Source organism: Coptis chinensis, chromosome 7 (genome assembly GCF_015680905.1).
Source record: "Coptis chinensis isolate HL-2020 chromosome 7, ASM1568090v1, whole genome shotgun sequence".
NCBI lineage: Eukaryota > Viridiplantae > Streptophyta > Magnoliopsida > Ranunculales > Ranunculaceae > Coptis > Coptis chinensis.
In genome coordinates, this window is record NC_141462.1 from 77003951 (window position 1) to 77076039 (window position 72089).

At 37.7% G+C, this 72089-nt stretch overlaps 2 protein-coding genes, 1 long non-coding RNA gene and 1 pseudogene across 6 annotated transcripts in view; 1 reads left to right on the forward strand and 3 right to left on the reverse strand.

Moving 5' to 3' along the window:
- Nucleotides 1-4161: 4161 nt before the first annotated feature.
- Nucleotides 4162-16659, reverse strand: LOC147489011 (uncharacterized). 3 transcript variants are annotated; one of them, XR_015201015.1, is made up of 3 exons: nucleotides 16375-16659; nucleotides 15339-15457; nucleotides 4162-4958 (listed from the first exon to the last, which is right to left on the reverse strand). It is a non-coding gene; the product is annotated as an uncharacterized LOC147489011 (long non-coding RNA). The 3 variants fall into 3 exon arrangements; XR_015201016.1 differs by having other exon boundaries at nucleotides 4162-4969; XR_015201017.1 differs by lacking the exon at nucleotides 4162-4958 and adding an exon at nucleotides 8603-9247.
- LOC147489012 (uncharacterized) lies at nucleotides 12600-13569 on the reverse strand (annotated as a pseudogene).
- A 45022-nt stretch (nucleotides 16660-61681) lies between the features above and the next one.
- On the reverse strand, nucleotides 61682-64129 carry LOC147489013 (uncharacterized). Its single transcript, XM_086572528.1, has 5 exons — nucleotides 64105-64129; nucleotides 62980-63464; nucleotides 62154-62888; nucleotides 61901-62068; nucleotides 61682-61796 (listed from the first exon to the last, which is right to left on the reverse strand). The coding sequence occupies exons 2-3, from the start codon at nucleotides 63460-63462 to the stop codon at nucleotides 62790-62792; spliced, it is 582 nt and encodes a 193-aa protein (XP_086428654.1). The 5' UTR covers nucleotides 63463-63464; nucleotides 64105-64129; the 3' UTR covers nucleotides 61682-61796; nucleotides 61901-62068; nucleotides 62154-62789.
- A 3779-nt stretch (nucleotides 64130-67908) lies between these two features.
- The window catches only part of LOC147489014 (uncharacterized), a 4349-nt gene continuing 168 nt past the window's right edge, over nucleotides 67909-72089 (forward strand). The window contains exons 1-5 of one of the 2 annotated variants that reach the window (XM_086572294.1): nucleotides 67909-68161; nucleotides 68241-68608; nucleotides 68878-69226; nucleotides 70993-71094; nucleotides 71185-72089. The exon at nucleotides 71185-72089 is cut by the window's right edge and continues 168 nt beyond it. In XM_086572294.1, coding sequence (XP_086428420.1) covers nucleotides 68054-68161; nucleotides 68241-68608; nucleotides 68878-69226; nucleotides 70993-71094; nucleotides 71185-72027 — 1770 coding nt within the window. In that variant the 5' untranslated portion in view covers nucleotides 67909-68053 and the 3' untranslated portion in view covers nucleotides 72028-72089. Of the gene's footprint in view, nucleotides 68162-68240; nucleotides 68609-68877; nucleotides 69227-70992 lie in introns of both variants that reach the window. The other variant, XM_086572293.1, reaches the window with a different exon arrangement.

The window sequence follows — 72089 nt, forward strand, 5'->3', positions numbered from 1 at the left end:
AATTAATATACCAAACATCCAAATTCATATACATCAAATTCCACATCTAATTCATTTCCACATCCACTTTCATTTCCAATACATCAAATTCGACATCAAATTAAATTCCAATATATCAAATTCATTTCCACATCAAATTCAATTCCAATACATCTAATTACAATTCAAAATACATCAAATTGAAAAATACATCAATTACATCAAAATAGGAAGCCGTGTTCAAAAATCAACTTCAACTATTGTACCGCCTACCACTGTACTTGCACCTAGTCAAGTTGTACACCTCCTGGAACTCAGACTTTACTTCCTCAGGAATATTATTCCCACCCAATTGCAAACCTCTCTCTAAGAAGTAACTCATTTCATCGATGATATTGTTCTGTCGAAATAGGAATGCAAAAATATTTATTAATTATCGTTTTAAAAGAGCATAAACAAAACACAATTAGAAAATCGTAATACTCACAATTGGTGCACAAGTGGAAAGTGTCTATAGGGAGAAATGGATAGGAAGCTACTTAGGATTTACTAATCGAATGTGAGAATGGCTCACATACCACTCCATGTAGTTTGGATGACACTCCCATGGATAAGTACATATGGGTCCTCGACTATTGGGTTGGATCACGTGATTCTGCCATGACTCCCAATATACATGCCCAACAGTCTGGCTACAATCATGGTCGTCCAATTTGGTGTTGGAGGATTTGCGGGTATAAATTGCACATGACCTAACTAACGTACCTTGCAACAGTGTAAATCTCCACAATGTCAAAAAAGTATATCACTCCCTCAAAAAAGGTAATGTCATTGACTGGGTGTGTAGCTCTGACATTATTGTATGGACACCAATCAACCTTAAACAAAATAAAGTGTGTCATTAATCACATACTCCAATTATCAATTACTAAAAAAAAAATTGAAAAAAATTGAAAACTTATATTGAACGCCATCATATCATCAAGTATCACTCGATAATACTGCAATGCATGACATGTGTCATCATAGTGCAGAGCGGTAACTGTGTGTCTAAGCACACGCGACTCAGACACCTTATACTCCAAGTTTGGGATAATGGGAAGTACTCATAGATCCACGTCTAGATATATACACACACAGTTAACATTCTTATAAAAAAAATATAATTACCTACCATTAACATTAAAAAAAATCCGCAAAATACTTAAGTTTTACTTGTAGAAGAGTTAGGAAGCATGAAACACCTTTCACTTTCACACACGCGGCAGTCCCAAGTCCTCTATACAAAAAAGCCAAAATTACTGCACCTTACGCATTATCACTGATTTCACTGAATTTCAGCAACAACCTCAAATAATAAACAGGCACTCCAGTCCCAGACTTGTCGGTGAAGAGGGTACATCCAAAGAAAAATAGTAGATAAGCTCTTACAGCTCGTTATACCTCCGTCAAAGTCGACACCTTCCTCTTTGTCTTCATATCTTTATCATTATCGTGGACCTTCCCAGCAAACTGGCTCCGCATGAATTCTAGCCTTACCTTTGAAATGAACCGGTTCACTTCCATCTCCGCCTTAATTAGAGGCAGCGAGATACCCAGAGCACGATGTAGGAGATTCTCCGATTGTTTACGACTTAATTCCCTGTTCCCTCGCACTGCTCTACCTCTAATTGAGATGCCTAGGATTTGGGAGACATCATCCAAAGTCACAGTCATCTCCCCCTATGGGATATGGAAGGTGTTGGTCTCTGGATGCCACCTTTCCACAAACCTAGAGATCAACGGCGGATCATGATGGTTGTAATACCCAAATACGAGATCATAAAACCCAGTCCTCTTAAGCTCTCTTTCAAATCTGGGAGAGTTTTTGAACTCATTCCTGACAACCCATTGGCTTAACTTGGAATGATGCGGAATACACTTCAACACTCCGCGCTCTAGCTGAAACAACAAAGACTCAATAAGGAGAAGCAAAATGTTTTGTAAAGTGAAAGGAAAATCATGATACTAAGTCTGTGAGCTTTTCCTAAACGTCACAAGCCACATGTACCGCATAGTCATATAGAAGCTCTAACTCAGTAGGGCCACCACCATATACACGTCGTGTGTACTCCAAATCATCTTCGGATTTTCTCACATAATCTCCCACTAGAGGTGCTTCGACTTCCACCGGTGCTTCAATTTCTATCAATTCTTCCAAATCATCATCCTCCTCATCATCGTCATCCTCTTCATCACCCTCCTCATCACTAGATTATTCCCCATCATCTCCATCCTCACCTGAGTCATCCCCATAATTTTCAACTACACTCTTCCCATGATCCATTGCTACATTTACATTTACATCTAAATCTTTATCTACATCATCTAAATCTTTATCTACATTAATATCACCTTCACTCTCAGTATCTATATTGCTCGAAACAACTTTTTTGTGGTCCCCTCTACGCACTGAGGCCGAGGTGCCCGCTCCCCTTTTTCTTTTCTTCTCTCCTTCTACATCACCTATATTAGTAGGATCAACATCATCTGCTTTTCTATCGCCTCTACGGATTGAGGCCGATGTTTTTGACCCCCTATCTCTCTTCTTCTTAGGCTCAGGCTCGTCACCGTGAGTCAAAGAGGAACCGCCACCACCAAACAACTTCTGTACACCCTTGAATGTAGATTTAGCTACATTCTTGACATTCTTTGATTGAGGACCCATTGCTGCAAAGAAAAATAAAATAAGTATTAGTAACTATAATAAGTTTAATCAAATCTAAATAATATTCTGATTTTTAACACTACTATTATAGTTCCAAAACTTCTAAACTTCCAAAAATTTCAACAAGGATTACTTCGCAACGAAACAAATGCCATAATTGGTAATGAAATCGAACTAAAACTAACCAACAAAACTAATCAAACAAATGCTATAATTGGTAATGGAATCGAACCCATTGCTACAATGAAACAAACTTCCACTATGATTATTAAAAGAAAAATCAAACACCATTAAATTCAAACAATTTCCAATAGATAATGGAATCGAACTAAAACTAACCAACAAACTCTGGTATTACACCAGACATTGCATTACTACTCAAATTAAGCTTCTATATACTTTTTATATATTTCCAGCTAAATTACAATGTTTTCTACATTTCGAGCTAAATTACAATTTTTTCGACATTACAAGTGCCACAAAATACAAACACTCTAAGACGGACAGTTGAATAACACAAACACTACAAACACTACAAACACTCAACTTTATTTCTAACTGATTTCAACATTCAATGCAATCTTGGGTTTTCACATTATAAATGAAATTGAATAAAATGAATATAATATATAGAAAACAAACATGTAGTATTTGGTATTTGATGAGAGCACAAGAGAGAAAACGAGTGTTGCCCAAACTCAAATTAAATGAGAGCATACGAGTGTTTTTAATAATGCCGCTTTCTTAACAATGGTTCACTTTCTTAACAACAATGGTGGTTGCCCAAACTCGAATTAAAACAGTGAGAAAATGTTTTGGGTTTTTGGGTTTTGGTTTTTTTGGTGAGTACGCGAGAGAGATGATACCGGTTGAAAAGGTTGTTCTCGGTTATTGATAGGAAATTAACCGGCCTAAATAAACAAGCTAATTAAATCTTATTTTATTTATACTAATACTTGCAAGCGCACAAGGTCTATCGTAATAGGTGTGCAAGAACGAGGTCGATCCCACAGAGATTGCTGTTTAGGGACAATTGAAAACTAAAATATTACTTATCTTAATTCGAACAATGTTGTTTTATAGAAATTTGGAATTACTATTATCTAAATCTATTTAATTTAACTACGGTCTAAAAAATGAATAAACTAAATAATGGGATTCTGCTAAGTGGAGAGAATTCTAAGACTATCGAATCCACCTTAAATCTCCGTAGACACTATCGACTTAACCTTTGGTATTATAGTTATATATTTCTGAGTAGCAATCGATGACAATCGATTGCTTTCTCGATGATATTATCGTTACAATTCTTTTTATACTTTCTTCGCAAAATTACCTTCTTACTCAGCTAAATATTAAACCCAAAGTATTATTTGTCTTCTTACAGCACAAACAATTAAACGGTTTAATACTAACAGTTATACCAAGCTTGATTAACAATCACCTATTCGAACTACCGAAAATGCATCACAAAATCGGTGAAAGAAATACTAGATAAATTAATCACGAGTTCAAAGAAGAATTTAATCATTTAATAACAATTCAAGAATACCAAAAATCAAATCTCTAACATCCACATCGATCTAAAGTTTCATCTACGCCCTAGAAATAATTTAGTTACACATGGAAAATAAAACAGTAAAAACAGAAGAAAATAAATCCATGGATAAAACCGATATTGAACTGTAGCGAGTCTGTCTTTGTCCACTTCGTCTGTTCCAATCCCTCCAGCTCTACGTACCCCTTATGTTCTCAATTTTCCAGCTTATATAGTCTCTCCCCTTCTTCCTTTTGGGTCGCCGAAAAAGTTATTGAAGTTTTTGGTTTCAATTTGGAAAGGTTCTGTTTCATGGAGATTCGTAACCGAGAGATTCGGTACGAATTATGATTGGAAAAGGGCGTTTTCTCTTTCTGTTCGTGAGATGGAGAAGGAAAGAAAGGTCTGATTCGGTGCATCTCTGGTGGACAGTGAGCGGTATGGCATTTGGTTAATGGGTGTGGGCTTTGTTATTAGTTGGGCTTTGGTATTTGGCCTTTGGTCACTTTGGTGCACTAAGCTCATGGGTCATTTACCTTTTATTCCTTTGTTGCTTAGTTGGGCCCAAAATAACAAAGGCCCAAACCAATAATTCAAGCTGTCTGATGCAATCCAACATATTCTCAACACTATCTGGCACCTCCACTGAACTCAATAACCAATCTTGCGCCAACCAAACCAGGAACTTACGGATCTCATCAGTTTCGACACGTTTAATCGAGTTAACTCCAATTCCTGCAAAATCACTAAAAACATACCACTAAATCAAACAAATAAAGTAAATGGGCTAACTGATATAAAATTGGGCGTGGATAATGTAATATTTATGCGCTTATCAAATACCTCCAAACTTACATTTTGCTAGTCCTCGAGCAAAACTAAAATTAAACTAATAACAAAAATAAAAAATTCTTACTCACTTTCATAGGAATCATGATTACACTCAGCATGTGCAACAAGCCTTTTAAACCACTAGGTTACCCCTAGTGGACGAGTTTAGTCTCGTGAGAGTTTTCAGAGAAGATACTCACAAACTTCATCTATACTATAATGACTAAAAAATAACAGTAATGTTTCCTTAATTTATCTCAGATATTCATACTTCTCACTAGCAAGGAATTAAGAATACTCATTTTAAAACCTAAGTTAATACATGCATAATAATCAAATCATCTAAAAATAAGCATACATGCAATGAACAATACTATGAAATGCAATGGCAGATCCGTTTATGAAACTTTTGGAATAGCGTCCCTAAGTAGGTCCTCACAAATGTGTCAAGACAAAAATACGTTGATTTTTCCACTCAGGTTTCGCTCACTCCAGTGTGCAGTGGGCACACTTTTCCTCTCAATCTCAATGATGTCCAAAGGAGCCGAGATCTATCAAACACATCTGCCACTTACTATCACACCAACCTATTCCTAATTGAGCTAAAAGTATTTATTAGGTGTTATGTATGGTTTAGGTGATAGTTTAAGAATAAATGGAATGGATAAACAAAATAGACAAGTCTGAGACAATAAGGTCTTAAAATTATGTAACTAGAGAAAGTCCTGTTCTTACTTTTGCTTCCATCCTTAGCCCTTTTGTTTTGGCTTTTGACTCTTTTGATTATGTTTTTGGAGTTCTAACTTTTTATTTTCTTATTTGGAAATTTTCTTTTCTTTTCTATTTCTTTTGAAGCAACTAACCAATATTTGTTTTTGCACAGGTTTTTCTCGTTTCTTCTCTTCATTTCATCATATTTCTCAAACTTATCAAATGGGTAGACTATTTTTATTTTTATTTTGTTTTTATAAAGGGTAAAGAATGTGTGGTTTATGAAAAAGCTAATGAAAGGCTCAGTGGGGCGACTAGCGGAAACAATATTCTTTAGATTTGAATTTCTGGCTATATCGATCCAAAGATGGCCTAAAATCTCTTTTAGGATGTGGTATGGTGATCAAGCAAGTGGACGTGTGTTTTCTCTACTCGGAATTAACTTCTCGCTTGTGTCATCACTCAAATATTAACCTGTATGAGGCTTTTAGGCTAGATTCTCACAAGATATGTAAAATTAAGCACTCTAACCTAGGTCTCAGAAAAGTACTGTCAACTACACTCATGATGCTCATGCAAGACATTTATGAAAAGATGCAGAGACTATTACCTATATATTAACTTAAGTTTCTAATAACTACTCTTAATTCTAATGCTAACTGAGATTTCTAGACTATAATCATCATAGAAAAGGAAACAATACCATTACCCCTAAGTGCATAGTATACATAAGTTTTATTTTTTGCTAAACAAAACAGTTTGTTCCCACCCCCAAACTTATTTTAGACATTGTCCTCAATGTTGACAGATATGCTCAATTCCAAAAATTAATAATATGGACAAGTAAAAGAATAAGGAAAGAATTTACCAATAGCTCCATAAACGAAAAATAAAGCTCGAGTCACCTGTAGAAATTAGTACCTCACTAAAGATATAACATTGATAAAATAGAAATGGAACCAATTTACTACGAAGACTAACCTGTGGCACATATCTCATTCCATAGAGTTACACGTCTCCAAAAACACGGAGAAAAGGTGCTAAAGTGGAATGCATGAGATATGCGAAAAGTACACACGACTCAAAAATAAAAACATGGGTTGCCTCCCATAAGCGCTACAGTTAACGTCTCTAGCAGATGAATGCTTCACATAACTAATCAGTGCTATGTGGGCTTAGTTTCGAAATTCCCAATTGTTATGGGCATATTTATTGCTCCATCCTGTTCGTTGAACTCTTTTTGGTTGCCTACGCTAGGTTCGGCGGGGTTCGACCTGCCCGATCAAGTCACGGGATTCGGGGCAGCGCCCCAATTTTTTTATTTTATTTTTACAAGCCTGAGCACCCCACGCGCTCAGTTTTGCCTTGCATATGGCGCGACCCGCGCTCTAGCATAGACCAACTTACAGTACTTTGATATTAGCATAAAAAGCGAGCGTATGAGCTAGTTAAGTGGACCAAACCACCATTTGGGTTTGTCAAAATTAATGTTGATGGATCGGTGACTGAAGACTGTGCAGGATATGGCGGTATATTGAGAAACCATGAGGGGTCTCCTATACTCTTATACATGGGTAATGTTAAATTACGATCGGTGATTATCCAAGAGTTAAAAGGAATAGAGGCGGGTCTTCTGGGAGCTCTAAGTGTGAACTGTAATATGATTTTGGTTGAATCCGATTCTCTAAGTGCTGTCCAAGTGATAAACAGACAGGAGATAAGTCCTTGGTACTGCCTCGATACAGTGGAAGCCATCTGGAGGCTCATGAACCAGTTTGGTTTGGCTAGTGTGTCCCATGTGTATAGGGAAAAGAATAGAGCGGCAGATTTGCTGGCTAAGTCTAGTACTACTCGGGATAGAATTATAAATCCAGGAGTTACTTTTGTTAGTGTGCCTCCACTTACGTATGAGCTTAATGTAATAGTGGAGGAAGATGTTATTGGTAAGTTGTACCTAAGAGTTTGATCAATACAGGTTGGGGTCTGCCTAACCCCTCATAAATGTTTCAAAAAAAAAAAAAACTTATAGTACTTTGTATGGGTGCTTTCGATTTTTTGTCTTCAGATAAGTGACCAGCGCCTCAAGCCTTAACCAACTTACTGATGATCTTGTTAGGGAGGGGTGCGCTCAGTTTTTGTCTTGCATAGGTGGCGGACTGATATATGCTTGTTTACTACTACTTAGAGGTTTGAACTCTCTAAATTGATGCAAAAGCACTCAAAGTTCCTTACTCACGATCTTCGTTTCGTAGAGTTGGAATAAGGATTCGAACTAACCTAAAGTTTAGAACAACTACAAATTGGATGTTACAATAAAGGGAACTAAGGAGTAAGGTTATAATATTAATGCTAGGTTTTCCTTCCTACACAAACATTAAGAAAGACATTAAAATTTGAAAACATGCACTTAATACCAAAATAGAGATTTGAAAGAAAAGGTGGAGAGTTAATCATCCTCATGTGAAACTATCATTAGTTGTTGATTTGAAAAAGGTTATTTGATCCTTCCTAGACTCATAGACAAGCCCCTAATGGAAGAAAAGATTTGATCCCTAGCATGTATGGCTCACTTAAGAGCTCACATATGCTAGTAAGTGGAACTAAGCAATGACTTATCTCTAAGCTCATTGCTTTGATTCCTAACTAGACACTACACCAACTATCATTTTGGGATAGGGTGTAGAGCTAGTTGTTCTTCCTAACAACCTACCAAACCAACAAAAATTGATTTACCCTCACATGAGTTGGATTAACTCCCCAAAAGGGAAGTTAGCTCATGATCCTTGGGACAAGGATTTATAAACTAAAAAAAAAAAGAGATAGAGAAAGGAAGAAGATAAACAATCAAACTCATCGATATATTTATTTTCTAGAAGAAAACAAGTGTTTCCTCCATTAAAACTATTACAAGCTTCTTACAAAAACTAAAAACTAACTTATAATTTTTTTCACTAAGGAACTAAAATAATGCTATGTGAGGAAAATAAGTCAAGGGAGTAAATGGAGTGTCCCCCACTCTAATTTCTTCTCCATTTGAGAGAAATCTCATTTCCTCCCACGTGAATCATCAAACCACATTAATTCATTTTTATCCACCACATTAAAACAAAGTGACACCTTGCCTTTTTTTCACTATTAACACCTAATCTAATTTATTACATGCAAGGTGTCAACTTTGCACCAATAATTTGTTATTTTTGTCTTGACATGCTCCATGATTGATGACTCATCCAATCTTGTGGCCCCAAGAGTGGGCCTATAATGCGATCGATGGCGGTCCGGTATTTTGGGCGCTTTTACAACTTCCCGCCTATGCGTAGAGAGTTCATCGCCTTGATTGTCCGAAGCTCTCTTGTCGATTCGAGTCCCGGGTTCGAGAGGTAGGAGCTTTGGAAGTTTGATGCTTCGCGGATTGGGAGAATTCATATATACTGCGTTTCCCGTGCTTTATTGTAGAAGTTTAACCAATATTTCCATGTTTTCTTTGCACCAAAGCAAAAGTATGAAAACATATTTCTTTCATGATTATTAAACACATAATTAACCAAATTTATATGTCTCAATGGGGTTTCATAATACACTTTTGGGTGCTTATCAGCGACCCACGCCCATGCCTATTTCAGTAATTTTTTTTTTTTTTTTTTTTAGAGAAAAATCCATTGCCGTTTCCTGCTCTCGACCCTTAATTTTGGCTAAGTAAGACGCCAACAACACTTAAAAAGAAATGAAAAGCAATAAAACATACATGATACTCAATCAGTCATGATAAATAGGATCAAGAAGACTTACCTCTTCCATATCCTACCCGGCCAAACCATCAAGGTATGGTTTCAAACATTGACCATTTATCTTAAACACATGACCATCCGTAGGATCTTCTATCTCAACAGCACCATGAGGAAAAACAGTTTTAACAATGAAAGGACTAGTCCACCTAGAACGTAACTTACCGGGAAAAAGCATAAACGAGAATTATATAGCAAGACTTTTTTATTAGGTTCAAAAGACTTTCGAAGAATAGATTTATCATGAAAAATCTTAATCCGCTTTTTGTAAATCTTGGCATTCTCATATGCCTCATTCCTTAACTTAGCTAACTCATTCAGCTGAAGTTTGCGTTGTGAACCAGCCTTACGCATATCAAAGTTAAGCGTTTTAATGGCCCAAAAAGCACGATGTTCCAATTCTACAGGCAAATGACATGCCTTTCCAAACACAAGACTATAAGGAGACATACCAATAGGAGTCTTATAAGCAGTTCTATAAGCCCAAAGAGAATCATTAAGATGTTGAGACCAATCCTTACGGTCAGGTCGTACAGTCTTTTCTAAAATCCGCTTAATTTCCCTATTCGATACTTCAACTTGGCCACTAGTTTGAGGATGGTATGGGGTAGCAAGCTTATGAGTAATAGAGTATTTTTTCATTAAAGATTCAAATGCTCGGTGTGTAAAATGAGTACCATTATCACTTATAATCGCACGAGGAGTACCAAAACGAGAAAATATATTATATTTTAAAAAGTTAACTATGACTTTATGATCATTTGTTTTACATGGCACCGCCTTAACCCACTTAGAAACATAGTCTACGGCAACAAAGATATAAAGATAACCAAAGGAAGGAGGAAAAGGACCCATGAAGTCTATACCCCATACATAAAAAAACTCCATAACTAAAATAGGGGAAAGAGGCATCATGTTCCTATGGGAAATATTACCTGTACGCTGACATCTATCACAACTCAAACAAAACTCATGTGCATCCCTAAACAGAGTAGGCCAATAAAAATCACACTGCAAAACCTTCGCAGCTGTCTTTTTAGGACCAAAGTGACCACCACATGCATGGTCATGGAAAAAAGAGAGAATACTATGAAACTCACTCTCAAGGACACATCTCCTAACAATCTGATCAGGGCATGACTTAAACAAGTATGGATCATCCCAGAAAAAATTCCTAACCTCAGCAAGAAACTTAGATTTATCCTGTTGTCTCCAATGAGAGGGAAACTGTTTCGTTATAAGATAATTAACAATATCCGGATACCAAGGCGACTGGGATGTAAAAAAAAATTGCTCATCGGGAAAGATTCATTCACAGGCAAAATATCAGTAAAAGATTCTACTATAAGTCTAGACGAGTGGTCAGCTACCACATTCTCCGTACCCTTCTTATCCTTAATCTCTATATCAAACTCTTACAACAAGAGTACCCAGCAAATCAAACGCGCTTTAGCATCCTTCTTAGTAAGGAGATACTTCAAAGCTGAATGATCAGTAAACACGACAACCTTAGACCCTATGAGGTAAGACCTAAATTTGTCGAAAGCAAAAACAACAATTGACAACTTTTTCTCAGTTGTAGTGTAGTTCATCTATGCATCATTAAGAGTTCGACTAGCATAATAAATAACATGGGGCAACTTGTCAAACCATTGACCTAAAATAGGCCCAACTGCATAGTCAGACGCATCACACATTAACTCAAAAGGCTCACTCTAATCAGGCAGCTGTATGATAGGAGCGGTAGTTAATAAATGCTTAAGCTTCTCAAAAGCTTTCAAACAATCATCATCAAAGACAAAAGCGACGTCCTTACCAAGTAAATTGCATAAGGGACGAGAAATCTTACTAATGTCTTTAATGAAACGCCTATAAAATCCAGCATGACCTAAGAATGACCTAATATCTTTCTGATCTTAGGTGGTGGAAGACTAATTTAAATGACATCAACCTTGGCCTTATCGACCTCAATTCCTTTACTAGAAATAATATTACCAAGAAACAATACCTGTTGAACCATAAAATGACACTTCTCCCAATTCAACACAAGATTCTTCTCGTTACACCTAATTAACATTAATTTAAATGGTGCAAACCCTCATCAAAAAAGAATCCCCAAACACCGAGAAGTCATCCATAAACACCTCAAGAAACCTTTCTACCATGTCGAGAGAAAATACTAAGCATGCATCATTTGGAAGGTACCATGTGCATTACATAACCTAAAAGGTATATGACGGTAGGCAAAAGTTCAAAAGGACAAGTAAAAGTAGTTTTTTCTTGATCCTCAGGTGTAATACATATTTGGTAATAACCGGAATAACCATCAAGAAAACAATAGTACTTATGACCGGCTAACCTCTCGAGCATCTGGTCAATAAAAGGAAGGGGAAAATGATCTTTCCTAGTGGCCAAATTCAACTTATGATAGTCAATGCAAAAATGCCACCCAGTAGTCATACGGGTGGGCACTAACTCGCCCTTGAATTCTCAACCACCGTAAGCCCGGACTTTTAGGGACAACTGAACATAACTCACCCATTTACTATCGGAGATTGGATAAATGATACCCGCATCTAACAACTTGAGAACCTCGGCTCTCACTACCTCTTTCATGTTAGGATTAAGCCGTCTCTGAAACTCACGGGTTAGTTTAACATCCTTCTCAAGATGAATATGATGCATACAATCAGTTGGGCTTATACCATTAATATCAGCAATATTCCACCCTAAAGTTGCTCTATGCTCTTTAAGAACCTTAATCAATTTACCCTCTTGTTCACTATCAAGATTAGAAGCAATAATAACCGATAAAGAATCATCAGGTCCCAGAAAAACATACTTAAAAGTATCAGGTAATGGTTTTAACTCTAGCTTAGGAGGACTCTCTATAGAAGAGACTGGGATAGACTCAAAAATGGAGTTAGAGGCTCTATTATGGCTCTCCATGTATCAGTTTCTAAAATTGGGGTTGCATCAAGCAACGCATTAACTTCACAAATGACATCATCTACATCACAACCACTACCGTAATTAGTTAAGCAAAGACTCAAGAGGTCATCGAATAACTCTCCAAGAAAGTCTCGTGAACTATACTATCAATAAGATTAACATCCTAAAAATCATCAGGTTCAGGAGGTTCTTGACCCACATTAAACACATTAAGTTCTGTAGTCATATTATCAAAAGAAAGCTTTAACACTCCATTACGACAGTTAATAATAACATTAGAAGTGGCTAAAAAGAGACGACCTAAAATGACCGGAATATGGTGTTTAAGATCTTGAACAGGTTGTGTATCTAGAACAACAAAATCAACAGGGAAATAAAATTTATCAACCTGAATCAAAACATCCTCAACAACACCACGCGGAATCCTAATAGACCTATCTGCCAATTGAAGAGTAATTGGTATAGGTTTCAACTTACCAAGACCAAGCTGTAAATAAACTGAATAAGGCAACAAATTAACGCTAGCTCCTAAATCAAGTAATGCCTTCTCAATCATATGATCACCAATAACACAAGAAATAGTAGGGCATCTTGGATCTCTAAACTTAGGTGGGGTTCGGTTTTGGATAATAGAACTCACTTGCTCTAGTTAGGAAAGCGTTCTTGTGCACATTCAACTTACATTTTTCTGTACATAAATCTTTAAAAAACTTGGCATAGGAAGGAACTTGTTTTATATCATCAAGTAACAGAATATTTATTTGAACCTGTTTAAACATCTCCATTATTTCATTAAGATTAGAACCTTTCTTAGCCTGAATCAAACATTGGGGAAAAGGAGCTTTAGGTATATAAGATGGCACAGAGTTAGTCTCCACAGCAGTAGGAGGTTCTACACCCTTCCTAGAAGTATTATGACTATTAGATTAACTCACCTCACTCTCCTCCTGCTCACACTCTATAGGATCAGATCTGACCTCAGCGTCCTTAGACATCTCAACCCTATTATCAACATGTTTTCCACTCCTAAGAACAGTGATAGCCTTGGCTTTGCTCTTGGTGAGCATGGTTTAAGTTAGAACTTATTTCCACCTGACTCCTCAGATTATGGTTGACTAGGAAACCTACCCTTGTCCCTTTTATTCAAAGTATTAGCAATTTGACCTATGGTGATTTCAATCTTCCTAATGGCTTGAGTATTATCCTGAGTAGCTGTTTGATTGGCTTGCATAAACTGTTGCGTTGTGTCCTGGAATTTCATGGTGTTTTGTGTTAATTGAGCAATGGCCTCTTCTATAGGTGAAAATTTAGGTGGTTGAGGTGCATACTGTGGTGCTGGGTTTGAGTTACCCACGGGGCCTCCCTGATGTATACCCTTAGACCAAGACAAATTGGGATGGTTACGCCATCCAGGGTTATACGTGTTGGAATAAGGATTATTAATTGGCTTTTGGTACGAGTTAAAAGCATAGACTTGTGCATTTATGCCAGGGTAATTATCTATAATGTGATCAAGACTTTCACACAACAGACACCCAAGGACTTCAACATTGTTAACAGGAGCTAGAGAGTTTGCCTCTTTTTCTAGCTCGAGAGCTTCAACTCTTCTAATTAAAGTGGTCATCCTAGCGTTAAGTGTCAAATTCCTTGTCAACGTGGAACAAACCCTACGTGTAGTACTACTAGCCAGCCACCTTCTTAGGCTCACGACTAGTTTCCCATTCTTTGGACCTTCCTCGAGACTTCTTCTAAAAAGGTCCACGCTTCTTCTGATCTTATCACATAAATCCCCAGTACACATGGTCTCAATCATAGCCTTAGAATTAAAATTGAGACACTCATAGAGAATCTGCACTAGCCTACGGTTCTCTAGGCCATGGTTAGGACACTGCAAGAGCATGTCCTTAAACCTCTCCATCAGTTTGGCAAAAAGATGACAAGTCTTTTCTAAAAGCAGCGCTTTTTATGATTAGGGAAAAAGTTATTTAAAAACACAATGCATAACTTTTCCCATCCCGTTATGGAGTTCGATGGGAGAGTGTGAAACCAACTCTTGGCTTTTTCTTTAAGAGAAAATGGGAACAATTTTAATTTTATAACTTCGTCACTAAATTATTGAAGTTTAATAGTCCCACAAATATCCTCAAATTCTCTCACATGAAGATATGGATCTTCCTCCTCCGTTCCCCTAAACTTAGGAAGGAGCCCCAGCAGATTGGGCTTTAACTCAAAGTGATTAGCATTGGTTGGAGGGGGAACGATACAAGATGGTCGGGTTGTCCTAGTAGGATATATATATATTCCTTAATAGATCTAGGTACTTGGGCAACCATGTTATTGTTATTACCCTCCATGTCAGCAAAAATTGGTGTATTGCCAACAAAAGTTACGGGTACCTCTAACTCGGGATGCCTACTTCTCCTAAGGAGAGAGCGCGCTCAATCTCGGGGATCAAATGGTGCAACAGTGTGTGTTATCGGGACCGAAGTTACTACCATAAACTATTTCTAGAACCTAAGACTCTAATAAAAGATGTAGACGATTCACACACAAACAATACCAAACAAAAATTCCAACCCAGATTGAATTTTAAAGTTTGTTTAATATATATTTGCTCCTAAACCCAAATCACACGATTCCAGTTCTTTGCAAAAAGCACCGTCACGATCCACGCTGGCGTAAAAGGGTTTTCCTATTGAGCGGGCTAAAACCTGTCCTAATGCAAGATGCCTAAAGCTGGTCAATGTGGTTTAACCTTCCTAAATGCAAGAAACAATAAAACAATCACAACCCACAAAACAAACAAAATTCAACCCCACAAGGGAAAAAGACGTACCTCTGGCGTGAGCCTTCGAGGGCTACTTGCGACGCCGGGTGACGACAGCAAGCAACTTCACAAAGTCCACCACAAAGTCACGATGATCATCTTTGTAAGAAAAATTCTTTGCTTATTACCTTGAAAAAAATCAAAAGTAGATAATTTTAAACTAAGAAATAATAAAACTATAACTAAACTTAAACTACGAATTACGATAAATAAAACTTTAAAACTCAATTGTACTACAACAATCCCCGGCAGCGGGCAAAAACTTGATAGAAAATTAACCGGCCTAAATAAACAAGCTAATTAAATCCTATTTTATTTATTATAATACTCGCAAGCGCATGATGTCTATCGTAATAGGTGCGCAAGAACGAGGTTGATCCCATAGGAATTGCTGTTTAGAGACAATTGAAAACTAAAATATTACTTATCCTAATTCAAACAATATTGTTTTATAGAAATTTGGAATTACTATTATCTAAATCTATTTAATTTAGCTACGGTCTAAAAAATGAATAAACTAAATAATGGGATTCTGCTAAGTGGAGAGAATTCTAGGACTATCGAATCCACCTTAAATCTCTGTAGACACTATCGGCTTAACCTTTGGTATTATAGTTATATATTTCTGAGTAGCAATCGATGACAATCGATTGCTTTCTCGATGATATTATCGTTACAATTCCTTTTGTACTTTCTTTGCAAAATTACCTTCTTACTCAACTAAAGATTAAACCCAAAGTATTATTTGTCTTCTTACAGCACAAACAATTAAACAGTTTAATACTAACAGTTATACCAAGCTTGATTAACAATCACCTATTCAAACTACCGAAAATGCATCACAGAATCGGTGAAAGAAATACTAGATAAATTAATCACGAGTTCAAAGAAGAATTTAATCATTTAATAACAATTCAAGAATACCAAAAATCAAATCTCTAACATCCACATCGATCTAAAGTTTCATCTACGCCCTAGAAATAGTTTAGTTACACATGGAAAATAAAACAGTAAAAACAGAAGAAAATAAATCCATGGATAAAACCGATATTGAACTGTAGCGAGTCTGTCTTTGTCCACTTCGTCTGTTCCAATCCCTCCAGCTCTACGTACCCCTTATGTTCTCAATTTTCCAGCTTATATAGTCTCTCCCCTTCTTCCTTTTGGGTCGCCGAAAAAGTTATTGAAGTTTTTGGTTTCAATTTGGAAAGGTTCTGTTTCATGGAGATTAGTAACCGAGAGATTCGGTACGAATTATGATTGGAAAAGGGCGTTTTCTTTTCTGTTCGTGAGATGGAGAAGGAAAGAAAGGTCTGATTTGGTGCATCTCAGGTGGACAGTGAGCGGTATGGTATTTGGTTAGTGGGTGTGGGCTTTGCTATTAGTTAGGTTTTGGTATTTGGCCTTTGGTCACTTTGGTGCACTAAGCTCATGGGTCATTTACCTTTTATTCCTTTGTTGCTTAGTTAGGCCCAAAATAACAAAGGCCCAAACCAATAATTCAAGCTGTCTGATGCAATCCAACATATTCTCAATACTATCCGGCACCTCCACTGAACTCAATAACCAATCTTGCGCCAACCAAACCAGGAACTTACGGATCTCATCAGTTTCGACACGTTTAATCGAGTTATCTCCAATTCCTGCAAAATCACTAAAAACGTACTACTAAATCAAACAAATAAAGTAAATGGGCTAACTGATATAAAATTGGGCGTGGATAATGTAATATTTATGCGCTTATCAAATACCTCCAAACTTACATTTTGCTAGTCCTCGAGCAAAACTAAAATTAAACTAATAACAAAAATAAAAAATTCTTACTCACTTTCATAGGAATCATGATTACACTCAGCATGTGCAACAAGCCTTTTAAACCACTAGGTTACCCCTAGTGGACGAGTTTAGTCTGGTGAGAGTTTTCAAAGAAGATACTCACAAACTTCATCTATACTATAATTATTAAGAAATAACAGTAATGTTTCCTTAATTTATCTCAGATATTCATACTTCTCACTAGCAAGGAATTAAGAATACTCATTTTAAAACCTAAGTTAATACATGCATAATAATCAAATCATCTAAAAATAAGCATACATGCAATGAACAATACTATGGCGGGTTGGGTCGGGTTGATGCATAACCCGAGCCAACCCGAGTTTCAAATGTTTAAACCCGAGCCCGGGACCAAGCCCTAGTGGGTCCTTAAATTTTCATCCCAAACCCTAGCCCGACCAATTCGGGTTAGGTCGGGTTAGTCAAACTTCTCGGGGTTTTTTGGAATTATGAGATAAAAAACACTAAAATTGAAATTTTCTAATGAAATCAAAGAGGTTTGGTTATTTGAAAAGGAAACTAACCTTATTGATTATATTATTTTATCTAAAATAGAGATTCTCAACCTTATTTATAAAAGTAGAATGATTGAAAGATATACGTACATATATGCACATGGCCTCAGGTTTTTTGGATTTTTGATATTCTAACCCGAGCCCAACCCAAAACCAAGTCGGGTTTTGATTTCACAAAACCAAGCCCGGACCACGGATCTAACCTGTTAGCCCAAGATCAACAAAAGTCAGGTTTTAGTCCATCGGGCTTGGGCTAACCCGACCCAAGTTCCACCCCTACAGGTAGGGGTGTCAAAAAACCCTGGCCACAAGCCCTTTTGAGCCGACCCATGAGCCGAAAAAGCCCTCAAAATGAGGCCCTCACATAATCGTGGGCTGGGCCTACCCTGTCCTCAAGCCTTTTAGAGGAGGGTAAGGGCCTGGACTTTGAAACTTAAGCCCTCCTTTAAGCCCAACCCTCATTAGGCCCTCAACATTTATCACATATATTTTAGAGGTAAGCTTTTGGGCCACATTATAAATGGATAATTTGCGGTTGGTCACCAATTGTTCGTTTATTAGCGATTGGGCCAAAATTGACGGTTGATTGTGTTGACTTTGCATTGACCGCGATTTCATCGTTGGTCAAATAAACAAATTTTGTATAATGACTAAAACACTTTGCTTTCGTGTCTCCATGAAATCCGCCATTACTAATTCCTCCACCATTAGCACTACCATCAGCACCACCTCCAACAGTACCTTGACCACCAGCACCACCACCAAAACCACCATGACCACTGAAACCACCACCAACATTACCACTTCGGGGACTTTGTTTTGGATTGATTCTTTTATTTGCTCAAACTAGAAAGAATGGATCCGTTTAAATCTCAATGAAACAACAAAATGGATGATTGGAGATGAAATTTACATTTGTGATCAATATGAATCCATCGCCGCTTGATCTGGTGATGGTTCATGCCAAGATCATTTTCTAATGGATTTTAATTTTTTTCATTCTTGAAAGTGAGTTTTTTCTCCTATTGTCAATCTTCACTTCCGAAAAGGTCTTGCAGAGCACTGTATAAATTAGCTATGGAAATTAGGTCGAACGGTTGAACAACAATAAATGGTGGTGTGGTGAATAGGGATAAGCAACAATTAGACAATGCACCTTAGGAAGTTTCCCTTGAAGATGAAATGGGAACTGAGCAGCAGGATTCAGCGAACATTGAAGTGAAATTGATTTGTGGTTTCTGTAAGAAGATGCGAGCTAGTGAGATGAGAGTTGTAGTTGCTGTACAAGAACAACCGCATATTGCACTAAGTGGTGCTTCTGAGGTTCTCCTTGTTCTGGTAAGAGGGAGACCTAATGGGGAAATAAAAAGGAACACTCACATGAGTTGGGGAAAATTATTTAGGACCGAACCCGATAGATAGAATCAAGGGTTTAAAAACCCATTAAAGCTTCTGTTTGTTCCTACTCTGATGTGAGGAAGATGACGTGACGCCATCACTCATTAAGATTGTTGGGCTTTAACATCTCATTTTTGTTTTGGGCTTTAACATCTCAATCACGTGCGTTTTTGCACACGTGTAAGGGTAAATGTGTCAATTTCTAAAATATGGACGGATCACTGTCAATTTTGGCCCAATCGCTAATAAACGAACAATTGGTGACCAACTACAAATTATCCATTTATAATATGGCCCAAAAGCTAAATACCCCTATATTTTAATAAATCTTCATACAATATATTTCAATTTAGCATTAATCGCTAAAAATCACTTAAAAGAACGTTTATATCTTAAGTTTGTCAACTTTATAATTTCATTATAATATTTTATGAAATGAATTTATTTGATCTTAATTGACTAATACAACTTTAACAAGTTTTTTTTAGTAGTTTGAAGGTTTAATTGTGAAGTGCATTCAATTTTATCATTTTTAACTAATATTTTTAAATCAAATGTATAACATAGTATCCGGCCCTCAAGTCCGGCCCTTCAAGCCCTCTCGAGGGTTGAGGCGGGTAGAGGCTTTGAGATTTAAGCATTGGCACGACCCGACCCGACCACCCGAGGCAAATGAAGGTAGGCTGGGCCGGCCCTCAAAGCATGAGGGGGGCTTCGTTGTTTGATGGCGGGCCCGGCTATTTAAGCCCAACCCATTTGGATGGCCGGTGTATAGGTCTTAGAAAAGAGCGTTTGGTTGTGTCTCGAGCAACCGCCAGGTGGAGGTTAACACCGAATAAATTATGGTGATTCCATCGGGCACTCATCAAATTGGATTGGGCAACCCCTAAAAAAAAAAGAAATTTTACAAATTTGCCATATTACAAGTTTGCCATCAAAGCCCAAGCCCAGCAACCAATTCAACCGGTATCGCCAAAACGAACCCTCCGGGTCGTTTCTGTTTACACTCAAACGACATGACCATGTCGTTTGAGTGTTAGTTTGAGTTTGAGTTACACTCAAACTACATGGCCAAGTCGTTTGAGTGTATACTCCAACGATATGGACAAGTCGTTTGAGTGTTACTCACACTAACACTCAAACTACGCGGCCATGTCGTTTGAGTGTACACTCAAACTACATGACCAAGTCGTTTGAGTATACACTCAAACGATATGGCCACGTAGTTTGAGTGTTAATGTAAGTAACACTCAAACGACTTGGTCATGTAGTTTGAGTGTACACTCAAACGACGTGGTCATGTAGTTTGAGTGTACACTCAAACGACATGGCCGCGTAGTTTGAGTGTACACTCAAACGATATGGCCGCGTAGTTTGAGTGTTAGTGCTCAATACTCAAACGACTTGTCCATGTAGTTTGAGTATACACTCAAACGACTTGGTCACGTAGTTTGAGTGTACACTCAAACGACATGGACATGCACTCAAACGATTCCAAACGCAGTCAAACGCATCAAAACGCACTCAAACGATTTCAATTGAATTAGAAAAATTGAAATCCGATTTAAAAAATTGGGTTAGAAACAACACAATTACATCAATAAAACTACATGCACTCTGCACTCTTTATCTGTTATGACATAGTATCTTTATAACCAAGTTAAAACATGTAATCAAACATGCTACATGTAATCAAACATGCTAAAATCTAAAATAATAATTTGTTTTATATCTAAACTTGTTATTATTATTATTTTTTCAATTGTGAATCATAAACTAGTTTGGGGTTTGGAGTTCAGAGTTCAGGGTTTAGAAATTTCGTACCAACATATTTCACTTAATTATTTGAAATAATAATTTGTTTTATATCTAAACTTGTTATTTTTTATTTTATTTTTAAAATTGTGAATCATAAACTAGGTTGTGGTTTAGGGTTTAGAGTTGTTTACAAATTTCGTACTAACATATTTTACTTAATTATTCAAAATAATAATTTGTTTTATTTATAAACTTATTATTTATTATTTTCTTTTTCAAATTTTGAATCATAAATTAGTTTGGGGGTTTGGGGTTTGGGTTTAGGGTTTACAAATTTAGTACCGACATAAAAAAAAATTAATTTCAAACATATTTCACTCAATTATCCAAATCTAAAATAATAATTTGTTTTATATCTAAACTTGTTATTTTCCATTTTTTTTATTCAATTGTAAATAATAAACTAGTTTGGGGGGTTTAGAGTTTAGGGTTTACAAATATATTTCACTCAATTATTTAAAATATATCAAAATTTCAAATATATATAGAATACTCATTCACTCAGTTTAGAGTTTAGGGTTTACATAGAATACTCAAGTTTCTCTACATACTCAAGTTTCTCTAAATGGAACATGAAGATGAAGAAGAAGTATTTGAGGTAATGTTTGAGGTACAACAACAAATTAGAGAAGAACAACAAATTAGAGAAGGAGAAAATAGAAGATATATTGAAAGTGAAGAAGTGGAACAAAATGTTGAAGGTCAAGGTGAAGAATTTGAAGATGCGACAAGTCGAGCAAATGAAATGCTGAGAAATCGTCGACGACAAAGTGCAAACCTAAATAATGAGGTAACACTTGATTAAAATGAATACAAAACACTTGATTGATTGAATGAATGAATGAATGGATGCAAAATGAATGAATGCAAAACCCGAGCCCAAACGACATGGTTGGGTCGTTTGGGAACACTATAGAACTACATGGCGGTGTAGTTTGAGAACACTATCGAACGACATAACGGTGTAGTTTGATAACACTACAGAACGACATGGCGGTGTAGTTTGAGAACACTACAGAACGACATGTCGGGTCATTTGGTTACACTATAGGACTATATGGCTGGGTCGTTTGGTAAAACTATAGAACGACTTCTCCGGGTCGTTTGGGGACACTATAGGACTACATGGTCGGGTTGTTTGGACCCTCTATGAAACTACATGGCTGGGTCGTTTAGACTAAATTTAATTAAAAGTTTTTTTTTTGTGACTTTGAAACTAAATGCAAATTGTTTGAGACTCTTGTTTTATTCTTCTATATGTATAATTATTTGCCGCTATCTGGGAACCGATCCTCTGCAAACTCGAATGATGTGGATTGTCAACCGATTTTAAGTGATACAACAGAAATTTTTTATTACGGAAGAGGTATGATTGAGTAGGCATTGATTTCATTTTTTTTTTAAAATTTTCTAAATATAATTTTATTAGTGTATTAATAATAGTTGTTGTTTTTATGTGTTTAGGTCTTTCATACACGTAGCGAGGCAATCGGTTGGGCAACCGCTAGAGGAAGACAAGTTAATGTTGTTGTGGTCATTGAAAAGTCGGAGTGTGCCAAAGGAAACCGAGTAGCCAGATTGAATTTGGCTTGCGAGTGCTCGGGTGTGTATCGGTTACACAAGAAGGAAGGCGAAGAGAGGGCTAATAAGAGAAGGTTGGGAACCAAGAAATCGGGATGTCCATTTAAGTTAAAAGGTGTTTTCCAATGCGGCACTGTCGATAGTTGGAAAATTGGTGTTCTTAATGGTGTTCACAACCATCCATTGGCGAAAACCCTTGAAGGACATGCATTTGCTACTCGACTAACCGTTCCAGAGTTCGAGTATTTGTCAGAGATGAGTAAGTGTGGAATAAAACCTAAACAAATATTGGATTCCATCAAGAATAGGTATCATGATAACATCTCTAGTATATCCCTAAGTCTACACTTTGCAAAGGCGAAGGTGAGAAATTGGATATGAGCGGTCTCACACAATTCGAGAAGTGCGTGAGTTGTTAGCAAAAGAACATTATTTTGAGGAGTTGAGATAGGATGAGAATACCGAGGAGATAGCGGGATTGTTATGGGCCCATCGAGGAAGGTGTTAAGTTGGCTCGGACTTTTCCAACGGTTTTTTTTCATGTTAGGCGCTACCTACAAAACTAGCAATTATCGATAAAAACGCTTTTAGGCACGTTTATTGGTTTCAGATTACTTATTTTCTTAAGTCCGAGGTCCACGGTCCAAAGTCCGAGGTCCACGATCCAAGTCAAAGTCAAAGTCCAACGTCCGTATTGTAAATGCGTTTTAGTCAAGTTACCTTACTCACGTGGGATTGGTAGGATAGGTCGAGTAAGGGATCGTCCAAACCTTAGAACGCGGATAGGTTCACTATTGGAGTTACAACTTTAGGTGAGTAGGATTTTTAGGTTTCTTTTAGTTTTAATTAAAATAGCGGTAATGCATGCAAATAATATAAATTACTCGGCGATTATATGTAGGTAAATAAAAGTAGAAACAGGGAGGGAGTTAATCATGCTCATGCAAGAATCATTTTTCAGCGGTTTTTATTACTAAAATCACTACATCTCTAGTTCGTCTCGTTTGGGAGCGGCGTCGAATATTGATCCCTAGTGCATGCCCACATCTCTAGGTCGCATTTCACTAGCATAAGGAGTTTCGATAATACCTCATCTACGGTATATTATTTCGCTCTGGCGCGAGTTCACATCAATTTGGGCCGAATTGGAGAGTCAGTTCGACACTGAAGAGATCGGCGAGAACATTTTAGAGGCGCCGTAGTGAAGCTCTGGAGCATCGGCACTCCAACTTTATGATCAGTCATCATTTTGGGACCGGATGTTAATTCTATGTCTAATTCTAAGTAGTGATCCTAGAATATTAACGAGTCAATCGGATTTTTTACACGCGGCAAGATAACCCACGAGGGGATTAGCTTCATCATCATAGAAGGAATAATAAAACTTGTTGTATACATTAAGTAAATAAATGCGGGGACAGAAATTAAACAAGGAAAGAAATAAGCTGTTATTAAGGTAAAATAACTTCATCGTATTAAGGCTGGCTTTGAAATAAAATGGCGAGAATGTAAGTCTTGAAAGAAACTAAATTGGCGAGGAAGCTAAAGCATGAAAATCTTTGAAGGGATTCTAATGAAAGCGAAGCTTCATATATATAGCTGATACAAAGCTTAACCGCGTGAATATTTTAGGTTTTGTTCTTTTGCTAATTGAAAGGTTCGAAAACCAAACTTCGCTTTCAATGTTTTAGATTTTGTCCTTTTTTTGTTATTTTACGTTTTGTTTTTTAGTGATGTTAATTCAAACCAAGCGGGTTTGAATTGATATCTTTTTTTTCTTTGACGGATGGTATCAATTTGAAACCATCAATTGCCACCTGCCTATCTTTGACTCATCATGTCTTACGGGCCCAAGATAATGTGTCCACTTAGTGTGTCGATGGCGTATAAAATTGGCGTTTTCACGACTTTTTGTCCTTCTAGAAGTTCGCCGCCGAATCGTCGTATAAACTTCACTAGCCCAGCGTCGGCACCTAGATTTATCCGATTTGAGCGGAAGTTTCGCCTCTTTATATATGGGCGGCCCGCTTGCGACCGGTTACGTTCTTTTGGAAACTTCGCTCTAGTCGGGCTTTGTTTGGGCTTTTACGAGGGGATTGGCGGGAATTCCAATATTCCGTATTCTTGTACTTGGCAAGCCTTCACTAGCCAACGTCGGCACCTAGATTTATCGATTTGAGCATCGGAAGTTTCACGCTTCTTCATATGTGGGCCGATTCTGCGCGGTTACGTTCTTTTTGGAAACCCGACTTTTGCGGGTCGAGTGGGAAACTCCAAATATTCCGTATTCACGTACTTTGATGCATGTTTTATCGCTATCTTCATTTTAATTGCGGAAACTTTGCAAAAATGCGAAAATATAATTATTACATGATTATTAAACACATAATTGACCAAAATGCTATGTCTCTCGAGGTTTAATATTACGGTTTGGGTGCTTATCACACCACCCAAACGGCACTTTGCTTGTCCTCAACCAAGAAGAGACATTAAAGCGATAAGTGATCAAAAATGTGTTGTCTAAGCTAAATCTCATTTCGGCAGAGTCGCGGTTGCATTGACCATATGCAACAAGGCCTTGAACCACTAGGAATTCCCTAGTGGGCCGAGTTATAACCTCGTGAGAGTTTTTCGAGAAGATACTCACAAACTTCATTTATACTACAACGACTTCGATTAACAAAGGGCTCGTTTCCTTTATTAATCTCGGGTATCTAGACATCCCACTAGCAAGGGAAATAAGGATTTTTTATTCTTTCGAAATTCAAGTTAATATACATACAATAATCGAAACATCTGCGTATGAGCATGCATGCGCAGTGATCTAATAATGAAATATACGAAGCGGGGGCGTTCCTCGGATCCTTTGGATGGCGTCCTTAATTAGGTTCTCACGGGTATGTGTCGAAACCAAATTTCTCTCTTATTTTTCCACTCAAGCTTTGCTATCTCCGGTGTGCGGTGGGCACGCGTTTCTCACATACTCATATGCGGTCGGAGAGGAGGAGGTCGAGAAGTCTCAACTACTACTTATTATCACACTATCCTATTCCTAATTGAGCTAGAGGTCTTTATTAGGTGTTATGGGGCTTAGGTGGTAGTGTAGAAGAAAATGGAATGGAAAATTCAAAATGATAAGTATGAGAGAATAAGGTCTTGAGATATTTATACTAGAAATCCTTTTTCTTTCTGCTTCTAACATGGTTTCCATACTTGATTTTTTCAAGCTTTTGTATTCCTTTTGATTTGATCTTTGGAAATTCTAACCTTGATATTTCTTTTGATTTTTGGAAACATATTTCTATTTTCTTTTTCTTTTCTTCGAAAAGGCTGATTTTTGATTTGTGACAAAGTTTTTCTCTTCATTGCACTTCATCCTATTTCTCATACTCATCATCTAGGTAGGCTTATTTATTTGTGGTTACTAGATGGGTAATGATTTTTTTTGAAGTAGAAAGGATTAATGAAAGGGATTAGGGGTGACTAGCGGTAAAAAATTTTTCACAGTCGCGAATTTTTGGCTATATCGATCCAAAGAAGGCTAAATTCGCGCCTAGGATTTGGTAGTGATCAAGTAAGTAGGCGTGTGAACTTCTATGAGGAAGAACTACTCCGTGTCATTACTCATATATCACACATTTTGAGGCTTTTGGTTAGATTCTTACGGGATATGGAAACTAAGTTGTCTAACCGTGGGTCAGAAACTTACTGGCGTGTATATTTAATAATAGTCGATTGCATGAATGCTCATGAAAAAAGATGTAAAACTATTGCATCACGTATTAAATTAAGTTTCTAAGAACAAGTCCTAATTCGATGCTAGGGTGAGATTTCTAAATATTTTTTCATCATAAAGAGAAGCGAGAATTTGTCACTAAATCGTTTATTTAGATACTATATACAACTATGCATGCCTAATTTTTGCAAAAGGTTCTCACCACCCCCAAAACGGTCGGACAACGTGTCCTCAAAGTGTTTAAGAGGAAGAAAGAGTATACACGAGAGGCTTTGAGCAAAAATAAAGTGACATCTTCCACAGAAATTTATTGTAACACACTATATATTATACATCATAAAAGTAGAAGCACACCTTTGTTAGAGTAGCACACTTTGTTAGGTCCTTATTTATTTCACATCAAAACATAAAACAAATATGTACATGCATCGACTCACATTGCCCTGAAGGGGGGGGATAGTCCTTCCTTGCCTCGTCCCGTAGAAATGCCATTCCTTCAAGATCATCCCGCCAATCTATCATAGCTTTCGGACTTCCTCCACTTCCTTTTCTTTGCATTGTCTAGATGAGCTATCATTTTATCATCATTAGGGAAAGAAGCGAACTTTCTTGAGATACCTTGCAGGGCGTGTCCATGTCGAAATCGCAAGGAGCGAATTATCTTGTTTGTTGGACACATAGAAATTGACCTTTACCCAGTCTTGAAATGTGGCTGCAAACTCGGGAATGCGTCCTCACTATCACGCATCTTTATGTGGCGGCGGTGATATAGTCTTGCCGAAAAAGACCGAGCCTTCTTAAGATTCTCAATTATTAGTTACGTAATGTCGAAGGTGAGTGCGTTCTTTGCGATGCATGGAATGTCTTTCGCTTCCTTTGATGCCGTAGAAAAATGCCAATCTCCCATGATGTTGAGGAAGAATAAATAACATAGCGGTTCAACATTCATGGTCATCTTGGCTAGTGGAATAGTGAATTCGGCCATCGGCCCGCCTTCAAAGACGTTCTTTGGCGTGGGCAAGGCCATCGCCATAGCGAGGCGCAAAATCCTCCCTAGAGTAGTCATTAAGGTCATTCTCTATCATGTATTGGATGGGGAGTCTGGCTGAAGAGGAGGAAGGTCTAGAGCCATAGCCCTTTGTTGGCTCATAAAAGCGTGTCGGTGTTTCCAATACGTGAGTGTAAACCCATTCAAAGGGAAACCACGGGACGGTGGTAGATCTGCCATGTTGTTATAAAAATAAAGCGCCAAACACGGGGAGTATGTGCGCTCGGGTGTAGAATGAGAGTTCCACCCAACTTGAGTGATGTAGTCTGCGAAAAAGATGTCCATATCTTGGGAATTCAACAATGAATGGAAGGATTGTTGCGGAATCATCTTTGGAGCTTCCATTGTGTGAAAAAAATTTGACTGTTTAGACAAGGATAAACAAATATTAGGCATGATGAGAATAATTACATAGAAAAACAATTTACCATATGAAAATTAAAATCTAAAAAGAAAATGATAAATAATATAAAATTGCAAAATTTAAATGGTTTCATTGGCCCAAATGCGGCCGAGGATCTGTTGTGGAAGGGATCGTTTATAAGATTTTCTATGCCGTCAATCAAATTGCAACGACTTTGTTGCAACATTTTGCTTTCTGTTTGGTAAATCTTGGCGTGGTTCTCCATTATGAGAGTGTGATTTACCAAACTGGTTGTGGTATTTACAAAAAAATTGTGCTTGTTCCTCTTCGTTTATTGTCCATGAGTCACGAGAAAAAGAAAATTTGGTGATAATAATGTTCGACGTTTGAACAATGTCATCCGGTCCTTGTTGAATTAAGCGAAACCCTTCCATTGGATTAAATCGTTGCATAATGCATTTTCGGTAAAATGTTATCGGTGGAACAATCGTCGTTTGGTCTGTGCAGACATGGTTCTTTGCAGCGTCGGGGTTCGAATCCGTTCCTACATCTTGAGTGAATGGTAAGAATGTTAGCTGTTGAAGAAGGTGTATGAGGAGAGCGCTAGAAAACCCCAATTTATCATGATAAGTGTTACAATGGTTGGTAAAGGGTGCCTTTTTCCTATGCGTCGCGATCGCATTCGAGAGAAATTTAATAATGCAAAATTCATTGCGGTTAGTCTGCAACACCGGAAGTAAATGGAGGAGTGGTTTGGTTATTTGAAGTCTTAGATGTGCCTATGACATTATGAGCTACCCATTGGATCTGAGATAATTGGTTCTTTTGTAAAGAAAATTTGATAAACAATACGGTTTTCGGTTGTATTACGCCGTGAAGGATAGTTGCAAACATCGGATGAGGATATTATCGAAAGGTGAATCGAAGGTGTACTCCTTGGTTTGTAATAGGAATTTGAAGTACCTCGAGAGATGATTTCCATAGTCAATTCACGCCTCGCATCCGTTATACGGACAAAAGAATTGTCGTTTTGGAAATAACAGCTTTTATAAAATAACAAGACTAATTCTCACGGAATAAAATGTTTGCTTATGGTGTAAAAGGGGTACCAACCTCGGCGTAATATTTCCGTGTCAAAGAAAGGATGAAAAAGACCATTTTGGAAATTTTCCATAAAATTTTGCTTTCGAACACGAAAATTCGGTGTGAGGGCCATTGAAGATGGAGTGGTGAAAAATTATTTTTGGAAGCGGGGAAGTTAAATTTTTGAGGTGTCTATCCTTGGTATAAATAGGCACCCATCGAAAATGTAAAAGATCGTGTCGAGGTGTCCGCGGGGGTAGTTAGACCACATGTATCTTCTAAGATATGCGTAAAAGTGGATGAAGTGTGGATGAGAAGAAATGGGGCATATGACAAGGAGTGCCCCTTTTTTTTTTTTTAGGAGAAGGAAAGTGTAAGGGTTTTATTTACATACAAAGGGAGATATCGTGAAAAACACTGAATGTCGAGGAGTCACCATCTTAAATTATAGACAAGCTGTCATGTGCGGCTCAGGCGAACCCAATCATCCGACGTGTGGCTTCACCTCTATGTATTATGGGGTTAGGGCGGGCCGGTACCATCACGGACCCGTCGTGCTTCTGATCTATTAAAATTGCCCTTTTTACATCGGCTATCCTCAAACCGCCCCAAAGGGACTCAAAGTAACCAATTCTAGGGTTGATGCGGTGGAATCCATTGCCCGTTTGTGTTCGATTATGCAACATCGAGGTTTAACCGCGAATCCGCTTGTGCAAAACTTAATGCAAAGGGAAAAGGTAACAAAATAAACATATGTACAAAGTGAGTCTTTTAGCGTCGGATCCACCAAAGGCGAATCGAGTCTTTTAGCGTCGATTCTCCAAGGCGAATCCCAACGTGTGGGAGAAAGCGTGGCGGCGAAGATTATCTGCGCAGCGGTGGTGTTGAACAAAAGTATACCTTAAAGCTGGCTAGTATCGGATAGGAAGTCGGACCTAGGCGAGGAGGGGTGTTGGCAATGCATACACCGGCCCATCAACCGGCGCGCCGCGTCGTTTCACGAGCAAAAGAACTCTGACCATTCCCTATTTGTGATGGGTGAGACTTACACCAAATGATTAGCTGAAGTTAGCGAGGTAGAAAGTAGAAAAGGGAAGAGAAGGAAGGAGGTGAAATTTTAGGTACCCATCGTTTACCCGAAAGAATACGTTTGCGTGTGTTCGAGAAGACATTTATACTCGGTTCGAAAAAGAGTTTTTCGTGGACTAGGGTTCCGGCTTGCAACCACACACTTCAAAAGAACTTTGGAGATCATAAGATAGAAGATGGCCGGCTACCAAAATGGCATTACCCTCTATAGAAACAAGATTGATGCATGAAGCGAAACATCTAGTCGATGTATCTTTGGATTAGAAGAAGAAGTCATTCAACATCGGTGGCGTAATTGGTGGTAATGTTTTAGGCGTTGTCCATTGACTTGAAATTCGTTTGTTATCTTTTGGATTAAGCAAAGAGATTGCCCGTAATGTTTCACGGTGACGACCTGATGAAAGGACCGGACCATCGTGTTTTCAATTTACCGGGAAAGATGTGTAATCACAGGTTATCTGATTAAAACTTTTTGGCCAATTTTGAAATCCTACGCCAAAATGTGCTTGTCGTGCACTCTTTTCATATTAGCTTTGTAGGATTTGAGAGATCATAAGCATCACTCGAATCTCCTCCAGCTCGTTTTAATTGCGGTTTTAAACTTCTCTTTGCCCGATGATATTGTAATTGAGGCTTTTGATGGCCCAAAAGGCCGCGGTGCTCAAGTTCATTTGGCGGATGACAAGGTTTTCGAAAACAATGCGGTAGGGAGACATCCCTATAGGTGTCTTAAATCTTTGTTGGTATGCCCACAAAGGCATCAGATAAGCGGAAGACCGATCCTTTCTTGATGGGTTGGTGGTTTTCTCGAGAATAGACTTTATCTCTCATTTGGAGACTTCCCACTTGGCCACTTTCGTTTGTGGGTGGTATGGAGTAGCAACCTTGTGAGTAACTCCATATTTCTTCATTAAAACCAAAAAATTTTGTTACAAAATGCGTACCCCATCAGCGATGATAGCTTTGGGAACACCAAAAGCGAGAAAATGTTTTCTTTTACAAATCTCACGCGCATCTTATGGTCATTTGAAGCGACATCGCGAGTGCCACCGATCCATTTGGACACATAGTCTGGCGACTAAAATGTATAGAAAACCTTGAGAAATAGGGAAGGTCCCATAAAATCAATGCCCCAAACATCAAAAATTTCCACAATTAAGATAGGATTAGGGGCATCATATTTCTTTGGTAATTGACCTAGGTGTTGACAGCGAATGCAAGCTACACTTAATGTTCGTGTTGTCAGCGAAAAAGGGTAGGCGGTAAAAACCACATTGTAACACTTTGGCGCTTGGTTTTCTTTCCTTTGAAATGCCCTTAAGATTGTTCATGGCAAAAGGATATCGTCGGATTGTGTTCGATGCGGAATCTTTTGACGAATGATTAGTCGAACAATACTTGAAGAGGTAGGGTTCATCGAAATAATATTTTCTGATGGATAAGAACTTTTTATGATCGGGGCGTGACCAAAGGAGGGACTTCCTCGATAACTAGGTAGTTAACGATATCCAGCATTACCATGGAGATGAGAAAATAGAAGTACAAGTATTCGATGCGGGAAGGAATGCGCTGATAACCCGGAATCACTATCGATGTCACCAACCGGCCTTGATAAATGGTCGGCTCACGACATTTTCGGTTCCTTTCTTGTCTTTGATTTCGGGGTGAATTCTTGTAAGAAGGATCCGCCGGAACAATCGTTGTTTTCGTCCTTTTTTTAGTAAAAATCGGTATTATATACTATGGTCGATGTTCAACTAGGTAGGGCGAAACTTATCAAAGCATAGAAGCTTGACTAGGAACTCTTTTTCGGTTGTGGTATAATTCGTTGGCGTCGTTAAAGAGTTTTACTAAGCGTAATAAATGACAAGCGGGTTTGTCGTCGGCGTCGTTGGCCTAAGCGCGGCACCAATAGCAAATTAAGCTAGCGTCACACATCGATTCGAATGGTTGAGACCAATCAGGGGGTTGAATAATAGGAGCGGTAGTGGGGCGGTTTTTAGTGTATCAAAAGCTTGTTTGCAATTGAAATTGAAGTCGAATCTGCATCCTTAAGCGGGGAGATTGGTTAAAGAATCGAGAGCAACTTTAGAAATCTGAATGAATCTCTGTAAAACCCAGTGGCCTAAAAGGCGCGGATATCGGCTGTCGTGGGAAGGGTAGCGAAGAAATTTTAACAATTTTAGCTTTATCAACCTCTATCGTCTTTTGAAACAATATGACCTAGAACAAGTCCTTTGGTAACCATGAAATGACACTTCTCCCGATTGAGTACCAGATTTTTCTCTTCAAGCAGCGTTAATACTTTAGAAAGGTTGGATAAGCGATCGTCAAAGGAATTTCCGTAAATTGAAAAGTCGTCCATGAAGATTTCCATATAGCGTTCCACCATATCACTAAAATGTGAAGCATGCGGCGTTGGAAAGTGCTGGGGCATTACAAAGGCCAAAAGGCATGCGATACGTATGCAAAAGGTTCCAAGGGACACGTGAAGGTTGTCTTTTCTTGATCGGTGGGATCGATGACAATTTGGAAGTATCCGGAATAGCCATCAAAAAAGTAGTAAGCATGGCCGGTTAAGCGTTCTAGCATCGGTCGATGAATGGGAGAGGAAAATGATCTTCTGGGTTACGGCATTAAGTTTGCGATAGTCGATGCAAATTCTCCATTTCAAAGGAATCACAGTGGAGATGCATTCACCATTTTCATTTTGCACAACCTGAATGCGGACTTTTGGGAACAAGCGTGGGCGGGACTAACCGATCACTATCGAGATAGGGTATATGATACCGCATCAAGTAAGCGATAGAACTTCCTCTCTCACTACTTCCTTCATAGCGGGATTAAAAGGCGTTGTGGTTTCGTGATGTCTTTGTGCCGTCATCAAGATGTATCACGATCGTGCATATGCTAGAGGTCTATTCCCTTGATATCATCAGGACCATCCGATAAGCGGGCGGTGTTCACGAATGACATGAATCAAGCGTGTCTCTTGCGTGCGTAGTCAAGTGAGCGAAATTATTATAGGGTGACTACCATCGGGATCGAGATATGCGTCACTTCAAATCGGGGGTAGAGGTTTAAATCCGGAGTTGGAGGATTGGGGATCAAGGATTAGCGTGAGGGATCATCTCTTGATGGAAAAAGCGAATCGGTTCTTACGAATTAGTTTGCACCGGCGCATTAGGGTCAAATAGTAGATGCTTGACTCTAATAATGCATGGACATCCCTTATGTACGAGTCATCGTCAAACTCGGATTATCAAAAGAAAGCTGGTGTATCTCGATGCGGGGAAAAGTTTTTCGAAATAATCATGTTCGGACTATCAACCGGGCTAATCTAAGCCCTCCATTATAGGATCGGAAGCTGTTTCATTATTTTGAAATCGTTGAGTTAAATGAGAAAAGGTTCGAAAAGACAATGTCATTGAACCATCCGACAATTTATGAGGCGTTAGCGATTACAAGGAAAGGGCGTCCCAAGATGATAGGGATGGAGTCACAAGCTACCGATTATCTAGAATGACAAAGTCATTTGGATAGTAAAATCTTGGACCTTTACTATAGCGTTCTCTACTATGCCTTTTGGGTACTTGATGGAAGCGATCCATGAGTTGCAGAGTCATATTGGTAGGTTTCAATTCATGAAGACCTAGCTGCTTAAATAAGTAGTAGGGAAGTAGGTTAACAATGGCACCTAGGTCTAAAAGTGCGATGGCGGTATACTTGTCGCTTAACGCGTGCATGAATGCGGATTGGTCGACTGGGTCCTTATCTTCACCACACCATTGGTAGTGGTAATGGAAGCCTTTCGATGAGGAGCGGCTGTTTGAGGTACATTTGTGCGTCGTTTGGTGGTGCACATGTCCTTAAAAACTTGGCATGCTTGGGTAAATGCTTTAGCGTCTAGGAAAGGTAAGTTTATGGTCAAATTTTTGAAGGTTTCGCGGATCTCATCAAAATGTTCATCATGTTTTTTCTTCACCAAACGGGCAGGAAGGAGCTTTTGGGCCGAATCGCCGATATAAGGATCGATTGGTGTCTTTTCCTAGGGGCGTAGGTGTAGATTTTGATGCCACAACTTGGTCCATTATAGGTTGCGAGGTAGGAGTTGGAAGGGCGTTATTTGGCTTTCCGTCGATTCCTCGTCTGGCATAAGTATATTATTGTCGATGGTTCGGCCCGAGCGAAGAGTGGTAATGGCATTTACCTCACCCGGCTTGGATTACTAGGTCACGGTGCATTGTTGAGTTCAAAGCGGTGTTGGGAGGCTTAGGGTTTGGAAGCTGCTTGGCGAGGGGAACCGCCCTTTTGACTTTATCTGAGCTAACGGTGGAAGGCATTGGATAGAAGCTAGGATTTGATTACGTTGATTCATGTATGTCGGGAAAGTTTCACCCGTTTTATCGAGCGTGGATTATCTTAAAGGGAAGCGGCGGGAACTAGTTCTCGGTTATTATTCCGCGGTTTGATTTTGGTAGCCATATCCTTGGTTAGCAGGAACAAGGTTGCGGTTGTTTTGGTATCCCATATTTGCGTTGTTGGGAAAATTACTTTGCCCTTGCTGAAATTGTGGCGGATTTCCTTGGCGATAGGAATTGTAGTTAAGTGGGTGGTCGATGCAGGAGCGTTGTTGCCACTGAAGTAGCTTGTTGTTGGACGGGGGGTGCCGAAGCTAAATTCCGGATGTTGTCGCCAAGGTGCATTAGGGATGTTGAAAGCACAAACCTCTCTCTTCCGGGTTGGGGAGGACACTCGTATACCAAAGGACAATAAGAATCGGCGTGCTTTCGGGACTTAAGCAAAGAGGGGCATGGCGTTGGCGACCATGACTGTTTGGGTTTTGTTCATTTACTTGTACGAGAAAGAGCATCAACCTTTTTGTTTTAAGGTCTCGATTAGAGTTTTTAATTCGGATCGGGTTTGACCTCGAACATAGGCGTAACTTTGGTAGGAGTGTCTTTAGAAGATCTAGAAGAATCGGTGTTTCCCCGATGGGTGCCGTGAGGCTTGTTTCTCGAAAAGTGTATGCTTGATGGCATACTTGTCCGTGAAACAACCGCCCGTTCATGATGTCTAATGTTTCCTTTTGATGGTCGGAGAGACCATTAAAAATGAAACGGACTATCTGGTGGTGTCGAGTTGATGATGGGGACATTCGAGAAGTAGATCGATAAATCGCTCCACGCCCGAAAAGGATTCACGAAGTCTTTGGCGAAAGAATTGAATCTTTTGAAGCATTTACGTAGTTTTCTTAAGTATAAAACTTTATCATGAATGCTTGAACAAGTTTGGCCCATGTGTCGATGGATTCGCGGCTTTGTCCTGCGAACTGGCTGAAGCTTTGTCGGCTAGGGTGAAGGAAACAACCTAAGTAAGACTTGTTAGTTGGTTGCGATCGGATGGCGGAAAGTGGTGACTACTTGTTGCATCCGAAGAAGATGATTATACGTTTTTCATGGTCTAAACCATGGTAAGCGGGTAACAAACCGAAAATGTTTGGCGGAATCACGAAAATCACCTACAATCGCATCGAGTTTAATGCGAGGAGCGGGTCCTTCGTAGAGGCGTATAGAACCGAAAGGGTTTCTACATTTGTGAGGTTTTCTTGACCATAATTAAAGGAGATAATGGAAAGCGGAGATGTTTGTGAGGTTGATTTACGGAGGAGGAACTATGCCTAGGAGATAACATAAGCGGTTGTTTCTTGTATTTTCGGCGATGATATGTAAGTTCTAATTCCTTATGTTTACCGGACCGTAGTCTCATACAAATATGAATTTTAATTTAGTGCTCATAAGGAACGAATAATGGCTGGAGTTTTTAGAAGTTAGGAAGGAGGAAGTTGAAGCCACGTCTTCTGGTATTTGCTAACTTCGGCGGGGAAGCTAGGATAGCGATGTGAATATTCAGCGACCGGGTTACACGAGAGAATTGAGGGAGGTTGTTCGTGCTATGCGTTCCTTGAGTAGGCAACCTCAATTTTTTCAAGTTTCTGAAACGCGATGGAATAGGATGATGATTTATGATGGTGTATTATCGCGGGGTGTTATTAAGATGATTTAGATGAAAATTTTAATTACTATGATTTTTTAATTTTTAATTTTTTTAATTTTTTTTTTTTTAACTTTTTTTTAATTTTTAATTTTTTTTTTTATTTTAATTTCGTGATTAGTGTATTATGGAGACTTGATTGAGAAATATGCAATTAAGAACGATAGATGCCAAAATAGAACTAACTAACATATACTAGTTTTACAGCGAGAAAGTCTACCCATGCAAATCTATATTACCTATCGTGCTGACTATGTGTAAGTTATCGTGAGTTAGGGGAATGTCAAGAACGAACTCATGCAATTGAATACAGCGTATGTGAATTGATGTAACATACACATATAAAATATTAAGCAAGTGGTTTGGTGCTACGCGTATATCAAAATATATCGAATCATATTAATTGTATTTACGTGAATATGTGATGACGAACCACCTTACATACCTGAGTTCTCATTCCAACATACAAATATACGAGGTAAAAACAGGTTATAGCAAATAATATCCTCGACAAAGTTTGAGGAGTTTAAGAGTTTGAACTGGCGTCCATGATTCCTCATATAGCGATCGACTACTCCCGAAGCTTATGCTTACTAGAAAAGCAGGACCAAAGAGCCCAAAAGAGTCTTGAAAAGGAAAAAGTGGCACGAAGCCAGTGTTGATACTCCGGGTTAGTTTAAGCGTGCTTACTAATTGAGGTCGTCCGAGACTCTTTTTGTACGTTTAGTACTTCAAATTCTACGAATTATTTAGATCAATGCTAATGAAGATAAACAAAACTTGGCTCCACGGTTATTTGTTAGTAGAAAAAATTACGGTAAATAGTTAGTATTGTAATAGAAATGACAATTAAAAAGATGATGAGGTAAGGGGGTTTTTATGGATGTATTTGGTTGTAATACCCAAATACGCAGATCATAAAACCCGCCCTCTTAAGCTCTCTTTTTCAACTGGGAGAGTTTTGAACTCATTCTCGACAACCCATTGGCTTAATTGGAATGATCGCGAATACACTCAACACTCCTAGCCAAATTCGAAACAACAAAGACTCAATAAGGAGAAGCAAAATGTTTTGTAAAGTGAAAGGAAAATCATGATACTAAGTCTGCGGAGCTTTTCCTAAACGTCACAAGCCACATGTCCGCATAGTCATATAGAAGCTCTAACTCAAGAGGGCCACCACCATATACACGTCGTGTGTACTCAAATCATCTTGGATTTTTCACATAATCTCCCAGAGGTGTTCGACTTCCACCGTGCTTCAATTTCTATCAATTCTTCCAAATCATCATCCTCTTCATCACCCCTCCCATTATCACTAGATTATTCCCCATCATCTCCATCCTCACCGAGTCATCCCCATAATTTTCAACTACACTCTTCCCATGATCCATTGCTACATTTCACATTTTACATCTAAATCTTTATCTACATCATCTAAATCTTTATCTACATTAATATCACCTTCACTCTCGCCGGTATTCATATTGCTTTCGAAACAACTTTTTGTGGTCCCCCACGCATCGAGGTAGAGGTGCCCTCCCCTTTTCTTTTCTTCTCTCCTTCTACATCACCTATATTAGTAGGATCAACATCATTCTTTTCTATCGCCTACCCACGGATTGGGCCGATGTTTTGACCCTATCTCTCTTCTTCTTAGGCTCTCGCTCAACCGCGGAGTCAAAAACCGCCACCACCAAACAACTTCAGATAACCTTGAATGTAGATTTAGCTACATTCTTGACATTCTTTCGATTGAGACCCATCACATGTTAAAAATAAAAAGTATTAAGAACTATAATAAGTTTAATCAAATCTAAATAATATTCTTCTTGATTTTAACACTACTATTATAGTTCCAAAACTTCTAAACTTCCAAAAATTTCAACAAGGATTACTTCAAGAATCTTAAACAAATGCCATAATTGGTAATGAAATCGAACTAAAACTAACCAACAAAACTAATCAAACAAATGCTATAATTGGTAATGGAATCGAACCCATTGCTACAATGAAACAAACTTCCACTATGATTATTAAAAAGAAAAATCAAACACCATTAAATTCAAACAATTTCCAATAGATAATGGAATCGAACTAAAACTAACTAACAAACTCTGGTATTACGGGCATTGCATTTCTACTCAAATTAAGCTTCTATATACTTTTTATATATTTCCGGCTAAATTACAATGTTTTCTACATTTCGAAGCTAAATTACAATTTTTTCGGGACATTACAAGTGCCACAAAATACAAACACTCTAAGGCGGATTGGTTGAATAACACAAACACTACAAACACTACAAAAACACTCAACTTTATTTCTAACTGATTTCAACATTCAATGCAATCTTGGGTTTTCACATTATAAATGAAATTGAATAAAATGAATATAATATATAGAAAACAAACATGTAGTATTTGGTATTTGATGAGAGCACAAAGAGAGAAAAACGAAAGTGTTGCCCAAACTCAAATTAAATGAGAGCATACGAGTGTTTTAATAATGCAGCTTTCTTAACAATGGTTCACTTTCTTAACAACAATGGTGGTTGCCCAAACCTCGAATTAAAACAGGTGAGAAAATGTTTTGGGTTTTGGGTTTTGGTTTTTTGAGTACGCCGAGAGATGATACCGGTTGAAAAGGTTGTTCTCGGTTATTGATAGAGAATTAACCGCCTAAATAAACAAGCTAATTAAATCTTTATTTTATTTATACTAATACTGCAGCCTGCCGTCTATCGTAATAGGTGTGAAGAACGCCGTCGATCCCTACGTAGATTAACGTTTAGGACAATTGAAAACTAAAATATTACTTATCTTAATTCGAACAATGTTGTTTTATAGAAATTTGGAATTACTATTATCTAAATCTATTTAATTTAACTACGGTCTAAAAAATGAATAAACTAAATAATGGATTCCGCTAAGTGAGAGAATTCTAAGACTATCGAATCCACCTTTAAATCGGGTAGACACCATCGACTTAACCTTTGGTATTATAGTTATATTTTTCGAAGTAGCAATCGATGACAATCGATTGCTTTCTCGATGATATTATCGTTATAATTCTTTTTTATACTTTCTTCGCAAGAAAATTACCTTCTTATCACCTAAATATTAAACCCAAAGTATTATTTGTCTTCTTTACAAAGACAAACAATTAAACGGTTTAATACTAACAATTATACCAAGCTTGATTAACAATCACCTATTGAACTACCTAAAAATGCATCACAAAATCGTGAAAGAAATACTAGATAAATTAATCACGAAGTTCAAAGAAGAATTTAATCATTTAATAACAATTCAAGAATAAAAAATCAAATCTCTAACATCCACATCGATCTAAAGTTTCATCTACGCCCTAGAAATAATTTAGTTACACATGGAAAATAAAACAGTAAAAACAGAAGAAAATAAATCCATGGATAAAACCGATATTGAACTGTAGCGAGTCTGTCTTTGTCCACTTTCGTCTGTTCCAATCCCTCCAGCTCTACGTACCCCCTTTATGTTCTCAATTTTCCAGCTTATATAGTCTCCCCTTCTTCCTTTTGGGTCGCCGAAAAGTTATTGAAGTTTTGGTTTCAATTTGGAAAGGTTCTGTTTCATGGAGATTCGTAACCGAGAGATTCGGTACGAATTATGATTGGAAAAGGGCGTTTTCTCTTTCTGTTCGTGAGATGGAGAAGGAAAGAAAGGTCTGATTCGGTGCATCTCTGGTGGACAGTGAGCGGTATGGCATTTGGTTAATGGGTGTGGGCTTTGTTATTAGTTGGGCTTTGGTATTTGGCCTTTGGTCACTTTGGTGCACTAAGCTCATGGGTCATTTACCTTTTATTCCTTTGTTGTTTAGTTGGGCCCAAAATAACAAAGGCCCAAACCAATAATTCAAGCTGCCCTGATGTAATCCAACATATTCTCAACACTATCCGCACCTCCATCAACTCAATAACCAATCGCCAACCAACCAAAACCGCAGAACTTACTTGATCTCATCGGGTTCGACACGCTTAATCGAAGTTAACTCCAATTCCCTCGCAAAATCACTAAAAACATACCACTAAATCAAACAAATAAAGTAAATGGGCTAACCGATATAAAATTGAAGCGGATAATGTAATATTTATCGCGCTTTTATCAAATACCTCCAAACTTACATTTTGCTAGTCCTCGAAAGCAAAACTAAAATTAAACTAATAACAAAAATAAAAAATTTTACTCACTTTCATAGGAATCATGATTACACTCAAAGATGCAACAAGTTTTTTAAACCACTAGGTTACCCCTAATGACGAAGTTTAGTCTGAGAGTTTTCGAGAAGATACTCACAAACTTCATCTATACTATATAATGACTAAAAATAACAAGAATGTTTCCTTAATTTATCTCGGATATTCATACTTTCAATTCAAGAAGGAATTAAGAATACTCATTTTAAAACCTAAGTTAATACATGCATAATAATCAAATCATCTAAAAATAAGCATACATGCAATGAACAATACTATGAAATGCAATGGCAGATCCGTTTTTCAAACTTTTGGAATAAGTCCCAAGAGGTCCTCACAAATGTGTCAAGACAAAAATACGTTGATTTTTCCACTGTGTTTCGGGCACTCAGGTGGTGCAGTGGGCACACTTTTCCTCTCAATCTCAATGATGTCCAAAGGAGCCGAGATCGATCAAACACATCTGCCACTTACTATCACACCAACCTATTCCTAATTGAGCTAAAAGTATTTATTAGGTGTTATGTATGGTTTAGGTGATAGTTTAAGAATAAATGGAATGGATAAACAAAATAGACAAGTCTGAGACAATAAGGTCTTAAAATTATGTAACTAGAGAAAGTCCCGTTCTTACTTTTGCTTCCATCCCAGCCCTTTTGTTTGGCTTTTGACTCTTTTGATTATGTTTTTGGAGTTCTAACTTTTTATTTTCTTATTTGGAAATTTTCTTTTCTTTTCTATTTCTTTTGAAGCAACTAACCAATATTTGTTTTTGCACAGGTTTTTCTCGTTTCTTCTCTTCATTTCATCATATTTCTCAAACTTATCAAATGGGTAGACTATTTTTATTTTTATTTTGTTTTTATAAAGGGTAAAGAATGTGTGGTTTATGAAAAAGCTAATGAAAGGCAAAAGGGGGCTTACTAGCGGAAACAATATTATTTAGATTTGAATTTCTGGCTATATCGATCCAAAGATGGCCTAAAATCTCTTTTAGGATGTGGTATGGTGATCAAGCAAGTGGACGGTGTTTTTTCTACTCGAATTAACTTTCGCCAGGTCATCACTCAAATATTAACCTGTAGATGTAGGCTTTTAGGCTAGATTCTCACAAGATATGTAAAATTAACACTCTAACCTAGTTACCCGGAAAAGAAATCGGGTCAATCAACTACACTCATGATGCTCATGCAAGACATTTATGAAAAGATCACGAGACTATTACCTATATATTAACTTAAGTTTCTAATAACTACTCTTAATTTAATGCTAATCGAGATTTCTAGACTATAATCATCATAGAAAAAGGAAACAATACCATTACCCCTAAGTGCATAGTATACATAAGTTTTATTTTTGCTAAACAAAACGGTTTGTTCCCACCCCCAAACTTATTTTTAGACATTGTCCTCAATGTTGATGGATATGCTCAATTCCAAAATTAATAATATGGACAAGTAAAAAGAATAAGGAAAGAATTTACCAATAGCTCCATAAACGAAAAATAAAGCTCGAGTCACCTGTAGAAATTAGTACCTCACTAAAGATATAACATTGATAAAATAGAAATGGAACCAATTTACTACGAAGACTAACCTGTGGCACATATCTCATTCCATAGAGTTACACGTCTCCAAAAACACGGAGAAAAGGTGCTAAAGTGGAATGCATGAGATATGCGAAAAGTACACACGACTCAAAAATAAAAACATGGGTTGCCTCCCATAAGCGTTACAGTTAACGTCTCTAGCAGATGAATGCTTCACATAACTAATCAGTGCTATGTGGGCTTAGTTTCGAAATTCCCAATTGTTATGGGCATATTTATTGCTCCATCCCCGTTTCGTTGAACTCTTTTTGGTTGCCTCACGCTTAGGTCGAAGTGGTTCGACTGCCCGATCAAGTCATTTCGGGATTGAGGGCGGCGCCCAATTTTTTTATTTTATTTTTACAAGCTCGAAGCACCCCGCGCCGGTTTTGGTTTCAGATATGAGCGACCCGCTTCTCTAGCATAGACCAACTTACAAGATTTTGATATTAGCATAAAGCAAATGAAGCGTGATGAGCTAGTTAAGTGGACCAAACCACCATTTGGGTTTGTCAAAATTAATGTTGATGGATCGGTGATCAAGACTTGTGCGGGGATATGGCGGTATATCGAGAAACCATGAGGGGTCTCCCTATACTCTTATACATGGGTAATGTTAAATTACGATCGGTGATTATCCAAGAGTTAAAAGGAATAGAGGCGGTCTTCTCGGGAGCTCTAAGTGTGAACTGTAATATGATTTTGGTTGAATCCGATTCTCTAAGAGTTGTCCAAGTGATAAAACGGAGATAAGTCCTTGGTAATGCTTTAATCGCCGATCTGATGGAAGCCATCCGGAGGCTCATGAAACCGATTTGGTTTTGGCTAGTGTGTCCCATGTGTATAGGGAAAAGAATAGAAGCGGCCAGATTTCTTTGGCTAAGTCTAGTACTACTTCGGGATAGAATTATAAATCCGGGAGTTACTTTTGTTAGTGTGCCTCCACTTACGCATGAGCTTAATGTAATAGTGGAGGAAGATGTTATTCGTAAGTTGTACCAAGAGTTTGATCAATACAGGTTCAGTCCGCCTAACCCCTCATAAATGTTTCAAAAAAAAAACTTATAAAACTTTGAGGGAGGGGGCTTTCGATTTTTTGTCTGCGTAAAGTGACTACAGCTTTAACCAACTTACAAGATCTTGTTAGGGAGGGGCTCGTTTTTGTCTTGCATAGGTCGCCGACCGATATATGCTTGTTTTACTACTACTTAGAGGTTTGAACTCTCTAAATTGATGCAAAAGCACTCAAAGTTCCTTACTCACGATCTTCGTTTTCGTAGAGTTGGAATAAGGATTCGAACTAACCTAAAGTTTAGAACAACTACAAATTGGATGTTACAATAAAGGGAACTAAGGAGTAAAAGGTTATAATATTAATGCTAGGTTTTCCTTCCTACACAAACATTAAGAAAGACATTAAAATTTGAAAACATGCACTTAATACCAAAATAGAGATTTGAAAGAAAGGTGGAGAGTTAATCCCTCCTCATGTGAAACTATCATTAGTTGTTGATTTGAAAAAGGTTATTTGATCCTTCCTAGACTCATAGACAAGCCCCCTAATGGAAGAAAAGATTTGATCCCCAAGCATGTATGGCTCACTTAAGAGCTCACATACGCTAAGTAAGTGGAACTAAGCAATGACTTATCTCTAAGCTCATTCTCTTTGATTCCTAACTAGACACTACACCAACTATCATTTTGGGATAGGTGTGAGCTAGTTGTTCTTCCTAACAACCTACCAAACCAACAAAATTGATTTACCCTCACACGAAGTTGGATTAACTCCCCAAAAGGGAAGTTAGCTCACGTGATCCTCGGGACAAGGATTTATAAACTAAAAAAAAACAAAAGAGATAGAGAAAGGAAGAAGATAAACAATCAAACTCAGCGATATATTTATTTTCTAGAAGAAAACAAGTGTTTCCTCCATTAAAACTATTACAAGCTTCTTACAAAAACTAAAAACTAACTTATGATTTTTTCACTAAGGAACTAAAATAATGCTATGTGAGGAAAATAAGTCAAGGGAGTAAATGGAGTGTCCCCCACTCTAATTTCTTCTCCATTTGAGAAAAATCTCATTTCCTCCCGTGAATCATCAAACCACATTAATTCATTTTTATCCACCACATTAAAACAAAGTGACACTTGTTTTTTTTCACTATTAACACCTAATCTAATTTATTACATGCAAGGTGTCAACTTTGCACCAATAATTTGTTATTTTTTGTCTTGACATGCTCCATGATTGATGACTCATCCAATCTTGTGGCCCATGATAGCGGCCCATATAAATCCAATGGCGGTCCCTCCGGTATTTTGGGCGCTTTACAACTTCCGCCTATCGTAGAGTTCATCGCCTTGATTGTCCGAAAGACTCTCTTGTCGCATTCGAGTCCCTGTTCGGAGAGGTAGGAGCTTTGGAAGTTTGATGCTACATGCACGGATTGGGGAGAATTCATATATACTGCAGATTCTCGTGCTTTATTGTAGTTTAACCAATATTTCCATGTTTAATCGCAAATACCAAAGAAAAGTATGAAAAAACATATTTATTTCATGATTATTAAACACATAATTAACCAAATTTATATGTCTCAAATGGGGTTTCATAATACACTTTTGGTGCTTATCAGCGACCCACGCCCATGCCTATTTCAGTTAATTTTTTTTTTTTTTTTAGAAAAATCCATTGCCGTTTCCTGCTCTCGACCCTTAATTTTGGCTAAGTAAGACGCCAACAACACTTAAAAAGAAATGAAAAGCAATAAAACATACATGATACTCAATCAGTCATGATAAATAGGATCAAGAAGACTTACCTCTTCCATATCCTACCCGGCCAAACCATCAAGGTATGGTTTCAAACATTGACCATTTATCTTAAACACATGACCATCCGTAGGATCTTCTATCTCAACAGCACCATGAGGAAAAACAGTTTTAACAATGAAAGGACTAGTCCACCTAGAACGTAACTTACCAGGAAAAAGACGCAAACGAGAATTATATAGCAAGACTTTTTTATTAGGTTCAAAAGACTTTCGAAGAATAGATTTATCATGAAAAATCTTAATCCGCTTTTTGTAAATCTTGGCATTCTCATATGCCTCATTCCTTAACTTAGCTAACTTCATTCATTTGAAGTTTTGCGTTGTGAACTGACGCACTACGCGATATCAAAGTTAAAGCGTTTTAATGGCCCAAAAAGCACGATGTTCCAATTCTACGTGCAAATGACATGCCTTTCCAAACACAAGACTATAAGAGAGACATACCAATAGAGTCTTATAAGCAGTTCTATAAGCCCAAAGAGAATCATTAAGATGTTGAGACCAATCCTTACGGCCGTGTCGCATGGTATTTTCTAAAATCCGCTTAATTTCCCTATTCGATACTTCAACTTGGCCACTAGTTTGAGGATGGTATGGGGTAGCAAGCTTATGAGTAATAGAGTATTTTTTCATTAAAGATTCAAATGCTCGGTGTGTAAAAAAAGTACCATTATCACTTATAATCGCACGAGGAGTACCAAAACGAAAATATATTATATTTTAAAAGTTAACTATGACTTTATGATCATTTGTTTTTTACATGGCACCGCCTTTAACCCACTTAGAAACATAGTCTACTGCGGCAACAAAGATATAAAGATAACCAAAGGAAGGAGGAAAAGGACCCATGAAGTCTATACCCCATACATAAAAACTCCATAACTAAAATAGGGGAAAGAGGCATCATGTTCCTATGGGAAATATTACCTGTCTGTTGACATCTATCACAACTCAAACAAAACTCATGTGCATCCCTAAACGAGTAGCCAATAAAAATCACTTCGCAAAACCTTCGCGGTAGTCTTTTTAGGACCAAAGTGACCACCACATGCATGGTCATGGAAAAAGAGAGAATACTATGAAACTCACTCTCAAGGACACATCTCCTAACAATGATCGGGGCATGACTTAAACAAGTATGGATCATCGAGAAAAATTCCTAACCTCGAAGAAACTTAGATTTATCCCGTTTCTCCAATGAGAGGAAACTGCTTTCGTTATAAGATAATTAACAATATCCGGATACCAAGGCTAATGGGATGTAAAAAAATTGCTTTCATTAGGGAAAGATTCATTCACGGGCAAAATATCAAGAAAAGATTCTACTATAAGTCTAGACGGTGGGTCACTACCACATTCTCTCGTACCGCTTCTTATCCTTAATCTCTATATCAAACTCTTACAACAAGAGTACCCAAAGAATCAAACGGCGCTTTAGCATCCTTCTTAGTAAGGAGATACTTCAAAGTCGAATGATCGATAAACATGACAACCTTAGACCCTATGAGGTAAGACCTAAATTTGTCGAAAGCAAAAACAACAATTGACAACTTTTTCTCAGTTGTAGTGTAGTTCATCTATGCATCATTAAGAGTTCGACTAGCATAATAAATAACATGGGGCAACTTGTCAAACCATTGACCTAAAATAGGCCCAACTGCATAGTCAGACGCATCACACATTAACTCAAAAGGCTCACTCTAATCAGGCAGCTGTATGATAGGAGCGGTAGTTAATAAATGCTTAAGCTTCTCAAAAGCTTTCAAACAATCATCATCAAAGACAAAAGCGACGTCCTTACCAAGTAAATTGCATAAGGGACGAGAAATCTTACTAATGTCTTTAATGAAACGCCTATAAAATCCAGCATGACCTAAGAATGACCTAATATCTTTCACAGTCTTAGGTGGTGGAAGACCAGAAATGACATCAACCTTGGCCTTATCGACCTCAATTCCTTTACTAGAAATAATATTACCAAGAACAATACCCTGTTGAACCATAAAATGACACTTCTCCCAATTCAACACAAGATTCTTCTCGTTACACCTAATTAACATTAATTCTAAATGGTGCAAACCCTCATCAAAAGAATCCCCAAACACTGAGAAGTCATCCATAAACACCTCAAGAAACCTTTCTACCATGTTAGAGAAAATACTAAGCATGCATCGCTGGAAGGTACCATGTGCATTACATAACCTAAAAGGTATATGACGGTAGGCAAAAGTTCCAAAAGGACAAGTAAAAGTAGTTTTTTCTTGATCCTCAGGTGTAATACATATTTGGTAATAACCGGAATAACCATCAAGAAAACAATAGTACTTATGACCGGCTAACCTCTCGAGCATCTGGTCAATAAAAGGAAGGGGAAAATGATCTTTCCTAGTGGCCAAATTCAACTTATGATAGTCAATGCAAAAATGCCACCCAGTAGTCATACGGGTGGGCACTAACTCGCCCCTTGAATTCTCAACTACTGTAAGCCCAGACTTTTTAGGGACAACCTGAACATAACTCACCCATTTACTATCGGAGATTGGATAAATGATACCCGCATCTAACAACTTGAGAACCTCGGCTCTCACTACCTCTTTCATGTTAGGATTAAGCCGTCTCTGAAACTCACGGGTTAGTTTAACATCCTTCTCAAGATGAATATGATGCATACAATCAGTTGGGCTTATACCATTAATATCGCCAATATTCCACCCTAAAGTTGCTTTCTATGCTCTTTAAGAACCTTAATCAATTTACCCTCTTGTTCACTATCAAGATTAGAAGCAATAATAACCGATAAAGAATCATCAGGTCCCAGAAAAACATACTTAAGAGTATCAGGTAATGGTTTTAACTCTAGCTTAGGAGGACTCTCTATAGAAGAGACTGGGATAGACTCAAAAATGGAGTTAGAGGCTCTATTATGGCTCTCCATGTATCAGTTTCTAAAATTGGGGTTACATCAAGCAACGCATTAACTTCACAAATGACATCATCTACATCACAACCACTACCAGAATTAGTTAAGCAAGACTCAAGAGGGTCATCGGAATAACTCTCCAAGAAAGTCTCGTGAACTATACTATCAATAAGATTAACATCCTAAAAATCATCAGGTTCAGGAGGTTCTTGACCCACATTAAACACATTAAGTTCTGTAGTCATATTATCAAAAGAAAGCTTTAACACTCCATTACGACAGTTAATAATAACATTAGAAGTGGCTAAAAAGAGACGACCTAAAATGACCGGAATATGGTGTTTAAGATCTTGAACGGAGGTCAGGTATCTAGAACAACAAAATCAACAGTGGAAATAAAATTTATCAACCTGAATCAAAACATCCTCAACAACACCACGCTGAATCTAATAGACCTATCCGCGATTGAAGAGTAATTGGTATAGGTTTCAACTTACCAAGACCAAGTCAGTAAATAAACCGAATAAGGCAACAAATTAACGCTTAGCTCCTAAATCAAGTAATGCCTTCTCAATCATATGATCACCAATAACACAAGAAATAGTAGGGCATCTTGGATCTCTAAACTTAAGGTGGGGTTCGGTTTTGGATAATAGAACTCACTTGCTTTTCGTTAGGAAAGCGTTCTTGTGCACATTCAACTTACATTTTTACGTACATAAATCTTTAAAAAACTTGGCATAGGAAGGAACTTGTTTTATATCATCAAGTAATGAGAATATTTATTTGAACCTGTTTAAACATCTCCATTATTTCATTAAGATTAGAACCTTTCTTAGCCCTGAATCAAACGTTGGGGAAAAGGAGCTTTAGGTATATAAGATGGCACTGAGTTAGTCTCCACGCCAGTAGGAGGTTCTACACCCTTCCTAGAAGTATTATGACTATTAGATTAACTTCACCTCACTCTCCTCCCCCGCCACGGACTCTATAGGATCGACATCTCGACCCTATCGCCCTAGACATCTCAACCCTATTATCAACATGTTTTCCACCCCCAGTTAGCCAACGTTGATAGCCTTGGTGATTTCAATCTTCCTAATGGCTTCGAGTATTATCCCGAGAAGATTGTTTGATTGGCTTGCATAAACCGGCCGCTGTTTGATTGGCGTCTGCAGGTCCCGGAATTTCATGGTGTTTTGGTTAATTGAAAGCAATGGCCTCTTCTATAGGTGAAAATTTAGGTGGTTGAGGTGCTTACTGTGGTGCTGGGTTTGAGTTACCCACGGGGCCTCCCTGATGTATACCCTTAGACCAAGACAAATTGGGATGGTTACGCCATCCAGGGTTATACGTGTTGGAATAAGGATTATTAATTGGCTTTTGGTACGAGTTAAAAGCATAGACTTGTGCATTTATGCCAGGGTAATTATCTATAATGTGATCAAGACTTTCACACAACAGACACCCAAGGACTTCAACATTGTTAACAGGAGTTAGAGAGTTTGCCTCTTTTTCTAGCTCGAGAGCTTCAACTCTTCTAATTAAAGTGGTCATCCTAGCGTTCGTGTCAAATTCCTTGTCAACGTGGAACAAACCCTTCTGTGTAGTACTACTAGCCACCTTCTTAGGCTCACGACTAGTTTCCCATTGCTGGACCTTCTCAGAGACTTCTTCTAAAAAGGTCCACGCTTCTTCTACAGTCTTATCACATAAATCCCCAGTACACATGGTCTCAATCATAGCCTTAGAATTAAAATTGGACCCCTCATAGAGAACCAAGACTAGCACTACTTCGTTCTTCAGGCCATGGTTAGGACACTGCAAGAGCATGTCCTTAAACCTCTCCATCAGTTTGGCAAAAAGATGACAAGTCTTTTCTAAAAGCAGTCGCCTTATGATTAGGGAAAAAGTTATTTAAAAACACAATGCATAACTTTTCCCATCCCGTTATGGAGTTCGATGGGAGAGTGTGAAACCAACTCTTGGCTTTTTCTTTAAGAGAAAATGGGAACAATTTTAATTTTATAACTTCGTCACTAAATTATTGAAGTTTAATAGTCCCACAAATATCCTCAAATTCTCTCACATGAAGATATGGATCTTCCTCCTCCGTTCCCCTAAACTTAGGAAGGAGCCCCAGCAGATTGGGCTTTAACTCAAAGTGATTAGCATTGGTTGGAGGGGGAACGATACAAGATGGTCGGGTTGTCCTAGTAGGATATATATATATTCCTGAATAGATCTAGGTACTTGGGCAACCATGTTATTGTTATTACCCTCCATGTCAGCAAAAATTGGTGTATTTCCAACAAAAGTTACGGGTACCTCTAACTCGGGATGCCTACTTCTCCTAAGGAGAGTGCGTTCAATCTCAGGATCAAATGGTGCAACAGGTGTGTTATCAGACCGAGTTACTACCATAAACTATTTCTAGAACCTAAGACTCTAATAAAAGATGTAGACGATTCACACACAAACAATACCAAACAAAAATTCCAACCCAGATTGAATTTTAAAGTTTGTTTAATATATATTTGCTCCTAAACCCAAATCACACGATTCCCAGTTCTTGTGCAAAAAGCACCGTCACTCGATCCACGCGTAAAAAGGGTTTTCCTATTGAGCGGGCTAAAACCTGTCCTAATGCAAGATGCCTAAAGCTGGTCAATGTGGTTTAACCTTCCTAAATGCAAGAAACAATAAAACAATCACAACCCACAAAACAAACAAAATTCAACCCCACAAGGAAAAAGGCGACTCTCACAAGTGAGCGCTTCGAGGGCTACTTCATGACGTGACGGTGACGACAAAGAAGCAACTTCACAAAGTCCACCACAAAGTCACGATGATCATCTTTGTAAGAAAAATTCTTTGCTTATTACCTGCGAAAATCAAAAGTAGATACGGAAACTAAGAAATAATAAAACTATAACTAAACTTAAACTACGAATTACGATAAATAAAACTTTAAAACTCAATCAAGATTACAACAACAATCCCGCAAATGGCAAGAAAAACTTGATAGAAAATTAACCGCCTAAATAAACAAGCTAATTAAATCCTATTTTATTTATTATAATACTCGCAGTTTGCATTGATGTCTATCGTAATAGGTCTTGCAAGAAGAACCAGGTTGATCCCATAGGAATCTTTGTTTAGAGACAATTGAAAACTAAAATATTACTTATCCTAATTCAAACAATATTGTTTTATAGAAATTTGGAATTACTATTATCTAAATCTATTTAATTTAGCTACTGGTCTAAAAAAATGAATAAACTAAATAATGGGATTCCGCTAAAGGAGAATTCTAGGACTATCGAATCCACCTTTAAATCTCTAGAGACACTATCGACTTAACCTTTGGTATTATAGTTATATATTTCGAAAGAAGAATCGATGACATTATCGTTACAATTGCTTTCTCGATGATTGCTTTCTCGATGATATTATCGTTACAATTCCTTTTGTACTTTCTTTGCAAAATTACCTTCTTACTCAACTAAAGATTAAACCCAAAGTATTATTAGTCTTCTTACAAAGACAAACAATTAAACAGGTTTAATACTACAGGTTATACCAAGCTTCGATTAACAATCACCTATTCAAACTACGAAAATGCATCACAGAACCGGTGAAAGAAATACTAGATAAATTAATCACGAGTTCAAAGAAGAATTTAATCATTTAATAACAATTCAAGAATACCAAAAATCAAATCTCTAACATCCACATCGATCTAAAGTTTCATCTACGCCCTAGAAATAGTTTAGTTACACATGGAAAATAAAACAGTAAAAACAGAAGAAAATAAATCCATGGATAAAACCGATATTGAACTGTAGCGAGTCTGTCTTTGTCCACTTCGTCTGTTCCAATCCCTCCAGCTCTACGTACCCCTTATGTTCTCAATTTTCCAGCTTATATAGTCTCTCCCCTTCTTCCTTTTGGGTCGCCGAAAAAGTTATTGAAGTTTTTGGTTTCAATTTGGAAAGGTTCTGTTTCATGGAGATTAGTAACCGAGAGATTCGGTACGAATTATGATTGGAAAAGGGCGTTTTCTCTTTCTGTTCGTGAGATGGAGAAGGAAAGAAAGGTCTGATTTGGTGCATCTCAGGTGGACAGTGAGCGGTATGGTATTTGGTTAGTGGGTGTGGGCTTTGCTATTAGTTAGGTTTTGGTATTTGGCCTTTGGTCACTTTGGTGCACTAAGCTCATGGGTCATTTACCTTTTATTCCTTTGTTGCTTAGTTAGGCCCAAAATAACAAAGGCCCAAACCAATAATTCAAGCTGTCTGATGCAATCCAACATATTCTCAATACTATCCGGCACCTCCACTGAACTCAATAACCAATCTTGCGCCAACCAAACCAGGAACTTACGGATCTCATCAGTTTCGACACGTTTAATCGAGTTAACTCCAATTCCTGCAAAATCACTAAAAACGTACTACTAAATCAAACAAATAAAGTAAATGGGCTAACTGATATAAAATTGGGCGTGGATAATGTAATATTTATGCGCTTATCAAATACCTCCAAACTTACATTTTGCTAGTCCTCGAGCAAAACTAAAATTAAACTAATAACAAAAATAAAAAATTCTTACTCACTTTCAGGAATCATGATTTTTCAAAGATGTGCAAACAAGTTTTTAAACCACTAGGTTACCCCTAGTGGACGAAGTTTAGTCTCGGTGAGAGTTTTCAAAAAGAAGATACTCACAAACTTCATCTATACTATAATGACTAAGAAATAACAGTAATGTTTCCTTAATTTATCTCAGATATTCATACTTCTCACTAGCAAGGAATTAAGAATACTCATTTTAAAACCTAAGTTAATGCATGCATAATAATCAAATCATCTAAAAATAAGCATACATGCAATGAACAATACTATGGCGGGTTGGTTCGGGTTGATGCATAACCCGAGCCAACCCGAGTTTCAAATGTTTAAACCCGAGCCCGGGACCAAGCCCTAGTGGGTCCTTAAATTTTCATCCCAAACCCTAGCCCGACCAATTCGGGTTAGGTCGGGTTAGTCAAACTTCTCGGGGTTTTTTGGAATTATGAGATAAAAAACACTAAAATTGAAATTTTCTAATGAAATCAAAGAGGTTTGATTATTTGAAAAGGAAACTAACCTTATTGATTATATTATTTTATCTAAAATAGATATTCTCAACCTTATTTATAAAAGTAGAATGATTGAAAGATATACGTACATATATGCACATTGCCTCAGGTTTTTTGGATTTTTGATATTCTAACCCGAGCCCAACCCAAAACCAAGTCGGGTTTTGATTTCACAAAACCAAGCCCGGACCACGGATCTAACCTGTTAGCCCAAGATCAACAAAAGTCAGGTTTTAGTCCATCGGGCTTGGGCTAACCCGACCCAAGTTCCACCCCTACAGGTAGGGGTGTCAAAATGGCCCTCAAGCCCTAAGCCCGCCTGCCCCGACCCGACCCATGAGCCGAAAAAGCCCTCAAAATGAGGCCCTCACATAATCGTGGGCTGGGCCTACCCGGTCCTCAAGCCTTTTAGAGGAGGGTAAGGGCCTGGACTTTGAAACTTAAGCCCTCCTTTAAGCCCAACCCTCATTAGGCCCTCAACATTTATCACATATATTTTAGAGGTAAGCTTTTGGGCCACATTATAAATGGATAATTTGCAGTTGGTCACCAATTGTTCGTTTATTAGCGATTGGGCCAAAATTGACGGTTGATTGTGTTGACTTTGCATTGACCGCGATTTCATCGTTGGTCAAATAAACAAATTTTGTATAATGACTAAAACACCCTTGCTCGTGTCTCCATGAAATCCGCCATTACTAATTCCTCCACCATTAGCACTACCATCAGCACCACCTCCAACAGTACCTTGACCACCAGCACCACCACCAAAACCACCATGACCACTGAAACCACCACCAACATTACCACTTCGGGGACTTTGTTTTGGATTGATTCTTTTATTTGCTCAAACTAGAAAGAATGGATCCGTTTAAATCTCAATGAAACAACAAAATGGATGATTGGAGATGAAATTTACATTTGTGATCAATATGAATCCATCGCCGCTTGATCTGGTGATGGTTCATGCCAAGATCATTTTCTAATGGATTTTAATTTTTTTCATTCTTGAAAGTGAGTTTTTCTCCTATTGTCAATCTTCACTTCGAAAAGGTCTTGCGAATACTTCAATCAGATAAATTAGCTATGGAAATTAGGGTCTAACGGTTGAACAACAATAAATGGTGGTGTGGTGAATAGGGATAAGCAACAATTAGACAATGCACCTTAGGAAGTTTCCTTGAAGATGAAATGGGAACCGAAAGCGCCAGGATTCAAATAACATTGAAGTGAAATTGATTTGTGGTTTCTGTAAGAAGATGCGAGCTAGTGAGATGAGAGTTGTAGTTGCTGTACAAGAACAACCACATATTGCACTAAGTGGTGCTTCTGAGGTTCTCCTTGTTCTGGTAAGAGGGAGACCTAATGGGGAAATAAAAAGGAACACTCACATGAGTTGGGGAAAATTATTTAGGACCGAACCCGACAGATAGAATCAAGGGTTTAAAAACCCATTAAAGCTTCTCATGTGAGGAAGATGACGTGACGCCATCACTCATTAAGATTGTTGGGCTTTAACATCTCATTTTTGTTTTGGGCTTTAACATCTCAATCACGAGCAGCACACGTGTAAGGGTAAATGTGTCAATTTCTAAAATATGGACGGATCACTGTCAATTTTGGCCCAATCGCTAATAAACGAACAATTGGTGACCAACTACAAATTATCCATTTATAATATGGCCCAAAAGCTAAATACCCCTATATTTTAATAAATCTTCATACAATATATTTCAATTTAGCATTAATACGCTAAAAATCACTTAAAAGAACGTTTATATCTTAAGTTTGTCAACTTTATAATTTCATTATAATATTTTATGAAATGAATTTAGTTGATCTTAATTGACTAATACAACTTTAACAAGTTTTTTTTAGTAGTTTGAAGGTTTAATTGTGAAGTGCATTCAATTTTATCATTTTTAACTAATATTTTTAAATCAAATGTATAACATAGTATCCGGCCCTCAAGTCCGGCCCTTCAAGCCCTCTCGAGAGGGTTGAGGGGCGGGTAGAGGCTTTGAGATTTAAGCATTGGCCTGACCCGACCCGACCCTCGAGGCAAATGAAGGTAGGGCTGGCCTGGCCCTCAAAGCATGAGGGCTTCGTTGTTTGATGGCCAGGCCTGGCCGGCCTAGCCCAACCCATTTGACAGCAGCTGTGTATAGGTCTTAGAAAAGAGCGTTTGGTTGTGTCTCGAGCAACCGCCAGGTGGAGGTTAACACCGAATAAATTATGGTGATTCCATCGGGCACTCATCAAATTGGATTGGGCAACCCCTAAAAAAAAAAGAAATTTTACAAATTTGCCATATTACAAGTTTGCCATCAAAGCCCAAGCCCAAAGAACCAATTCAACCCAGATAAAACGAACCCCAAAGATTCGTTTATGTTTACTCAAACGACATGACCATGTCGTTTGAGTAGTTTTTTGAGTTTGAGTTACACTCAAACTACATGGCCAAGTCGTTTGAGTGTATACTCCAACGATATGGATGGACAAGTCGTTTGAAGTGTTACTCACACTAACACTCAAACTACGCCATGTCGTTTGAGTGTACACTCAAACTACATGACCAAGTCGTTTGAGTATACACTCAAACGATATGGCCACGAAGTTTGAGTGTTAATGTAAGCAACAATCAAACGATTTGGTCATGTAGTTTGAGTGTACACTCAAACGACGTGGTCATGTAGTTTGAGTGTACACTCAAACGACATGGCCGCGTAGTTTGAGTGTACACTCAAACGATATGGCCGCGTAGTTTGAGTGTTAGTGCTCAACACTCAAACGACTTGTCCATGTAGTTTGAGTATACACTCAAACGACTTGGTCACGTAGTTTGAGTGTACACTCAAACGACATGGACATGCACTCAAATGATTCCAAACGCACTCAAACGCATCAAAACGACTCAAACGATTTCAATTGAATTAGAAAAATTGAAACCGATTTAAAAATTGGGTTAGAAACAACACAATTACATCAATAAAACTACATGCACTCGTGACTCTTTATCCGTTATGACATAGTATCTTTATAACCAAGTTAAAACATGTAATCAAACATGCTACATGTAATCAAACATGCTAAAATCTAAAATAATAATTTGTTTTATATCTAAACTTGTTATTATTATTATTTTTCAATTGTGAATCATAAACTAGTTTGGGGTTTGGAGTCAGAGAGTTCGGGGTTTAGAAATTTCGCACTCAACATATTTCACTTAATTATTTGAAATAATAATTTGTTTTATATCTAAACTTGTTATTTTTTATTTTATTTTTAAAATTGTGAATCATAAACTAGGTTGGGGTTTAGGGTTTAGAGTTGTTTACAAATTTCGTACTAACATATTTTACTTAATTATTCAAAATAATAATTTGTTTTATTTATAAACTTATTATTTATTATTTTCTTTTTCAAATTTTGAATCATAAATTAGTTTGGGGGTTTGGGGTTTGGGTTTAGGGTTTACAAATTTAGTACCGACATAAAAAAAAAATTAATTTCAAACATATTTCACTCAATTATCCAAATCTAAAATAATAATTTGTTTTATATCTAAACTTGTTATTTTCCATTTTTTTTATTCAATTGTAAATAATAAACTAGTTTGGGGGGTTTAGAGTTTAGGGTTTACAAATATATTTCACTCAATTATTTAAAATATATCAAAATTTCAAATATATATAGAATACTCATTCACTCAGTTTAGAGTTTAGGGTTTACATAGAATACTCAAGTTTCTCTACATACTCAAGTTTCTCTAAATGGAACATGAAGATGAAGAAGAAGTATTTGAGGTAATGTTTGAGGTACAACAACAAATTAGAGAAGAACAACAAATTAGAGAAGGAGAAAATAGAAGATATGTTGAAAGTGAAGAAGTGGAACAAAATGTTGAAGGTCAAGGTGAAGAATTTGAAGACGCGACAAGTCGAAAGCAAATGAAATCTTTGAGAAATCGTCGACGACAAAGTGCAAACCTAAATAATGAGGTAACACTTGATTAAAATGAATACAAAACACTTGATTGATTGAATGAATGAATGAATGGATGCAAAATGAATGAATGCAAACCCGAGCCCAAACGACATGGTTGGGGTCGTTTGGGAACACTATAGAACTACATGGCGGTGTAGTTTGAGAACACTATCGAATCCACATAACGGTGTAGTTTGATAACACTACGTAACGACATATGGGTGTAGTTTGAGAACACTACGAGCGACATGTCCGGTCATTTGGTTACACTATAGGACTATATGGCCGGGTCGTTTGGTAAAACTATAGAACGACTCTCCGGTCGTTTGGGGACACTATAGGACTACATGGTCGGGTCGTTTGGACCCTCTATGAAACTACATGGTCGGGTCGTTTTAGACTAAATTTAATTAAAAGTTTTTTTTTTTTTGTGACTTTGAAACTAAATGCAAATTGTTTGAGACTCTTTGTTTTATTCTTCTATATGTATAATTATTTGCAGCTATATCGGGAACCGATCCTCCGCAAACTCGAATGATGTGGATTGTCAACCGATTTTAAGTGATACAACGTAAAATTTTTATTACGGAAGAGGTATGATCGAGTAGCATTGATTTCATTTTTTTTTTTAAAATTTTCTAAATATAATTTTATTAGTGTATTAATAATAGTTGTTGTTTTATGTGTTTAGGTCTTTCATACACGAAGCAGGCAATCGGTTGGGCAACCGCTAGAGGAAGACAAGTTAATGTTGTTGTGGTCATTGAAAAGTCGGAGTGTGCCAAAGGAAACCGAAAGTAGCAGATTGAATTTGGCTTTATGAAAGTGCTCGGGTGTGTATCGGTTACACAAGAAGGAAGCGCTAAGAGAGGCTAATAAGAGAAGGTTGGGAACCAAGAAATCGGGATGTCCATTTAAGTTAAAAGGTGTTTTCCAATGCAGAATCGTCGATAGTTGGAAAATTGGTGTTCTTAATGGTGTTCACAACCATCCATTGGCTTAAAACCCTTGAAGGACATGCATTTGCTACCGACTAACCGCTCCAGAGTTCGAAAGTATTTGTCGAGATGAGTAAGTGTGGAATAAAACCTAAACAAATATTGGATTCCATCAAGAATAGGTATCATGATAACATCTCTAGTATATCCCAAGTCTACACCGCAAGGCGTAAGGAGAAAATCGATATGAACGGTCTCACACAATTGCGAGATTGGCGTGAGTTGTTAGCAAAAGAACATTATTTTTGAGAAGTTGAGACAGGGATGAGAATACCGAGGAGATAACGGATTGTTATGGGCCCATCCAGAAGGTGTTAAGTTGGCTCGGACTTTTCCAACGGTTTTCATGTTAGACGCTACCTACAAAACTAATGTATCGGTGGCCTTTCATACGCTTTGTTCGGGTGACTTCAACGTGGAAATCTTTCACCGTGGTGTCGTGCCGCTTTCACAAAACAACAAATGACTATGAGTGGGCCCTGATCATTTTAGTGGCTTTCTTGGTGACATAAACCCATCGTGCGGATCGCGAATCCGACGGGGACTTGGCCCCGATGAGTGCCGCTGACAGAGTTTTCCCTAACGCACACAAGTATCTATGTAGATGGCATATCGCTACGTGTGTCCTTTCAAAATGTTACGATATTTTTCCAACTACAGAATTTGTAGAGAAGGCCCAGTTCTCGTGGAACACTGTAGTCAAATCGAAGACAGAGGTTATTTTCCAGCGTAGATGGGATGCTTTGGAAAAATATTACAGGGTTGAGTACTCCAATTTTGTTTGTTATTTGCGAGAGACTTGGTTTCCTCACAGGGATCGATTCGTATGTTGTTGGACTGACCAACACATTAACTTTGGGAGTACAATGACCAATAGAGTTGAAGGATCTCATACTCAGGTGAAGCGTGTACTAGGAAATGCAAACTGTCATGATTTTTTGAGTATGTTTAGCTTAATCCACCCGATTCTAGAGATCCAGATGTCCGAGATTAGAGCTACCTTCGAGAGAAGTATGATTGTAACTTAGCACCACCACCGGATTCCTTTGTTTCGTGAACTCAGAGGCCTTGTCTCACGCAAGTGTTTGGACTTGTTATTTGAAGAAATAGATACCCGCGTAAAGCGTGTTAAAGATGGAGAGATAAGGTGTTGGTGTTATTTGCGCACGAGCCATGGATTGCCATGTGCTCATGAATTAATTGAGTTTGAAGAGCAAGAGCGGTCCATCCCTTTGACTACTATCGACCCCTTTTGGAAAATATTGTCTACTTCTCCCAATGTGTCAGTGGGTGTTGGTCCCGATGTTACACCTTCGATGGACTTGTTCATGAATAGGTTTGCAATGGTTTATGAAGAAGAGCAGAGGGTTATGATTAGGAAGCTTATGGAGATTGCCATACCAGAAAGTACATGGCTAGTACCGCCTCGTGAGGAAGCAAAAACCAAAGGTTGCCTGAAAGGTAGCTGCAGCAGAAAGCTTCCAACTGGGGATGATAACTCTTTAAAGCGAGATCCATCTCATTTTGAACATTCTCAACGTGACCATGAAGAGTGGGTATCGTCACAACCAAACACTACACCCACCCAAAACACCCACACCACACCAAGAAAGAAGTCTTCTCCAAAACTACCAACCCAAAACATCCACACCACACCAACAAATAAGCCTTCTCCAAAAACACCAAAAACAACCACACCAAGAAATAAACCTTCTCCCAAAACACCAAAAACAAGCACACCAAGAAATAAGCCTTCTCCAAAAATAGTCACACCACGAAATGTGAGAGATGACTTAGACTTTGGAAAGACGAGGGGTCCTAAGGATTACGGGTTGGATATTCCTGAAGAAATGCATAAATACATTGTTAGAGTCCATGACCCTGTTGGCGATGACAACTGCGGTTATAGAGCTTTCTGCATTGCATTAGGAAGAAGTCAAGAAGAATGGCCACAGATGAGAAGCGGAGTTGTATGCGAAGAGCTTTATCGACAACCTCCCCTTTATTGTACTTTGTACAATCAAAGTGAGGTTTTTATTCGATGAAGGAAATCCTACATGAAGAAGGTTACACACTCTTAAATAAGTGGATGAGCATGCCTTTGTCGGATACTTATTTGCTTCAAGATTTAATGTTGTCCTTATGCATTTAGGAGCTCGTCGCTGCTTCCTTCTCATGCCACCGAGAACCCAAGCAAATTCTCGAGAGAGTGACCCAAGTGTTGGGTAAGCGCATACATGTTGGTGGAAATCATTTTGTCAATGTTGAACTTGTTGAAGATTGTCCGGTTCCTCCAAGAATGCTACCAATGGCTTAGAGCTCGATATGATATTGCTGAAAGTTGAATTTGGCCTTGACAAGCAAAGGCAATTGCAATTTATGGCATTGAACATTCCCAATTTAATATGGGAAAAGGAGCTCGTTGAAGACCCAACAGTACATGTTATTAACTAAGTTGTTTGTATGTTGTCGATATGATATTTTGATGTAATTTGTATTTTGATGTAATTTGGAACAAGTGTAATTTGATTTGATTTGGAAATCGAGTAATCAACTAAGTTGATTCGGACGGCAATCGAGTGATTTGAAAATCGAGCGATCGACTAAGTGATATATTGATGTAATTTGATATTTTGATGTAATTTGGAACAAGTGTAATTTGATTTGATTTTTATGTTATTTGGAAATAATGTTAGGGCTTTTATTTGATTTGATTTGGAAATCGAGTGATCGACTAAGTTGATTCGGACGGCAATCGAGTGATTTGGAAATAGAGCGATCGACTAAGTTGATTCGACTAAGTTGATTCGGATGGCAATCGAGTGATCGACTAGTTGATTTGGATGGCAATCGAGTGATTTGAAATAATGTTCGTATGTTGTCAATAATGACCAAAACTACACGGTCAAGTCGTTTATTTTAATCCCAAAATGACCCACCACATCGTTGGGATTAAAGACAAACGACATGAACAAGTCGTTTGTATTTTATACCAAACGATGTGACCATGTCGTTTGGTATAAAAGTCAAACGATCTGGCGAAGTCGTTTGGCCTTTATACCAAACGATGTGGCCATGTTGTTTGGTATAAATGCCAAACGATGTGGATGGGTCGTTTGGGATTAAAAGAGAACGATCTGCCGAAGTCGTTTGGTATAAAGGGAAAACGATCTGATGTGGTCGTTTGGCCTTTATGCCAAATGATCTTGGCCGGGCCGGAAAAAAAAAAAATTCAAAATTCATTTTGTTTTTACAACACTTTCATATTCATCAAATTCCACTTTTCCATTCAAACATCAAATATCAAACACTCATTCATCAAATATCAAACACTCATTCATCAAATTCATCCATTCATATTCATCAAATTCCATTCAAACATTAAACATCATTCATCCATTCAAACATCCAATATTCATTCAAACATCATATCCATCCATTCATTCGAAGTTAACAAAATTACAAACCCTAAACTGAAACAAATTACATCCATCAAACTAAAACTGAAACAAAGTTAACAAAGCTTCAAATAATCCATCCATCAAACAAATTACAAAGTTACAAACCCTAAACTGAAACAAATCAACTATAGCGCCCACCAATGTACTTGCACCTAGTCAAGTTGTGCGCTGTTCAAGGAGGACCTTGCTTCCTCCGGCATATAATTCCCACCAATTGCAGACCTCTCTCTAGCAAACGATCGGGTTTCATCGATGACGCCGATTAAAAAAAAAAAAAGGAAAATCAAGATAAGTTACCAATCGAATGCAAAAAATCGCAGTTAGAGAAACTCAATTAAAAATCACAATACTTACAATCGGTGAACAGTTAGGCAGTGTCTCTAGGGAGGGATGAATAGGAAGAAGCTCAGGGTTCACCAAAACTACATGAGAATTCCTCGCATACCAAGTCATGTAGTTTTGATGACACTCCCATGGATAAGACAAAATAGGTCTTCGGTTGTAGGGTTGGATCACGTGATTCTGCCACGACTCCTAGTAAAGTGGCCCAATATTGGTCCAGCTTACCTCATACCCGCGTCCTGCCACAGTTCTTGTTCTCCAATTTGGTATTGGAGGATCTTTAGGTACAAGTTGCACGCGGACCTAACCGACGCACCACCCTTGCAACAACAGTAAAGCTCGACAATGTTGAAAAAACATAGCAATCCCTCAAAAAATGCAATGTCATCGATCGGGTTTGTATCTCTGATATTTTTGTAGGGATGTCAAACAACCTGAAACAAAATCAAATGTGTCATTAACAACTCCAATGATCAATTACTAAAAAAAAAATATAAACAAACTTAAATACCAAATTGTCATTGAATTTAATACTTACATTGAACTCATTCAAATCATCAATTATCGCTCGATAAAATTGCAATGCATACGTTGTATTGTAATAGTGTGGAGCGACTGGGATGTGTCTATGAGCATGCGACTGAGACGAGATATAGTTGAAGTTTGGGACTGTCATGAATACCGGAAAATACTCATAGATCCATACCTAGATATACACAAATAATTAACATATTGATAGAGTAATAAAATTAACATTAAAAAAAATAAACTCTAAAATACTCAAGTTTTACCTATAGAAGAGTCATATAGCCTGTAACCCCTTTCACCTTCGCACATGTGGCAGCCCCGAGACCTCTATATAAAAACGCCAAAATTGCTGCACCCCATGCATACTCTTCTATCTCACTGAATTTCAACAACGGCCTCAGATAACATATAGGCACTCCAGTCCCAGACTTGTCAGTAAAAATGGCACATCCAAAGAAAAACAGGATAAAATCTCTAATAGCCCGTTGAACATCCTGGAAACTCGAGGCCTTCTCCACCACCTTCCCAACAGCGTCACATATAGGGCTATCATGAACCTTGTTCGCAAAATGCTTCCGGATGAATTCTAGCCTTACTTTTGAAGTGAACCTACTAGCTTCCATCTCCGCCCTAATCAAATCAATAGGGAGCCCCAGACCAATATGTAGGAGATTTATCGATTGTTGTAAGTTCAGCTCACTGTCCCCTTACACCGCTCTTCCTCTAACTGTGACTCCACAGATTTGGACAACATCGTCCAAAGTCACAGTCATCTCCCCAACTGGCATATGGAAGGTGTTGATCTCTAGATGCCATCTCTCCACAAACGCAGAGATCAATGGTGGATCCATATGCTTGTGATAACCTTCCACGAGATCAAACAACCCAGTCCTTCTCAACTACACGACAAATCTCGGAGACCTTTCACATTCATTTTTGAAATCCCATTGTGATAACTTCGCTAAGTGTGAAACACACTTCAACGCTCCGCGATCCTCCTGAAACAACCGAGCGCATTAGATATATATGAACAGAAACAAAAGATTTTGTAAAAGAAAATCAAAGTACACAAGAAAAACAAAATATTACCCTTCTCTCCCAAACATCGCGAGCGACATGCACCGCATAGTCATACAACAACTCTGACTCATACGGGCCTCCCCCATACACACCTCTTTGGAACTCTAAATCATCATTGGATTTTCTTATGAAATCCAATACCGGAGGTGTTTCTTCCACTGGTGGTACGTCTTCTACCACATATTCTTCCACATCAACATCCTGCTCATCCTCCTCCTCACCCTCCTCTTCTACTATACTCTTCCCTTTGTCCATATTTACATCTAAACCTACATTAGTATCACTATCTACACTATCTTCACTAGACGAATCAACCTCAGGAACCTCTTTTTCCAAATAGTCCCCTCTACGCGCTGATGCCGTTAAGCCGTCTGCCCTTTGTCTTTTTCTTCCAACTGCGTCACCGCTAGAGGAACCGCCACCAAAAAATTTCTTAACACCCTTGAATGTAGTTTTCGCTACATTCTTCACATTCTTTGATCGAGGACCCATCGCTACAAAGAAAAATAAAACAAGTATTAGTAAACCATATTTAAATAAACAATGTACAAAGAAAACCACTAGAAAAAAGAGATCATCCCAGTCTTAAAACTAATATACTTATAAGCTTGCTATGATAACTCCAAGTATATATGAAGAAATAGAATGAGGCGTTACACTATCCAAATTCTATCGAATTTTGGGCAGAGTTTCCTTTGTTTAGTCAACATTTCGTATACTTAAACCTGTCATAACCTGAAAATCAATAATGACATCTTTCCAACAACCATATGTACATAACACCCTATAAAATATTCAACCCACAATACAATTTCTTAGTACCTGGTACTAGTAGAACTAAAAGTTTTTGAATCTATCCAGCGTTCTTTTCATGATCCTAAACTTTACATAAACTGGTACCTGGTACTAGTAGAACTAAAAGTTTTTGAATCTAGATTCTAAATCTTAAGCTAGATGTAGACCACGTCATTTAGATGATATGGTCCATAGACATGGAGAGAAGTGAGAAGTCACCCCTTCTTATAGTAAGATATTCACTATAAACTAAAAGGAACATTGCATATTTTTCTCTAGATACTAAGTATAGATAGTAGTCGTGGTATCGAAAAGCACATAATCTGATATCTAAAGTACCTTTGTGAAAGTCTTTGAGAAAGTCCAACACGGTTAATTTGAGTGTGTGTGTGCCAGAGAATTTATAACCTGCAAAGGGTAATAATAATAAAACAATAGTTTCAATAACAATATCGAATAAAAGTTAGAGTGCAGGACAACAGAAAGTATCAGCAGCAAAAGACTAAAAACTAAAGTTAATCAAGCTTTTTCTACTCTAAATGCGAGATCCAAGTACAAAGGGAAGTTTAAAGGGAAAAGGTTGATATCTTCAAACTTTGAAATTTTGGCCAATTTCCGACGTATAAACAAGGAATCAATGAAACAGGAAGCAATTAACAAGGAAGCAATGAAAACTTGTGAGAACACAAAAACCATAAAAATAACAAACCAAGAAAAACAAATAAATAAATAAGTGTAGAGAAAGCAAATGATACAGTTGTAGAGAAAGCAAATCATCCCCCACCGTGCATTCTACATGTCCTTATTATTTGTTTGCAACATGACATTTATCAAAAACAAAAACAAAGTTACATGTACCAAAATAAACACTCATAACTATATGATTACAATGGCCTACCAAAAAAAAAAAAAAAAAAAAAAATATATATATATATATATATATATATATATATATATATATATATATATATATATATATATATATATATATATATTCTATTTGAAGCTAATTGGAGCATCATATTCTAAAGAGTCCTATTATCAAAACGAGTTGAGAATACCCCTCGGATTGATAAACCCGCTACCTCAACTTCCCCATTTGTTTTCGATTCACAACCATGGTTCTTTTTTTATATTGAGTAGTTAGAATTTTAGACAAGTCAGAGATTTACATTATCTGTTGAAAAGTAAATAATAACTTGATAGTTGACTGTTTTCGTTATTATTACGTACAACAATCATGCAGCAATTATAAATACTGTAAATGAAGTGGGACAAGAAAGTGATATAAAGAAATTAAGTATAGCGAAGAATGTAAAACCTCAAAAGAGAAAGCACCTACACAAATCATGCAGGTTAAAAACTACTCAACAAAATGAAAGTGAATAGGCAGAACTGAGTGAAACACAACAACACAAACATAGCAACGAGTGAAATAGTCAGTGACGAATAGAAAGAGAGATAAAACTAAGGGTGCTACACTACTACCTAATGTTTTCTATAGCTAGCATCAAGGACCACACCAAAACTCAGACTGTACATAACACTCAAACATTAAGGTGATGTGAACGACCTGAGGTCATCACCTTTTGAATTGTTGCTACAATAACCTTCAACGACTTGACCTGTATTGAATATTTCAAAACATGAAAGTGACCTTAAATCTAACCAATGATGAAATGGATCAATACAAGCCCACACTTAAATTCCATCCCTAGCCTCTGGGATACAACACTTGGGTGAACCGTGACTGATCTAACCAAGAGAGGGTTCTCTACTTTATATTCCTAAGTCCATTATAGATTATAAGAGAACAATTAGTCAATAGGCTCTTGCTCTGTATCATAAAATATGCTTTACTAACTCATCCGAAAGTAACATAACGAAAGCAAAACCAATTATCTTGTGATTCTTCGACCTACCATATCGGTCATTCTCTATCTCGGGGGATAGAACCTAAAATGAGATGATCCCGTTAACTTCAAGTAGGAGGTGTATTTCTAACTCTCTTCTTGAGACACCTAGCTAGTAGCTTGATCTTCTATCCCGATCAAAACTATAAGTCCTTTTATGTAAACACCAAGTAGGAGGTGTATTGGCCACTTTACCAAGTGACACTTGAATTAAGCCAAACCATAAAACAAATTCAATCTTTCAAAATCAAGAAAGAAACAGAGTATCCGAACTCAATCTTTCAAAATCGCAATTTACCTAGAATTAGTGAATGTGCCTCACGACATTGCTTTCGAAACAAATTCACTTGCAAAATGAATCGCATGTATGTATTAGCATGTTTTCAAAATTTCTTCACCATTGAATAGTTTAATGCATTTGAATGTGTATTTAGATCTAGTGTTAAATGAATGATAGCAACGAATATCCGAAACTCAGGTAATGCTCGGAATGAAGTATAGTGAAAACATAGAGCAGACTTGGTGTTTTTTTAGGGTAAATTTAGCTGATCTCACTATTAACTTTCTGATACTTGGTTTTCAGCTTTCAAGTATTTCTTTTTCACATACCTACAATTTATATCTGGTACATTTATTTCGTGTTGCTAAAGTAGAAGTTTATAAAAACACAAAACCTGAGTTCAGATTTGTCTCAAGTACACAACCTAATAGACTAAGCACACGCCATTCTCTTCAAAGTCTAAAGATTAATAGATTTTCATCAGTTACACTTATACACTCATACACCTATAAAACAAAAGTCACTTTCCTCCGCATTTTGTCTCTTATTTGTTTCTTATTATTAGATAAAATTGAATCTATCTTACTTAAACCTTCATTTCATATTCATTTCTGTTTATTAATATCTCTTCGATCTTGGTGCTTACCCAACTCCATTTGACTATTAAGATGAGGAATCTTTACACATCCTCCCACTTGCCCATTTTTTCCTACAAATATACCCCCACTTTACAATCCAAAGCATACATGAAGGTGTAATTGAATAGTACTAACATACCTCAATGATTGCCACACCTTTCCAGTGGGAGCTGACCGTGGGCCTCTTTGAAAACAAGAGTTCCAAATTTTGCTTAAAAAATTTAAAATTCTAATATGGTTAGATAAGACTCAATTAATGAGCTCCAAGACACCAAATCAGGCATCGCAATACCATTAAAAACTCTCACCAAATCCCAAACACACCCACAACTTGCATACATACTTGCAACTCGCAATACACTCAAACGATATGTATTGCGACTCATAATACACATACTCGCAACTTGCATACACACCCACAACTCATAATACATACTCACAAGTGCATTTTCAACTAAGAACATGAACATGAACAACTCAAGATATATACCAAGAACTTAATGGACTAAGAACTCAAGATTTTTGATAGTTCCAAACGCACTAATCTAAAAAAGAAACACACAAAACACAAAACAAACATGATTTCGAAGTCATTTGTAGATGCTCAGAAATTCAAAACCACTAAAATATTGTGATCAAAATTCAAAAAAGGGCTACCTTAGAGGGCTAACAATGGCAAATTTGGAGAGTTAGGGAACGAAGTCAAAACAAGCCTGACAATCAGCAGCGTGTTGTAGATGCTCAGGAAATTTAATACTCCATTGACAGCCAATTCGTCTACCCAATTTTCAATATGTGTCTACCCAATTTTTCAATGGCAATACAGGCTTGTATGTGTCCTGTATGTGTCTACCCAATTTTTCGATTAGATTGAAAACCGATCTAATTTGGTTAGATTGAAAACCGATCCTGTATGTGAATCGAATCTAGTTTTCAATGGCAACTTTCAACTTTCAATTTGGGGTTTTTTAACGGTGAGAAACTCGAATTGTTGGAGATTTGTGGTAATTCAATCGGGCACTCGAAGGTTTGCACATGAATTCAATTTGGGGTTTTTTTGTTAGGGTTTGGGCGAAAGAGATGACCGGTAAGGTAGGTTTTCCCGGTTTCGATTTGTTGGTGGTGGTGGTGGTGGTGGTGGTGGTGGTGGTGGGGGTGTATTGGGCTTTGTTGTTTGGGCTTGGGCGGGAGGCTGCCCGATCTAATTTGAGTGGCGCCCAATACAGCACCCTAAATTATTAAAAGCAGACATAAGCAACGTGGCAATGAAAGTAACGGTGAAGTAGGTAAATCAGCAAGTCAAGTCTAAAAAGTCATATGGGTCCTTAATTAAAACAAGTTTATTTCCGTTGTAAAGCTAAACAAACTTTCCTTCCTCCCTTATTATTGGGTTGATCAATTTGATTGAGTTTTTGTTATTGGGTTGACAAATTGAGTTGAATGATCATAAAATTGTTATGGAGGAGTCAACTTCAATGACTATAGAGTTTCTTCGTGCTCGGTTGCTGTCAGAAAGATCTATCTCGAGAACTGCAAGACACAGAGCTGATGAATTGGCTAAAAGGGTTAGTTTTTTTTTTTTTTTTTTTTTTCCCCTCCACTCAGCAATTTTACCTTTGATTTTGGGTTAAAATGCATATTTAGGTGGTGGAACTGGAGGAACAGCTAACACATGTGTCTCAACAAAGAAAGAAAGCCGAGAAGGCTACTGCTGAGGTCTTGGCAATTTTGGAGAGCAATGGGATAAGTGACATTTCTGAGGTATATGATTCAAGTTCTGACCAAGAAGTAGTCGTTAGTGAATCCAGTGACACTAGGAAGGAAGAGGCAAACATTACAACCTCAGGAGCGGGTGACCTTGGAGTTTCTTCCTTAGTCGGTAGGAGCTTATCTTGGAAAAGCTGCAGTGATGGTCCAAATTCTGTTGACACTAAAAGGAGGAGTACTAGTGGATCTTCCACAAGACCTCATATAGGGAGATCATGCCGCCAGATGAAACAGAAAGGAGCAAGGTCAGGTTCCGGGTTCTTTTCTATGTGTGTGTCTGTGTTTACCAGTTGAAAATGTAAATTACTAGAAAAGAGAAATCTGTAAATCTGTACAAGAACATATTCACATTTGCAGCTTTGGTCTTAATTTTTCCCAATAAGATTATTATTGCCAGGTCTTGTATCATGGTGCTTAAAGTTCCCCTCAACTTTAATCCAATTTACCTATGAGATGACAAGTCTGGTTTACACACTCCGATATGTTCTCATCAATCAACTGTTTCTGTTTCCAGATCAATGGTCGCGGTAAACAACGAAACTGTCCTGGTTGAATCCCAAGAAAATAAAGTTGCTAAAAGGTCCAGTGATGTTTCTAATTGCTCATCGGCTATGTATGAGGTCTTGAAAGAAAGCTGCAAATCTGAGAAAGACAAAGTGTATTTTGAAAATTTAGTCCAAGTTTTGCCTGAAGCTCAAAACGAAGAATGTAAACATGGGTTTAACTTGGAGGGAAGTGAAAGAGTTGCAGAGATGGAAAGAGCACTTGAACACCAGGCCCAACTCATAGGTCGATTTGAGGCAGAGGAAAATGCTCAAAGGGAATGGGAAGATAAGTTCAGAGAGAATAATTGCTATACTCCAGTATGTTGTTTCACCACCTTAATAGTTTTTCTTTATCAACAAATTGATTACTTAAATATCAAGACGTTAACGAAATGCATCTGATACATGCCTAATATGCTTTCAGTTTAGCTCTGGCGAAAACTTGGTTTGTTGCACGTCATGGAACTCGATGTTGAATGTGTGTTGTTGAAAATTTTGATTGTAAATTTAGAAGTTTAAACAATTGTGTGAGAGTATATATATTATTCACTAGCAGTATGCCCATGCGTACTCATTGGGTACTTTAATCAAAAAATTGTGAGATTTTCTTTACCTATTATCATCTATCCTACTCGTCGTTAGTGCTACATGAGTGTCGCGTTTTAATAGGGGAAATGTTCCAGTTAATTATAGGACCCATTTTAATAGGGGAAGGATTCCCATTTTAATAGGAGATGAAGTGGATTTATAAGAAAATTCTTTTAGCCCCTTTGGTGCAAGCTTTAATTATAAGATATAGATATGTAAATATCTATTCTAAAAGGTAAATGAAAAAAGGAAATATTATTATTCAAAGGCATCTATGTAGGCAGTAAATGAGTTTGCATATGTATTTATTGTTTCCCTTGATAAGGATGGATCACCGTTTAGTTTAATTCAGTTGGATTTCTGCCCTTTTTAATTTGTTGTAGATAGACTTGAAGACCTTGGTCAGCATGGGTAAAAAGCATTGGAATGACGAAGATCAAAATATAAACCTTGTTGTTCGATTTGAATGAAAGTATTATGGATTTCATATTAGAAGAATGAATTTGTATGACTTCGTTTTTCTTTATTTACATGATTTTAGTAGTATGTTTAGTAGTATGGTTTTCCACATCATAATAAATTGGGTCTTTTTGGAATGGTATATTATTAGAAGATTTAATGGTTCCTAATAAGTTTCTTTTCTTTATTAACATGTTTTTCTGGTAGGGTTTTCCAATTAATGTGGTATCCATAGTAGTCAAAAGCAATTGGTGATGAGTGGAGTGGCTCCAGGATTTATATATTGATTAGCTAGGCGTAGACTCCCAATGTGGGATTAAAACACGCCCTCTCACATGTGGCATGACTTAAACCTAACATGTGGACTTTGATTAATGGGTGACATGGAGGACAAACTGGTCCCTTCAACCAAAGAAATAGCCCTCTCTGATACAATATTGAATGTGTTCAAAACAAATTGGTGATGAGTGGCCCTAGGATTTATATATTGATTAGCTAGGCTTAGATTCCCAATGTGGTATTAAAAATCTCAACACCGAGTTGTGAGGTTTTGGGAGTTGGTTATGATATCAACTATAGAATTGTGGAAAGTGTTAAATACTGTCAAATGAGAGAAGTAGAGAACACCACATTATAGATTAGGTGTATCCTCACCAACCAAAAAAAAAAGGTGTATCCTGAAGTTACAAAAGTGCCCTTTAGGCTATTACATAATGTGCACATAAAGTGCTTCTACATCTAACTAAGGCTTTATAATATCTAACACTAACTCCAATACATAGAAATTGAATGTTTTTAGTGGTCTTAAATTCTTAATTGAAGGAAAGTTGTTAAATAACAAAATAGAGGCAGAGCTGATTCCTTAAAACCCAGGGATGTCTAGCAATGAATTGGTTACAGCTTTTTTGGCTTCCATGTTTTTGGCTGTTCAACTTTTATATGGCAACTGTATGCTTATTAATTTAAAATTACACATATCGGACTATATTAATATGTTTAAAATATTGAACTGAGATATCTTGATTGCAAACGAATAGGAGTCCTGTGAACATGGGAACCAGTCAGATATTACGGAAGAACGAGATGAGATCAGGGCTGAAACTTCAGACGCCGCTGATACCATTCCTTCCTTTAACCAAGTAGGTAAGTCAGGGTTGGAAGAGGATTGCAAGAACAAAGACGCAATGAGCAAAGTTTTTTCTGATCAAATTCTGCCTCATCTACATCAGGACAACAGAATGTCGCAGGAGCAGCAGTACATCATTTCAACAGTCAATCAACCACAGAAGAGTTCTCCTGAATTTTCATTCCCACGCCAAGAAAATCTAGAAGCTAGGATAAATGAAAAAAGGAAGACATGGTCAGAGCACAGTTCAGCGTCATATGGATCCTCCGAGAATAAGGCAGCGCCGTTTGCTTCGTCCCATGGTGGTGGCAGTTTCTACAAAGGTGAATCTCCGGGAAATGCACTCCAAGTAGCAACTTATCTAGAAACTGCAAATGGCGTGGGAGGTGTATTGGATGCTCTTCAGCAGGCTAAGTTATCACTAAAAAATGAGCTTGATAGGCTATCGTTGTCAAGCAGGTCTGGGTCTGCGGAGAGAAGAACGGAACGTCCTGCTTCAGCTATTTTTGCTGGGGTTTCCATGGACATTCCTGTAGGATGTGCTGGGCTGTTTAGAGTACCAACTAGTTCGCAGTTTGAAGCTCTTGCTACTAAACCCAACTCGGTGACACCCTATTCTGAATCTGAATCAAGTTTTGCAAGATTTTATCATGATTTGAAGGTTGGGACTGGTACTATCAACAGATATTCTAGTAGTCCTTACATGGATATGGGTTCACTGAATTCAACATACAGGCCACTTATTACTCCTTACATTGACAAGGGAATGGGTCCACCTGCTTCTAGTAGATATAGATACCCTACCTATGCAGATTTAATGCCAAGAATGTCCGGAAGGGATGGTCTTCCAAGAAATTATCCAAACACAGGTTTGGGGATGGCTACTAATGATCGATATTCAGAATACAATGATCGTAGACAGTCGAATGTATATAATAGATGGTAATCATGGTCTGGCCATTGGTGATTTATCACTCGTCAACGACTCTGGTCTTTGTACCCATGAGT

Bases quoted from the DNA above. Each gene is read 5' to 3' on its own strand.
- LOC147489013 (XM_086572528.1), bottom strand. From the start codon at position 63,462: ATGGGTCCTCGATCAAAGAATGTGAAGAATGTAGCGAAAACTACATTC. The intron at 62,889-62,979 runs GTAATATTTTGT...CGGTTGTTTCAG, and splicing joins GCGATGTTTGGGAGAGAAGG to GAGGATCGCGGAGCGTTGAA.